The sequence below is a fragment of the Onychomys torridus genome, chromosome 2 (genome assembly GCF_903995425.1).
Source record: "Onychomys torridus chromosome 2, mOncTor1.1, whole genome shotgun sequence".
Lineage (NCBI taxonomy): Eukaryota > Metazoa > Chordata > Mammalia > Rodentia > Cricetidae > Onychomys > Onychomys torridus.
The window spans coordinates 39,561,249-39,633,337 of record NC_050444.1 but is presented as its reverse complement, the minus strand read 5'-3'; positions in this window follow the sequence as shown (position 1 = coordinate 39,633,337).

The following is a 72,089-nucleotide window of genomic DNA, read 5'->3' as shown; positions in this document are numbered from 1 at the left end:
AGACTGTGTTCCTGTAGACAGATGATCTCACTGAACTGGAATCAGCTCAGTTATTTATCACAGAAAAACCCCAGTATGGAGCATGTGCTGGAGGATGTTCAATGCTTAACTTGGTACCAAAAGATGCCTCAAAGCAGATATGTCAAGTGAAAATTTTTGGAAGTATTTTTCTTTGAACCAGGGTTAGCCAGCAGACAGAAATGGAAGTGAGCTCAAGCCTGATGAAAATTATAGTCAATGTTATTATTTTTTCTTTGCTATGTGTGGTAGTTTGAATGAGAATGGCCTCCACAGGCTCATATATTTGAATAGTTGGTCCCATATTGGTGGAACTATTTGGGAAGAGTTAATGGGTATAGGCTTGTTGGAGAAAGTGTGTCACTGGCAGTGGACTGTGAGGTTTCAAAAGACTTGTGTGATTCCTAGTGCTCTCTCTCTCTCTCTCGCTCTCTCTCTCGCTCTCTCTCTCGCTCTCTCTTTCTCTGTGTCTCTATCTCCTTCATGCCTTGGATCAGAATATAAGCTCTCAGTGGTTCCTTCACTCTGTCACTATGGACTCTAACCCTCTGAAGCTGTAAGCCAAATGGAATGCTTTCGTTGATAAGTTACCTAGGTCGTAGTGTCTTATCACAGCAATAGAAACGTAGTTCAGATGTTATGGTTGTATATTACATAAATCTCGTTGTTCTAATGAGCTCAAAGCACCATTAAATAAAAACATATAATGTTAGTATTAGTACAGTTATTCACTACTGTAGTTTTGATATAAATACCACACACACACACACACACACACACACACACAGCACTGTGTGCTTGAACATTTACAGTTTGGGAGGTTGTGGAATCTTTAGGAAGAGGAGCTTTTGGGTAAGAACTGGGTCACTGTAGGATAGGCATTGAAGATTATAGTCTAGCCCTGCTTCTGGCTGCATTGTGTCTGCTTCCAGATCTGCCCAGAGGTGAAGGAGCTCCCACCATCAAGTATGGGATCCACACCTGTCACCATGTTCTCCCTACCAAGATAAACCCTATCCTCACCCACCAGTCAAATGAAGCCTTCCTCTGATGTTTCTTGTCAGGCATTTGGTCTCAGTAGCTAAAATTAACTAACAGAGAAAACTGGTAGATGCATGGGCTAGTGTGTTATAAACCTAATCATATGGTTCATAGGCTTTGGAACTGCTCTGATGCAGGGGAATGATGATAGGGAGGGATATGGACAGTGAAGACCAAGTTCCTGAGGCTTAAGAGGGAATCCAGGACTGTGTGAAGAGCTCTGCTAGAGACTGTTCTTATTGTCCTCTGAGAAGTGTGTGTGTGTGTGTGTGTGTGTGTGTGTGTGTGTGTGGCCGTGTGGCTGTGTTCTTCCTGTGTTGTAAAGATTTGAGTCAGACTGAATTCAAAATGAATGGAGCAGGTTGCTTGGCAGAAGAAATCTTAGCGTAGCATAACATTCAGGCTGTGGTATGGTAGTTGCTCACTGCCTTTACCCAGATCCTCAGTGAGGAAGAGTAGAAATGTGCCAAATTTCTGTAGTCTAGCAATGAGAGGAGTCTGAACTTGATTAAAGTTGCCGTTCAAGTCAAGGACAGAGTGAATAGGGATTCTGGGTTGTTACACGCAAGACTTTGTAATACACGCCTTGAAGCCTAGATCTCACCCACTCACAGCTCCAGGATGCAGCCATGTAAACACATCTGAAAAAAAACTTTAGTCAAGGGCAGGAGCTATGGCTTAATGGTCAAAAGCATACGCTGCTCTTGCAAGGGGCCTGATTTCAGCCACTAGCCCCCATGTTGGCTGCTCACAATTGCTTCTAACTCCAGACCCAGGGGATCCACTGTAGACCACCATCCTTGCTAACCAAACCTGTGTTGCGATGGCAGTAGTTCCACTAACCTCCACCACTCCTGGGAGCTGTGTCTGCAAGCACCATTTGGCACCATCCATGCTTAAGAGGAAAATGGGAGTGATTGGGTTTAAACCTCCCAGCCTGCAGCTGGATTAAAAAGACAGGTGCTAGCCAGTGCCTCCTGCAATGGCATACACTCCGAGGCACTTCTGACGGGTGGGCTCCTGGAAGCTCGCTCAACCAAAACTGATTCTGTTCTACTTTTCCCACCATCCGTTTATAACATGCCGTGAGTTCTTGTCCTAAGTAGGCGAACTGTAGGGCTTGGCTGGCGTTTTCTTTCTATCATGTCAGCACTTCAGCTCAATGCTGTCTCCTCCATCAATCCCTAGAATGAATCCAATAGTCCTGGCAAACTCCAAGTCCTTTTCAGCGTCAGTGCTTCAGGGGCACCTTCGAGAGGCTGAAGCCGGGGTGGCAGACCTTAAGAACCTTTAAGGAAGTGGATTACTGGGTTTCTCACAGAGGAGTCCTGTATCAAGGTCTTTCAAGTACAGGAAGAATTTTCACACAATAAAAAGCTATTTCTCTCCTCTAAGTAAGAATAAAAATAGCTCTATTTCATGGAAACCTGGGGGATTCGAGTTGGGTAATATGCAGATAATACACTGCCTCCATGGCATTTGCTCCCTGAAATTCTGTTATCATGTGGACTACATTTCATTTTTCTGTGCTGGCTTTAAACAATTCGGTGTGGATACAGAAGATGAGACAGTGGGTCTCAGTCTTTAAAGACCCTCATTTAAAATTCTCTTTTTTGTACTTTATATCTGTGTGTGTGTGTGTGTGTGTGTGTACATGCATGTGTGCACATGTGTGCCAGTGCCACAGAAGCCAGAAGAGGGTGTCAGATCATGTGGAGCTAGCGTTGCCAGTAAGTGTGAGCCTTCCCATTTGGGTGCTGGGGACCCGACTCTGGTCCCTTGCAAGAATAGGAAGTACTCTTAACCCTTTGGGCCATTTCTCCAGGCCCAGGGACTCACCATCTTGAAAAACAGGTATTCAAAAGCTTCAAGAGGGTTCTGGGGGAGTGGCTCAGCCATTAAAGTCTTTGCCAAGAAATTATGAGGACATGAGTTCAATGCCAGCACCCATATAAAAAGCAGGTCCATATAAAAAGCCGGGTGCAGAGGTAGAGGGAAGAGAATCCCTGGGGCTTGCTGGCCAGCCAGCCAGTCAAGTGCAGTGAGAGACCCTGTCTCCAAACTAAGAAGGAGAGTGATTAAGGAACATAGCCAGTGGTAACCTCTGTCCTCCACACGTGCTTGCACACACACACACACACACACACACACAAGACAGACAGACAGAAGGAGAGATCTTCAAGAAAAGCACACCCTGTCCTTTGGTGGCTGATTGAACAGATTTCTAAGCACCAGGCACACATTCTCATACAGCTCTTCTGAGCTTGCCTTACTTCCTCCTCTCTGTTGCCAGTGGCTTCTGTCCACCCTTTTCCCAACCAGGGCGGTGACCCCTCACCACTATACAGCTCCCTATCAGTCCATACTCTCCTTTGCAATAGAGGAGAGGCTTTCCCCCTTAAATCAGACAGTCTTTTGAAAAAGAATTATTAATCTTTATAATTTAGTCGAATTCCGGCTAGAGACATTACATTTTTATTTCCCTACAATTTCTCCTGCCATTCAAAGTAGAAATGCTATTTCATATCTTACTCAAAGTAAAGCCTGTTTCAGAAGTGGGCTGCCTAGAGGGGCCTCCCTTTCTGATACAGTGGAGACAACATTTGGAGGCGTGTGTGTGACTAATCCCCCTGGGGCAGGAGCTGAGTACATCCAGATCTTTTGGGAGTAAAGGTACCTCCAATGCATCAAATTGATTTTCATTTTATGCCTACCGAAGACAATCTTATTAGACAGATTCCCCCCTCCAGAATTCTTCAGAGTCTTCTGAGATTCAGAATCAAGGCAGGAGCTGCCTCGTAATGGTGCATGGATGACGCATTACCCAGGGCTGACTCTGACATCACATTGTCATGTTCTCAGTGAGAACAACCCCATGTGGCTTCCCTGCACACCCCTGCTCTGTGAGTCACTGAGTGATAGCTTGTCCAGGAAATGCAAAGGATGCTTTCCTAAAACCTCATGACTGAAAACTGAGGCTTCCGGCCTGGGAATGGAGAATGAATAATAATTCCTTACATGTCAGGCCTTCATTTCTGCTTTTCATTTGTCTCTTGACTGTTTTTTTGTCATTGTTCAAGTTTGGGGTCCTAATTTATAAATAAACATTGTAAATTGTTACCATGTTGGAAGGGATTTTTTTTTTTGCCTCAAATATGAAATTTATTTTCCATCACCAAATTTTCTTTTAGAAACAATTTTGTCAGCCTGTGACAGAGGGAGACAGTACAGAGGTTGCTCCATCCTGTATTCTTGCTGAAGTCATTGCAGGCTTAACTAGAATTTGATCTTCTTGGTGGGGAATCCCATGGATAATTACCCAACTCTATTCTAGGAACCGGAGGTTAGGATGCCCTGGCTAATTTGGCTCCTGTTAAACTGCTTCCTTGAGCAAAACCTCCCCTACTCCTGAACAAAATAAGAGGATGTGGGTTTTGTCCTTAAAGATCTCTTGCTCTAAATGCTCGGGGCTGTACTTGGGTCCCAAATACCTGAGTCTAGTCCCAGCCAGCTGGAATAAAGACTTTCAGTTTGCTATAACTGTGTCTCAGTGATCATCTCATGTGGAGTCCTGTAACAACCCCATATCTTGGAAGATTTTCTCATAAAAAATGACTAAATCAATATATGTACATTATACATTATGAATGCTAAATACCACTGACAAATGCCACTCAGGCCTGAAGACTCCTGTAAAACAAGACAATTTTGACACAAACAAACTAATAGCATATTTGAAGAATAATAGAATATGAAAAATCTGAAGGAAAATACAGGAAAAGGAAAATAACATGTTAGCTTTATCCAAATATTCCCAAGGGGGAGGAAAACATGACGTGCTAGACCCAAACAGCAGGAATTCAGAACTCCTATCTCTTCAAAGATGGCTTCCAAATGCCGGTAAGTTGAAGTGGTAATGGCAAGATTAAGTAAGCCAACGTTGCAGAGAAATACACAAAGAGCAGAGGTTAATCAGGCCACCATGTGAACTACAGTGGACTCACTCACGGTCAAGGCTGTCCTTCCCAATCCGCTGCAGAGCGCTTCCGACTCCGGGAACTTCACACACTGGCCTGTCAGGTGACTTCACATGCATCCAGATTTCCAAGGCCAAAAAGGGTAAAAAGTGCGTGCTAAACACCCCAAGTGTCCTTGTGTTACTTGTTTGCCTCACTGCGCTGACAAACTGCCTGTGAGGAGCAGCTTGAGGGAGCAGCTGTTTATTTAGCCTCACCATTAATCCATTGTCTTCGTGCCGGGGAAGGAATGGCAGTGGAGTGTGGGGAAGCTGGTCACGTGGTGTCCACAGTCCACGAAGCAGAGATGATGGTGGGCTCCTCTCCCTTGTATTCAGTCTAGGACTTTCATCCAGGGAATGGTGCCACCCCCGTGGATGGTGGGTCTTCTCTCTTCAATTAACCCCACCTGAGGGTTGTCTGCTAAGTGATCTAGGGCTAGTCAAGTTGACAATCAATATTAATCAATCCAGTCGCCAACCACCACCCTTCTCAATTAGAGAGGTACGAAAAGGGGTACAAATGTGGGATTTTGCATGCTATAGCCTTGATTTGGACTAAAGTTTGATTAAACCCAAGTAGTTACCCCCCATTAAATTGTTGCTGGGTTAAACAGAAGAATTTCTTGGGTAGACACCTCAACAGACCAAGGAACCCCTGGAAATATTGAGTGTCCACACACTAGCTTGTGAATGTTCATCCATGGCACATTACTCACACTGTACTACCCCACACCAGAACTGCTTATTCAGCAACAGAAATGGCCAGGCCATCTATACAGGCCATGACACAGAGGAGTTTCCAGTGAATTACTGGGGGCCGGGGGGAGTTCCCTAAGGTATATGCTGTGTGATTCTGGCTCTATGACAACAGTCTTAAAAAGACATTCTAGGAATAACGAGCTGACTGGTAGCTGTCAGGGTTTAAGGAGGCCGAGGACATGGGAGAAGTAAAGGAGAGGTGGGGGCATTTGAGAGGGCAGCATGGAAGATCTTTGTGGCAATCAACTGCTCTTTATCTTGACGATTGGCGTTACATCTTGGGGTAACACCTCGGTTCTCCCCTCTGTTTTTGCTGTGGGTGTATTTTGCAGTTCTTTTTGTCTAGGTTCTTGAGATGGACCTTAGACTACCAAGTTAAGACTTTTCCCTTTCCCTGCATGTGCTCTTAGTGCTGAAAGGGTGTCCCTCTCCACCCTGCTTAGCTGTGTCCTTCTGTGAACTTCTAAGTCACACATTCTTTGCATGACATTCCTTTTTTTTTTTTTTTTCTGACTTGCGTATCTTTGACATGTGCTGTTACCTTCCAGGGCTGGAACATTGTAATGTTATCTTACTGTGATTTCTAGATTAGTTCTATTGCGGTCAGAGAAAACGCACTAAATGACATCTTCTCTTTTAAACTTTGAGGCTTATTTGATGGACTAAAACAGGGTAAGGGTTAGTCCATGTTCCAGAAGTACCTGGAAGGATGTGCACGCTGCTGTGCCTGGGGGCTGCTTCCTGTAACCATCAACTGGTTTCTGCTTGCTGAGCATCTTGTTGGGTTCCTTTATAACCTTGACCATTTTCTTTATTATTTTATTATTTGTCAGCACTGACAGAGGACTATTGGAATCTCCATGTTCATCAGATTTTGTCTCCTCCTTGGAGGTTTGGCCTTACACATTTTGCAGCTCCGATGTGTGCTGTGCCGACCTGCAGCCTGACTAGCTCTTGCTGGTGTGCTCGCCTCTGCCATTGTGTAGTGTCTCCTCACAGCTGTGCTTGTCTCAGCTCTGACGTCCCTTTGTGTGCCTCTAAGGCAGCCACTCCTGGTTTATTCTGATGGCTTGAATGCTGCCTCTTAGCATCTGCTTCCCTTCAATGTTTCTATTTTGTCCTGCTTCACACACATTTCTTACAGGCAACATCCAGCTCCACCATGCCTCTTAGTGATTCTGCCAATTTCCAATTTCCTAGTTAGTCTTTTTAAGCCAGGCACATCTAAACTAATTACTGATATGTTGTGACTGAATCTGGCCATTTCCTTTTTTTTATTGTTTATTTTAGTTTCTCATTCCACCTTTCGTTTTTTCCTGTCTTCCTATTGGTTACATAACAATTATTTTTAGAATTCCACTGAGATGTATTGTTTTGCATGTATCTCTTTGTATAGGTTTTGGTGGTTGCTCTAATTATTGTAAGATAAATATGTAACTTCTACCTTACATGACAGTGTGGAAAGAGGTAACCTCATTGCCAATGAGTTCTGGTAAAAGTCCTGACTCTCTACCAAGTTTCTGTGAAACCTATGTGGTAATTTTCCTCATTAGACTTTGGCAGGGGAGGGGTGGTAGTGTGGCAGACCAGTTGGCATAGGTTGAAGTGGGCCACAGTGTTCCTCTGGCATCTGGTAGAGTAGTTTTCCCTTGCTAACTGGCACCATTTCCGGTCCTTCGGCTAAGCAGGAGGTTTGCGTGAGGGAATCTTGTTGGTGCTCCTTGCCTATTGGTGTTTCCTGGTTGGTGACTTTAGAAGCTTCAGATCTGGGACTTGTAAGGCAAGAAGAAACGCCTTCACGCTGCTGATCCTTAGGTACCAGGTTTCTGTCTAGTTTGCTTCTCCTTTGAGCGCTTTAGAATCCTCGGGTTATTTTATTTACATTATCTAGGTTTGGGGTCTTGTTGTGGTTGCATTAGCAGAAAGAATAAAAGGAATGCTTATAGTTTCTCAGAAGCAGATGTACTTCTTCCTTGGCTGTCTAAGAATATTTCAAAGAGCCAGGCAGTGGTTGCCTACGTGTTTAATCCCAGCACTCAGGGGAGAGAGGCAGGTGGATCTCTGAGTTCAAGGCCAACTTGGTCTATGGAGTGAGTTCCAAAACAGCCAGTGCTACACAGTAAAACCCTGTTTCAAAAAGAATTATTTTTTAAGGAATAGAGCACTGGCCCAGCTGTTTTGAGACAGCACCATAGTTGCTAATGATTATATTGTCAGGTAAATAATATACTAGTAATCACATACAAAGACAATCTCAAGTTAAATCTGCACTATTCTGATATACAACAACAGAAATTGCTATTTTTACAGCAAGCATGAGCTTTCTCATAATATAGAATGGTTGGTTTTAAAAATCTCAAATTCTTGTTGAGTTACAATTTTGATATTATGAATGTTGCTGACATTACATTTATACTGACTTGCAAATACATACTTCTATGTGTGACAGGCTACAAGAAAACCAGGCCTCTGATTAAATTCTCCCACAGATGTAGGCATTTATTAGCAGCTATCACAGTGGCAACCTGCTTCCTTAGCTTGGTGGTAGCCCAGCTCTTTTCAACTTCTCTGGCTACATTTTGCATTTCTAAAAAAATAAAGAATTCCAGGATAAATATGTAGCAGGAATCTTAACAGGTCTTATTAATAAAATCAAACCTGAGGCCAGTTATTGGGGTGAATACTGGAAGATCAGAGAAGCAGAACAAGCCACAGCTACCTCACCTCGCCAGTTTCTCACTGACCCTGTTTTCCTCAGACTGGAAGCTTCTATGTCTTCATCCAGAATGAATCTCAGCTGAACTGTGCTGCTCCAAAGCCTGAAAGCTTAACCAGCCAAATGCTTAACCAGCCAGATGCTTAACTAGCTCTGGTTCCTGGTTTTCACGCCTTATATAACTTTCTGTTTTCTGCCATCACTCCCTGGGATTAAAGGCTCTCTTTCTGGAATTAAAGGTGTGAGTCCCCATGCCTGGCTGTTTCCAATGTGGCCTTGAACTCACAGAGATACACCTGGCTCTGCCTCTTGACACTGGGATTAAAGGCATGCGCCACCACCACTGCCTATCCTCATGTTTAATATTGTGGCTGTTCTGTCTCTGAGCCCAGATAAGTTTACTAGGGTGCACAATATTTTGGGGAATACAATACCACCACATAAACAGATGAATTCTAGAATTAAAATTCATTTAACCCCTCAGTCGCTTTCAAATGAACAGAATCTTCTCACATCACATTGGAATCTAAAGTCCCAACCCTTCATGTGAGGGGAGATGTTTTACGAGCTTCCCGAATCTTGTGCCAAATGGAGAGTGTCTTAGTCAGTGTTCTATGCTGTGAAGAGACACATGACCACAGCAACGCTTCTAAAGGAAAGTATTTAGTTGGGGGCTAGCTTATGGTTTCAGAGGTTAGTCATTATCATCGTGGTGGGAAGCATGGCTGCGAGCATGCAGACACGGTGCTGCAGAGGAGCTGAGAGTTCCAGATCCTGATCTGCAGGCAGCAGGAGGAGAGACTGACGGTGCCTGACTGGGGATTTTGAATCCTCAAAGCTTACCCCCAGCAACACACTTCCTCCAGCAAGGCCACACTTCTTGATCCTTCTAATTCTTTCCCATACTGCCACTCCCTGATGACTAAGCAATCAAGTATATGAGCCAAGGGGGCCATTCTTATTCAAACCACCATAGAAATGTCCTTAAAATATTCCTGAGTACTTCATCCATTTACCTTAAACATCAGCCTCTTAAAATAAAAGCCATTTCTAAAAGCCATTGTACAAAATGTAAAACCCAGTCTACTCATTTACAATATGAAGAAAATGTCTAGTCCCAAGAATAAATAAAAGAAATCTATTATACATCATGATTACTATAGTTAATATTTTTTGTACATGAAAATTTCTAAGAGAGTACATTTTAAGTAATAATATGATAATTTAATCTGGTCAGTCCACAAGCCATGTGTGCGTGTATGTGCATGTGTGTGCGCGCGCGCGCGCGCGCGTGTGTGTGTGTGTGTGTGTGTGTGTGTGTGTGTGTGTGTGTTCATGCGCATGCTCTGGAGCACCTCACTTCACAGATGTTGTCCCATGGCTCCTTCCCTCCAGCCAATCAGATACCCAGTGAAATGCCACTCTCTAGGGAGCTTTGCCTCAGCAACCAATCTAAAATAATACCCTAAGCATGCTTCTCCTCACTTGATCTTCACAGTATTCAGCACTGTGTTAAACATACGTTCATGTTTTTTCCTCTCAACAATATAAACTCAATTAAGTAGCTTTTCCCTCAAAGCCTAAAAGCACCCTTATTCATACTGACTACAGTTTAATAAATGGTCAAATACATTAATGAATAAATTAGTACATAATATCAATGTATAAGAGGTGTAGATGTAGTCAAATGAATCACTTTCCCCTAAGTCTGCCAGACTCCAACATAAATGTGCATCCATTTGATTGTCTGTGGAAGCTTAATTTGTTGACTGACAGACGTCTCATTGTTGACAAATATAAGTCTCATATGCATGCTCTAAATGTTCTTGAAAATACTGAAGACCTCTCTCAGCCTAAAAATACAATTTCTCAAAGCATAACTAGACTAATAAAGATTTAACATACACACACACACATACACATATACACACATGCACACACACATACACATGTGAACAGTGATATAGGAAATGGTGGGGCATTTTTCCTCTGAAACTCCTTTTTTGTGAAGGAAGAAACCTTTTTTAAGATTAGTAACTATAAGACCTACTGAAACATCTTATTATAGAAACTTGGTATTTAAAGGAAAATCTATTTGTCAAGCAATGCCATTAATAAAAGGTGTTCTTTTGAAGTTGACACCAATTATTTAATTCTTCGGCACCATCAGCTATGATTGATCGTGGCTGGGACTTGGCCAGCACACAGCCAGGGCACAGAGGAGACAGTGTTTGGAGGATGTGTGCTGCATAAAGGCAATCATCTGAAACCAATACTTCATTCTTTTTATTACTTAATGATCTATTATTTTATTTATGTATTTGTTTGTGTATGTATGCATACATGTGTGAGGATGCCCATAACGGCCAGAAGACAGTACTGGATCCTCTGGAGCTGGTGTTAGAAACTGTTGTGAGCTGCCCAGTGTGAGTGCTTGGATGCATCCTCAGACCCTCCGTGAGAGCAAGTGCTCTTACCCACCTAGCCATCTCTTCAACCCCCTACTTCTTATAAGTAAAGCAAGTGTGCCTGATGAACCCCTCATAAGTTAAAACACTGTACGTGAGCGGGTTAGTGTTAACAGTTGACATGAACTGCTGTTCAGTAAGTTTGCCTATTTCCTGCATGTATGCATGTACAGAATTGGGCATGTAAAACAATTTTGACAGTATTTTCAATACTCTGAAAACAGAGTGCTTGAGAAAGAAACACAATTAAAAGATATATATTCCCACAAAATGTTTAACATAACGGTGACAAATACAATGATATGTAGTTAGCATTTTTCTGCCTGGCCCACAGTCAGGACAAATCTCTCTTACCAGCCAGTCCCACAGTCACTCAGACCCAACCAAGAAAGCACACAGAAACTTATATTGCTTACAAACTGTATGGCCGTGGCAGGCTTCTTGTTATCTACTTCTTCTATCTTAAATTAACCCATTTCTGTTAGTCTATACTTTGCCACATGGCCTGTGGCTTACCGGTGTCTTTACATGTTGCTTCTCATGGCAGCGGTTGGCAGTGTCTCCTCCCAGCCTTCCTGTCCCCTGCCTTCTCCTCTTCCTTGTCCCGCCTACCCTATCCTTCCTGCCTGGCTACTGGCCAATCAGCACTTTATTTATTTTAACCAATCAGAGCAACACATTTGACATATAGAACATCCTACAGCAATGATAGGTCAGAAAAGGGCATGGTTCCATCAGATATACCCAGTGGTGAAATAGTGATATGACCATTTGAACGGGTAAACACTACATTCTGACTGGATTTGAGGCCAACTCTGTGGGAGGGAATACCAGCTTTATACAGCACACCTGGTCGAAAGCTTACAGCCAGAGGAGGTCCTAGGCCTAGGAGGGTACCCTATTACTTGTTGTTTTACAAAATGGGCATGTTGTCCAAATCTCTTCTAAATTTGTTGTTGTTGTTGTTGTTTTGTTTGTTTTTGTTTTTCAAGACAAGGTTTCTCTGTGTAGTTTTGGGGCCTGTCCTGGAACTCTCTGTAGCCCAGGCTGGCCTTGAACTCACAGAGATCTGCCTGCCTGGAATTAAAGGTGTGTGCCACCACTGCCCGGCTAAATATTTTTTTATACCCATAGATTATTACTGCTCTCAACTTGGTGAGAGAAACTTCTTTTGACAGGAGGTAACGGTTAAGGCCAAGACTCAGAACTGGTGTCCTTTCAGTGCTCAGCCCAAATGGGACTTCGATATCAAACCTCCTCAGGGAATTATCACAGAAGAGGAGGCATGGGTACTGGTCTGTATAAATTGGATTCTATGATGTCTTTCTTACTGTGGGACAAGGAAAAAAAATTAAAGCTACTTCTTTAGGAAAAACTAGTGTGATTGCTAATCTCGGTTTTCAACTTGTCTGTATCTGGAATCAACTAAAACCCAAGCTGCTGAGCACTCCTGAGGGGTTTTCTTAATCAGATTATCTGAAGCAGGAAGACCCACCCTTACCATGGTCCATAGCCTTCCAGTGACAGCCCACACAGAAGGACATGAAGGAAGGAAACTGCTGTTGTCTCCTTGCCTTCATTACCCAGCAAGCTCATTTGTCCTGTTTGGTGGCCAGTATTAAATCCAATGTCCTCAGAATCTAACACAGACTGAAGGCTGGCAGCTGTCCAGGAATTCCTCCGGACTCCAGAACTGGATTGAGACTTCAGAGCCATGCAGCCTCTTGGACTGAACAGCTCCCAGATTCTTGGCCTTTCTGTCATGAGACGGCCATTGTTGAACTTCTCAGACAACATCCTGTAAGCCAGTCTAATAAATTCCCTTTTAATATGCACATATAGTCAGTGTAGCAGTTCTGTTTCTGTAGAGAACATTGACTAATGCAGACAGGTTCTGAAGTGCCGATTCAAAAACTCACATCCTGATGATTCAGAGCTAGAATGAGAGTAAGAATTGATCAGAAACAGAAAAGTCAGCATTTCTGAAACATTCCTGGGCTGTCCACTCACTCCTATGCATTCACTGCCTGACAGCAGTGTTCAGAGACCCCGGCTGGCTTGTCACAGGTGGAGCAGACCCTGGGGCACAATCCCCAGGAAACTGGGTGAAGGCAGCTCCTTTGTATTCCTCAAGGAAACCTTTGGCCCTTCAACTTGGGCACCCACGGTGTCATTCACCTCCTGCTCTACAGTGTTCCTCACCCAGAACCCGCTTTTGTATCCCCGCTTCCTGCACACACACTGGGCTGATGCTATCCTCACTCCTCCCAGTCTCACCTTGTTCTTCAGACTCGGCTACCATACTTCCCATTTCTCTACCATGCATCGCCAAGCCCCTCCCCTAGTCCATCCCCAGAATAACCCCCGAACTTCTATACCCCAGTACCCCATTATCTTGCCCCAAATGGAATTGATTTCCCCCAGACTAATGTGTGGTCAGAGCCGATGAAACCTCTCTCCAACTCGAAAGGCTTTCAGTGGTTACCATATCAAATGGAAAGCCATCTGATCAGCGTCCACTGCCTGCCAGACCTCGAGACTGTGCAGGAGTTGATGCCTCCTTCCCGGGCACTAGACCCTCACTTTGTGCCAGCAGCAGGCCAGGAGTTTTGTTATCTAGAGTGCCTCCCAGCTTCTGTGTCTCCACCAGGACCACATGTGTGATGACCAATGGACTTGATTAGTCTCAATAGGCTGAGCCTAACTTTGTCATATAGGAAACTATTTAAATGTCATCGTGGACACCAAACATACTACCAATAGGTCATGAGATGGTTTGTTAAAATAAATTCATAACACACTGAAAGGGGAGGAGACCAAAATACAATAAGACACTGAGTGCTGAGTACAGACAGTGTGGATAGGACCTTGTCAGGGTCCATTTGTTGTCTGTGCCCTATACCCTAAACACTCACCTTTCCTTTGTGGGTGGGGACATGTTTACAAGCACCAGTGGACAGCAGTGCCCTCAGCCCACGACATACAATGGATCCATTGCAGAGGTTCAGTTATCACTTGCCCAGTTAGCTATGAACAGCTCTGAGTTTCTTTGTGCTTCTTGTGCAGCGGCCACATGAACCAGAATGAGAATTAAGAACTAGGGCTCCGTAGATAGTTCAGTGTGCTCAGGTGTAACCTAATATACTGTGCTGTTTTCGTATTCTGTACCACATGTGTGCTGTGTGTCTTTAGCATTTAGGAATGTTCATTAAGGAGGCTGGAAAGATAGCTCAGTGGTTAAGAATGCATATCGCCCTCACAGAGGACTGGAGTTTGATTCCCAGTACACACGTCAGGTGGCTCACAAGTCCAGCTCTAGGGGACCTGATACTCTGTTCTGCCTTCCTCAGCCACTGCACTCACACACACTAACCCATACACAGGCACACACATAATTACAACCTAAAAATGAAATCTAAAAATTAAAGTGTTCATAAGGGATGAAGAAGATGATAAAGTACTCACCTTGTGAGTATGAAGATTTGAGTTTGTTTCCCCGGAAACTACATTTAAAAAAAAATAATAAAAAAGGAAGGCTGGGTGTGGTGGTACACATCTTTAATCCCAATATTCAGGAGGCAGAAGCAGGCAGATCTCTGTGAATATGAGACCAGCCTGGTCTAATATAGTGAGTTTCAGAACATCTGGGGCTACATAGTAAGAGCCTGTCTCAATCAATCAATCAACTAGTCGATAAATAAATAAAATTATAAAGAAGCCTAGTGTCTTAGTTAGGATTTCTATTTCTGCAACAAACACCATGACCAAAGAGCAAGCTGGGGAAGAAAGGATTTATTTGGCTTACACTTCAGCATTGCTGTTCATCACTGAAGGAGGTCAGGACAGGAACTCAAACAGAACAGGATCCCCGCAGCAGGAGCTGGTGCAGAGTCCATGGAGGGTTGCTGTTTATTGACTTGCTTGCCATGACTTGTTCAGCCCACCTTCTTATAGAACCCAGGACCAGCAGCCCAGGGATGGCACCACCTACCATGGGCTGGTCCCTCCCCTATTGATCACTAGATGAGAAAATGCCTTACAGCTAGATCTCATCGAGGTATTTCCTCAACTGAGTGAGGCTCCTTCCTCTGATGAATCTAGCTTGTGTCGAATTGACACACAAAACCACCCAGTACACCTGGTCTAATAATATGTGCTTATAAGCCCAGTACTCAGGAGATAGTGACAGGCAGATCTCTAGGGCCCACTGGCAGCTGGGTATCTCACTCGGCAAGTTCCAAGTCAGTGAGATACTGTGTCTTATAAACAAACAAAAAAGATGAAAAGTGTGTCTGAGGACATCATGTAGCAGTTTCCTCCAAGACTGAAACATTCCATACTGCAGAAAATTCCTTAAGCAGGAAGGTAAACAACTCAAAATAACTTCAGGAAGTTCCTAAAACTGACCAGACTCACTAGGCCCTTCCCTTCCAGAGTAAGCAATAAAAGGTGAGAGTCCCCCTGAAAGGGGCAGAAGTGAGCTAAAAAGATGACTCCGAGACCAGACCAGCTGCCTGAAAGAAGTAGAAATCTTAGCAGAGCTCCCTGGAAGAGGTTTAGACCAACTTGGAAGTCACTTGGAAAAGACACATTGTGTTCCTAATGCAAGGTAAACACAACTATAACACGACTGTAGTCTGTGAGGTGGGGACAAGAGGAGGAGGCAATACATGGAGTTTCTACAGTCTGTTGCACCCAGTGGCCTCCTGTGACTCCCCATAACTTTCCATAGTTTCCCTCCTTCCACAATTGCTATTCTCCATGGAAAGTATTGCCGTTTCCCTGTGGCCATGTCTCCTTCTTTCCTGTGCTCTGTACTTGTCAGCTACCATCTGAGCAGTGCGTTCTCCTCTCCAGCCCTTCCACATGCCCAAGAATGCGTCATTCTCAAGTCTCAAACCAGGATTCATCACACACCCAAACCCCACATGTCAACCCATCTTCATAGCCAGCCAAAATCTTCCATCACCTTTCCCCATAAGAAGGTAAAACTGACAGGTAGCGATCAGAGACACTGTCCACTCGCACGGTCACCCACGGGATAATTTATAAACAGTGACAGCACTGACTTTTTATGATCTGGATGTTGAGAATTCCAGTACCAAGCCTATGCTAGAATCAGAGCCTCGCTGGTGTATCAGCACAGCAGAAAGCCCCATCGCACACCTGAACCCCACATGTCAACCCATCTTCATAGCCACTTAAAAAACAGCAGAGGGCAGGAGACACCCACCCCTCAGGCCTTTTCATGGTTTATACTAGTCACTCCTGCAGTCAGAGCCAGGTGATCTAATCACCCCTTCATAACTTCATATTTCAATTGTAGTACAATTGAAATAAAGTTTCACTGTGAGTTCACAAGGACACAGTCACCCAGTAGCTAAATGTGAGGGAGTGTGCACTTGGGGCTTATCATCCTTGGACTCCGATCCTGTACCAGGTAAATTATGATCAGCATCCATGGGCATCTGATGAAGGATCCCTCATGAATTAAGAGACCAGTGAAATTAAAGTGTAACCAGAGTTGAACTATAAAATGAATACACAACAGACTAGACATATGTTGTCATCTTTGACACATGGAGAGTAAATTGTCATATTAATTGACCATTCCCATGAAAGAATGTGTCACACACACAAAAAAAAATAGTTAAAAAAAAGAAAGAATGCTGTGGATATCGCTCTGTGTAAATAAAGTTCTGATTGGCCAGTGGCCAGGCAGGAAGTATAGGCGGGACAAGAGAGTAGAGAATTCTGGGAAGTAGAAGGCTGGGGAGAGACACCTCCAGCCGCCGCCATGAGAAGCAACATGTAAAGACACTGGTAAGCCACAAGCCATGTGGCAAAGTATAGATAAGCAGAAATGGGTTAATTTAAGATTAAAAAAGTGGATAATAAGAAGCCTGCCACAGCCATACAGTTTGTAAACAATGTAAGTTTCTGTGTGCTTTCTTGGTTGGGTCTGAGCGACTGTGGGACTGGCGGGTAAGAGAGATTTGTCCTGACTGGGCCAGGCAGGAAAACTCTAACTACAAAAGAAAACACCACTACCTGGTCAACCCAAAACCCAACTTTGTATCTCCTTGTCCATTTTCATTATATAGGATACAGTCAAGCATCACCCTCCCTGCCGCTATAATTCTACTGTCATCTCCAAAACCCATTGTGGACTAGTAAGAGGACTTTTAGAAGGTGACTAGGTCATGGGGCATCCCCTTTGTGCATGGATCAATGGATCAGGTTAGTTTTTAAGGGAAGTGATGGCCCCTTTCCGGCCTCCTCTTCTCCCCCCCCTCCGTCACTCGTCCCTCCCATCGTATCTGCTGCCATGTTATGACAGTGGGAAGGCTCTGAGGAGATGGAACCCCATATTTAGACTTCCCAGCCTACAGAACTGTGACAACTAAATTTCTGTTTTTTCAGCCTGTTGCAGCAGCAGAAACCTGTGGGGAAGATCCAGGGGAACCATATAAGGGACTCATGTAAGGAGTCCACAGCCCAACTCCGGTGAGAATTAAATGTATGTCTTCTGGGAAAGTGTCTGAGGTAGTTTTTCTTTCTTCAGAAAAGAGGAAGGTTAGGACGGTCCTACCTCTAATTCCCTCTCTTCATTTCTTGAATGGACAAGGAAATGGCTGTGGCCGAAAAGAGCATGACATTGAGAGGCAGGCACAGCTGAGTTCAACTCTCTGTTCCCCACCTATTGGATATAGGGTATTAGGTAAACTCCTTGACATGCCTCATCTATAAAGTGGGTTTGCTCATCCCTGGAAGTGTTCCAAAGATTAAGGGATGCTACACCATACATTCAAAGTCCTTGGCTGGGCCATGGCTCCCAACAGCATCCCCGTGAGATTGCCACACTTTAACCAGATGGCACTCTCCCTGTTCGATACTCAGATGCTTCCCCATCCTTATCTGACTTCCTTAGCCCTACCCATAAAAATTCCATTTCTCTCATTCTCTTCAGTGACCCACTTCAATGTGCCAAGTCTTTCCCGCTAGAGTCCCAACATGGCAGTCACTGATCCTTAGCTATAGTGACTTGCCACTAGCAGAGTTCCAGTCCAGCCAGGCCCCCAAGGCATCACCAGAAACAGGCTCCAGGGGTAAGCCCTTTCCTTCCCTTCATGCCTGTTCCTGACTCCACTTGTCCTGGTCTCCCTGGTCTCCCTGCTGGAACATCATTGGCCTGTCTTTGGAGCCAAGCAGCTCTACCTCTGCCACCCTCATCCGCCCCACCCCGACCACAGAATAAGAATCAAGATCAGTCAGGGTGAGTAGTTCCATTAAATGTTCAGAGGAGTAATGGAAAGCAGGAAGGATTTAAAAAAAAAAATAAGTGATATGTGATTTTTGTGTTGTATTCTTAAAGTCCAGTGCAGTGAGCCATTAACCACAGTAGATGTTTGCTCAGTAAAGGAATCCCCAGGCCAGGAACGGAGGAAAAGCTGAGGTGGGGAGGTGTACTGGAGCTGTGCTGGAGAGCATTTTATCTAACTTGGGGGGTCACAGTCTGTGTCCCAAGTCAAGTCCAGCCACCCATCCTCAATAAGCCAATAAAAAGAGCCAAATTAAAGTGAAAAGCTGAAAAATTCAGTGTGGCCACATTGGAAAGAACAATAAAGAGATCCAGCAAACCTCTCAAGTCCATCTTCAGGACCATGGAGTGAGACGCAAGTTTAAAGAGAGGGCCAAGGACCGGCACATTTATGCGATACCGGTCAGCTTGTGGTCTCTCCCACCATAGACCCATTGTTCTCTGGGTTTCAGTCTCCTCCAGTAGAACTGTGAGAAATCTCTTTCCAGGAGACAAGGTCTCCCCTCTGGCTGACCTCCTTCCCTCCTCAAAGCATGAGATGCCTGGGAAAATTCTCACTTCTTGGGGACCATTGTTTCAATAGTTTATGACAGTCAGATTCAGAGACCCAAGTGTCTCTTTAGAATGTCTTCCTCTCTGTTTGGCAGGTTATAAGAGGAGGAAAAGCAGGAATAATTAGATATTCTCTCTAGTCTTCAATGACACTGTTACAGTTCAGTGGCACACCCTTTATCAATTTGGATCAGGTCATCAGAATCTTCAATTTTATTGTTTCATTTGGCATTATTCCTCTGATTTTCTGTTGGATTCGTTTAGAGCTCTGACACTGGGGTTTTTAGAAGCACCTTTGCTTTGTGGCCATTCATTTCATGGAAAGATTAATGTAGCAGAGCCCAGCTTCTGCTGGAGGTGGCCCCTGTTTCTCTGCCTTTTAGTGGCCTTCTTCTTCCAAAAGGAGATTTCCCTCAGGGTTCACCTTGCTTCATGGATGATTGTGTTATCTGGGCCATGTGGACTTCGGGACTTGACACCCATACACATGCAATTTAGACCCTTCTCTCCATACTCTTGCAGCCTTAGGATATGCTGCTGCCAGGACAATGACGTGATATTGCCAGCAGTTTACCAGGAATCAACAGGGGCTGAAGCAATTGGAGGTAGCACACACTCTGGAGAGCACTCAGCAAACTCCAAGGAGAAACCTCTGAGACTCTCAGGATGGCTGTCCTGTTCTCATCCTCTGCTTCCCAGGGACACTCCAATACCCTCCGTTCCAGAACGTGAAGAGCTACCTGTGTACACTCAGCCTTGTGGACTCACAAGAAGTCAAACAGCCTTTGGAAACAGCAGCATATCTCTCTGGAGATTCCCCCCAAAAATGTTTTGTCACACTCAGGTGTAGTTAGATGGCAAGTTGTTGGCTTCATGCTGCCCCATTGATGAGGCACAGAAGTCATCTACTATGTGTTCCTCCTACGAGCAAAGGAGCAGCAAAGACTTCGTGGGAACAATATTTAAAGATGATTCATGAAAAATAATTTTAATACCATCATTATTTTACTCAAGACAAAAATTGGCTGTGCCTACCAAATTTTAAAAAAAGAAATCACATAGTCATTTCTCAGAAAGAGCCAATCCACAATCTAGCTACATATCACTAAACATCTATTGAGCCTCTTCCATGTTGCAGGCACAGTACACACACTGATATTCAAAGTTGAGATTGACCACTACAGAGAAGAGAGGCACAGGGCAGGGTGCTATAATACATCATGGTCAACACTGTGAATTCAGGAGGCACTGGTCAGCAGGGAGGCTTACAGCTGAGCATCCAGAAAAGCTTCCTGGGACTGGGGAGGCGGCTCAGTGGATGAGAATGCTCTATACAAGCATAAGGACTTGAGTTTGGATCCTTAGCAGCCACATAAAGAGCCAGGCATGATGCATGTGCTTGCAACCCCACTACTGGGATTGGGGTTAGCGCAGAAATGGGTGAATCTTGAGACATAGCTCACTGGCTGGCCAGCGTAGCCAAAATGGCAAACTCTAGTTCAGTGAGAGACCCTCTCTCAAGACTGTAAGGTAAAGCAAGAGAGGAAGATGCTGATGTCTTGCTCTGGCATGCACACACACACACACAGAGTCATATGCATGCAACACACATGCATACACACATATATGCATGTACTTGCTCACACACATGTACATACACAGTCGTGCATGCAACACACATGCATGTGCACACACTCACACACATGTGCACACACATGTGCAGGGAGAGGGCTGTCTGAGAACCTTAGAATCTGGCCCTCAAATTAAGCCTCACAGAACAAATAGGCACTATAGGGCAAAAGAGGGCATGCCATATGTGCACACTCCACGATAAGAGAACTTAGGTACTTCAGGAGACGTGATGGACAGGCAGAGACAAGGGATGTGACCAAAGAGACAACAGAGGCACAAGACGAAAGTTCTCAGAAAATCTTCAGGTTCTTTCCACAATTATCTCTATGATCTCAGAGAAGAGCCTCCAAGCTGGACATGGCGGTGTCTGCCTGTGTCACAGCTCCTGTGAGATGATGAGTGTGAGGCCAGCTTGGGCTGCACAGCAAGTTCAAGGCTAGTCTGGTACTCACGGTCAGTGGGCAAACATGGAAAATGGAGACTTAGAAACAGAAGGAACTATCAACTAACCCCATGTATTTTATAGACAGATAAACTAGGGCTCAAGGTCACCAAACAAATGTTAACCGTAAGTCAGGACAAGAGGCAGCTTGCTGAGATGACAGATCACAGGGCACATGCATGCATTCTCTAGTCCTGTTCTCACCCACCCCCACCCCCGTGTGTCATGTGAGGGAATATGAACAAGTCCGAAGGCCTAAGCTGTACATGTGTCTCAGCTGCTGCCTGACCATGCCGTCCTTCATGCAGGGTGAAGAGGCTGGCTCACTAGCCCCTCCAGTCTCACAGGTCATGTTTCTAGGCTCACACTACAAGCACTGCTCGGTTCAACATGCTCCACCAGGACAGATTACCAAGTGGTAACTTACATGAGAACGAAAGCTATAATTTTTCAAAATTTTTACTTTTGTTCCTTAAATTTATTTCTTACTTTACGTGTATATGTGAGTCCCTTCGTACGTACATACCACATGCCTGCCTAGTGCCCACAGAGGCCAGAAGGGGATGCCAGATCCTTTGGAAGTGGAGTTACATGGTTGTGAGCTTCCTGATATGGGTACTTGGAGCCAAACCCAGGTCCTCCAAACAAGTGTTCTTAACTGCTGAGCCATCTCTCCAGTCTCCCAGACATTGTACTTTTCTTTTTAAGATTTACTTAGGTTTTTACTTCTGTGTCTATGCATGTTTTGCCTGCATGTATGTCTGTGTACTGTGTGTGTGCAGTGATCACAGTGGCCAGAATAGGCATCAGACCCCCTGGAATTAGAGCTACAGGCGGCTGTGAGTCCATTACTATTTGTGTACTAGGAATTGAACCCAGTCCTCTGAAAGAGACATCCATGCTCTTAACCACTGAGTTATCGCTCCAGCCCTTCCCTGGCCACAGATGATCTACCATTACTCTGATAGTTAATTGTATGTTAATTCATGTCGACATGAATGGGCTGTGAAGTACCTAGACACTTAGTTCAGCATTGTTCTGATCATACTTGGGAGGAAATACAGGTAGACAGAGAAGACGGACTACCCTCCCAATGTGGGTGGACCTCGTTCAGTTGGCCAAAACCTACGTAGGATAGAAAGGCTGAGTGAGTGAGCTCCCATTCTCTGTACCTGACATTCCAACTAGGGCCTCAGTCTTTTCCTGCCTTTGAACTCAGACTTGGACTCGAACTTACATCATCAGTTCTCCAAGTCCTCAGGCATTCAGACACTTGACAAGAATTCTGTCTCTGGGTCTCTTGAGTTTCCAGTCTGTAACTATAGATTTAGGGACCTCTCAGACTCCCATAAATGTGTAAGTCAATTCCTTTTGATAAAGATAGACAGGGAAAGACAGATATACAATTTGTGTTCTCCACCCCCCTCCCCCCGTCTCTCTCTCTCCCTCCTCTTTCTTTCTCCCCATCTCTGGAGTACCTTTACGAATAGCATCAACCCTTATTGCAACTATCTGCAATTTCTCCAAAGCCAGGATGTAGCCATAATTTTCAAAATCCCTCTGGTCCCAAAGGAGTCATTATCCCCCTCCAAACCAAAATGATTTCAAGATACACACAAAAGCCCAAAACAATATAGCTTTCTTTTCTTGTTTAGTTTAAGTTTGAGCACAGAAAAATCCACTGGGACAGTCTGTATTAAAGAAATACATGTATCACACCTCTGCCTCTTCACCATCAATTATTAAAGATGTGCAGGCCCATTCCGTGGGGCTACATCTAGGCCTGCTGCTAATTCTCATTATGAGGTCAGCAGCTCCACACTAGAGGCCCTTTATCTTATCCCAAATGGAAGGAGGTGGCTGTCACCCACCTAGGACTAATGTGCTGCAGGGCTCAGTAGGAGAGAAGGACTCCTTGAGAAAAAATGATCATGTTTCATGCCACTGTCCTGAGAAACAAGAGAAAAGAAACTGGAAGTCGCTGTTCTTGACAATAGAATTTGTTAACAAAATTAAGACTTTGTTCATCTGAGCACTGCATTCCAATGTGAGATCTAAACATGGTAGAGCTCGGCTCCCTTCCCAAGGATCTGGCAATGCAGAAGAGAGGTCAACTAAGAGAAAGCATAAACAAGCAGAGGGGTACGCCAACCCTGCTGTGTTGGGTGTCAGCGGAAGTCACTGCACCTCTGGGCAGGGCCAGGGCTTCAGCTGAAGAGGAAGGTGTGTCAGCTCCTCCTCGCCCCACTGGCCACTGAACACTCACCTTGAATTTCCTTTCAGTTCATTATTTCCTCATAGCATTGCTGCACTCTGGATTTGGGGTGTGTGTGTGTGTGTGTGTGTGTGTGTGTGTGTGTGTGTGTGTGCAGGGTAAACTCTGGTGTTAACCTCAGAAACTATCCACTTCCTTTAAGACAGTCTTTCCTTTGACCCTAAAGTTGTTAACTGGGCTGCACTGGCTAGCCAGTGGTTCCCAGGGATCTTCCTGTTTCTGCAAATGCACCGACCATGGCCTCTAGTATGGATTCAGGGGATTGAGCTCAGTTCCTCCTGAAAGCACATTACTGACTGAGCCACACCACCAGCCCCTGGGGTTCCTTTTTCTTCCCTGATTCTTCCTCCTTCTTTCTTTATCTAATCACCATGTGTCTCCCTTGCTAGGGAAAAAAACAACAACAACAAAAAATAAAAAACAAAAAAAATCCACGACAGCAGGACTTAAAAATGCCTTGAATCGGATCGCAGTCAGTATGAGAAGGCAGGGAAGCTGATCTGGTATCCAGGTAATAAGAAAAAGCCTGGGGAAGGAGCCTGGAGACTGTTCACAGAGCAGATGATGGCCCCATCTTCCTCATGTCCTGTTACCATTCCAAAGTGTGATGCACACTACTTCCTCTGAGCTGTCTGCCCTAGAGCGTTCAGCTCAGCAGACTCTTAAACCGTCCCTAAATTCCTGTACCTCTTGTTATCTGGCTATTTCCTACAGGGCCTCCCAACATACTACAGAGTCACCCCACATGCTGAGACTGTCCTCCTCTTCAGCTGGTGTTCCCTGTGTTGAGAATACCATCCCTCTTCAGTCCTTCTATGACAAACAACGTTCCACCGATCTTCAAACGCAAAGCAGCAGTTTGAAGGTGTGTAGACACTACAGTAAATAGGCACAACCCTTTGCTCTGCACAGGAATTCTCAGCCCCTCTCCAGAAGCTCCTCTCTGTCCTCCGCAGCACACAAGTCCTCTCCTACTGAGTTGTCTGTGGGGAGAAGTAGTCTCACATTAAACCCAAGCGCTCATAAATTACATTCTTGGAGGAAAACAGACTTTTGTATGAGCAAGAAACAAATAAATATTTAATTACCCATTTCAGATAATAAATAAGAGATATGAAGCAGATAGAAAAGGGTAATGCTATCCCTAACAGGCTACACTTCCTCCTCTGACTTCCAGTGTGCTTCCGGTGTGTGTGTCGTGATGATTGTCCTTTAAACCCCGAGCACGTCTAGACACCTGTACAGTGGACTTGGGTACTCTGTCTACGATATGCCACAGATACCTATGTCCTGTTTCCTCAAGAATTCTATAGCCTCTACATCATTTGCCTATTTACATGGTACCTAGAACAGGCCACAAAGCCAGGACTTCAGCTGGCACTTGGTTATAAAAAAAAAAAAATCACTTGAAGCACAAGTGCTACCACAGGCTGTCAGAGCATCACCTGTGGATGCAAAAGATGAGAGATTAATTCAAAACTGGAAATACTATGAACTTTGACATAAGTCTGAGCCTGGCTCTTGACTGAGAGACTATAGATAAGCATCCCTCATCAGCATCCCCCACCAGCATCCCCCATCAGCATCCCTAAAGTGAATGTTTTTTTATCTTATTAAAATAAAGAATCTTTATTTTGATACAATAGAAACCTACAGCAAGTGAGTCAGACACAAACTGATTTCAGATGAGATGAACAATTTGTCTCTCAGATGTCTCATTTGTCCCTAGATAGTTGTACTAAGGCATAGTGAAGTCACTAACATCACCATAGTTGACAGGAAATTACTCTGACGCGTGCAGTAAAATGGAACTGAAAACATTGTTTCTTAATCAATTATACCACATAAATTCTTCTGGAAGGAGAACACAGACAACTCCTCTTCTGGTTTGGCACTTTACATTTGTGTTGGGTTGGGCACACCAAGAGGGAATAAAAGATGGAAGTTGAGGTTCATGATGGCTGACTGGGGTGTCCTGAAAACCTGGGGGAGTCTAATTGTAAGAGCACAGCAATAGCAAACTGAACTGAATTTTATGTTGAAAAATAAGAAGCAAATTTGGGGCAGAAGGATTACCATCAGTTTCTTAACATCCAGTAGCTGGCTGAGGATAGTATCAGTGATACCCAAACCCAATACAAACTAAAGAATTGCTTGAGCAACTTGCCAAATTGAGCTCTGATTAGTGGAAACTCTGCTTTCCATTTCATGATCCCTACAGGGAGAAGTGTATCTTAAAAAACACATATTTTAAAATTCTTTTCAGAAAGTATCATAACTAAACCCATTCTTTTTATGCAATTGATATACACTAATAAAATGGGGAAAAACAATTCCTCCAGAATATGCCACTGGATTTTACCCTGAGTGTACTGCCTAATCCATAATGCCTTGTTCTAGTCCCTTTCATCTCCCTGACAACCCTGCTTGTCTTCACTGCTTAGCCTCTGTCCTTAACAAAAAATAAATTCAAGTAGCCCCAAGGAGAAAATGAAGATTATTTACAATCTGCCAATTCATTGTCTATTTCCCACTGATCAGTATCCCTCAAAACATAAGAATTAAATAAATTCTTTTCAAAATGCTACCAATATCATGGGAATTTATATTAATAAATGAGTAAGATTTTGAGCAGCATCTTCAATAACAAATTTTAATAGCTCTTTTGAAAGAAAAATACTTCTTCAACCTTAACCTATAGTATTAACATAAAACAACAGAAAAATATTACAATCTGGCTTTCCTGTAATAACTTGCATTTCTATATATTCATACAAGTATGTAAAATGAAAATTATTAAGTTCAATATAATGTTTTGGGATAGTATAAAACAAACCAGAAATCACTTTCTGTAAGAGGTCAGAAAATAAAGTGTAAGGTTTTGAAAGTCTTTCAGTCTCTGTCACAACTCAACTCAGCCATAACATCGAAGCAGGCTTAGACAATATGTAAACAAATGAGCACAGGAAGATTTCAATAAAACTTTATTAAAAACATGGTTATTGATGATTCCAGGTTTAGAATACAAGATCAATAAGTGTAATAACTGCATTTTTTCATGATGTGGGCTCAGGGGCAGGAACAATGACTAGTATATGACAGATGTTCAATAATATGAATAAAAATGACAGATCTTATAACCAAAAAAGAAAAGTATTTAAATATTATTTTAAACTACTCCAGAAAAAGGAAAATACTTTGCTCATAATAACCAAAAGGAGAAAATAATCCAAATGTTCATCAATACATGAGTGGATTTAGAAAATGTGGTACAATCATAGTATGAGCTATTACCTAGCCATGAAGACATGTGTTGCAGCTTCAACAAATGAGAAAATTGTGCTAAATGAAAGAAGCTAGGCACAAGGTCTACATGGTGTATGATTCCACTTATGCAAGTCCAGAAGAGGGGAGTCTGGAGAAGAGGAGAATAGATTGTGATTGCTTTATAGAGAAGAGTGTTAGCTGGAGGGGGTTTGTTTGGAGTCCAGAACATCTGCAATAGACTGTGGCAATAGCTACACATATCTGTGAATGGGTTTTAGCATTAACTTTAACATACACTTTAAATATGTGGATTCTATTTCAGTAAAGCTTACTTTTTTTAATATTCACTCTGTGAAATACTCTATGAAGAAAATGAAATGGCAGCCTACACATGGAAAAAAATTATTTGCAAACTACTAACCAAGGAGCTGTATCTTGAATGAAGAATGATCAGAAGTCACTATTTTGTTGTGTTAAACTTAACCTAAAAATGGTTGAAAAATATAAAGATATTTTACCGAAGGGGGTTATACAGACAGCAAAGAAGCACAGGAAAGAGCTTGGCACCATTACGAACTATGGCAGTGTCAGTTACAACTGCAATGAGACATCCTACACATTTCTGAGAATGGCTCTTTTTCAGGCATGTGCAAGCCTTTGGTTTGTTTGTCCTCTCAGGAATCCAGACATCACACAAATCACGTCAGGGAAAAATGTTCACTCCTTTGGCTGGATCAGCCTGCGCTCTCTTTTTGCCAGCATCAATCCTGTGCTCTGCAGTCCCCTGACCTTCCTCACCCTGTTCTTGTGTTCCTTTCCCTGTTTCCTGGAAGTCTTTTTCTTCTGTTAAAAGCCATGTTTTCCAAGTCCTGTGATTAGTCCTTTGCATAATCCAAAGAATCATAGTCCATGCTGAAGTCAGTCTTCTTGAAGGATGCCTTTATTTCAATGGTAGAGATGAATACTGGTTTTAAGAAAATACCAAGATTTACTTTGCAGTGGGTTTATTGGGATAATCTCATCACAAGTCAAGGAATATCTGTACACTGAATTTCTCCATGTTATTTCTTCCCTCTTAGAAACTGTAATTATTCCAAAGTAAAATATTTTCTTAAAAGACTTTATATAGTATGAATCCATCTGTACACGTTTTTTGGAAGGGCAAGAAGAGTACTAGTCTCTGAGAGGTCCCAGGGAACGGCCGAGAAGGGGGGGGGCTCTCCAAGCTATGCCAATGTTCTTCTTCTAATACAGGCTGGGATATTAACCAGCACTCATGGAAACTGAACCTGGTACTGGCAGTCTGTAATCCCAGCACTCAGGAAGCTAAGACAAGAGGATCATGAGTTCAAGTCCAGCCTGGATGACATATTAAATTCCACATTACCTGGGGTCACACAGAGAGATCCTGCTTCAAAGACAAAGGAAAAAATATCACTAATTATCACATTTATGATTTGTGATAATTGTGACTAAAATAAATATAAAATTTACCTCAAGAAGTAACTAAATAAGTACTAAACTCTGTTTAATGATATGCCTACTGCATTACTTAGAGGTAAGATGTATTAATGTCTTCAGTGAATTTTGAAATGCATCATAACTAAGACATATCTGGAAATGCAAAACAAGAGGTGGATATAACAGACGGCTGAATAATAGTTTCTCTAAAATAGTAAATGTGCAATCTAAGTGGTAGGTACACTTTTATTCACAATTAAATTCTTTTCATTTTCATGCATGCTTAAAATTAAATTTTCATGTCACTATTGGGAAAATATTAGCAGGTCTTCATTAAACTTTAGTTGAATCTGGTAATAAACATGGCACAGTAGCATTAAAATCCAGGGGCAATTTATTAATTTTCCAGGCTAATAAGAGTTATTTTCATCAAGTGGAAATTTTACTGACACAGACACACACACAGACACACACACACACACACACACACACACACACACACACGAAAATAATGTCTCAGTTCACATTGATTTCATTTGTATGCAGATATTGTAGGGGTGTTCCAGAAATGGCCCACTGATATGGAGGACCACTCTGATTCCACCTGATAAAACCTTTTTTGACCAGCTTACTTTTGAAAATGGGTCATTGCAGTAATTATGGAGCAGGACCCAATATAAGAATGAATCCTCCCCTATGCTGAAAGCCATATATTTTAGTTGGGTGATTTTCACTTGGACCGAGATGTAATTTATGACCCCTTTGAAGGGACAGAACCCATTTCCTGAAATTATACAGCAAAATAGCCTGACAAACAGTCCTTATAAAGCATAAACAGGTTCTTATTTGAAATAATGTCAGACTTGTTTTTACCTAACTGGGAGCAGATACAATGTAAAAAATAAGCATTATAATTAGACTAAAAAAATAAGTACAATAAAGGCATTACCAAACAGAATGTTTAAAAGTCTGTTCTGTTTAAAATGTGAAACGCTTGAAACTATTTTCAAGAAATATGAAAATTATAATGAAGTAATCAGCACACTTGAAAATGAAACTTCTAAGAAGAAAATTGAAGTAATTGGAATTAAAATCACAATGATTAGCTTTCACATCAGATTAGATATAGCTAAATAAATCTTAGTAAACTGAAAAGTGGTCAAAACTATTACCAAGTATAATGAGAGAAAATGAAGATAAAGACTAAGAGACATAGAGAACCATGGGAAAACATCACCGTCCTGGAAGAACAAGGCTGTTATTACTGAACAATATGCCTGGGTTCATATAAAATTCATAACAGTCTAAATTATACTGGTAATAATTCATTCACTAATAGAGCTTCTGGATACAAAATAAATTCATTTTACTTCTACATTTCAACCTTAAATTGTGAAAAGGAATAAGATTGTAAATTGTATTGAGAAGTACTAACAAAAACCCAGTAAATGGAAGGAATTATCATATGCCTAGATTTGAAAACTAAATGTTGTGGTGATTTCAATTACTCCCAGTTTTAATCTATGGAGTAAGTGAAAAACATCATATCAGATTTGTGGTGGGAATATAAAAATATCTAAAAGCTTGGTGGAAATGCAAAAGTACAGGGACTCAAACTAGCCAAGGTAATTTTCCAGAAAAAATAAAATAGAGCCAACAAAGCATCATTGTCAAATACACAGAGAATCCTAAACAGAAACAAAACTAATAGAAAATGTGCAGGAAAAAAAATAAGCTTATCTGAAAACACTACATATGCCTGAATGGATTACACATATGTAAAAGCATACTAAACACTGTGGCTATTTATATAACTACTAATTACAATAATACTAAGATCGCTTTTCCAAATAAAAACTGAGCATTGCTAAACATTGGCAAGGATGTGAAACCACAGATAATCTCATATATTGCTACCAGCAGTACGGATTGAATGGCCACATTAGAATGAACATTGGCAATATTACATGCAGCTCGTGCCAGAAACTGGCTTGTTCAATTGTTACTCCAGCCTCCTGCTAAAGTGTCTCTACATGTCTCAATGGGAAGATAAAACCTCAAAACTCTGAAGACATTACAGGAAGGGTTCCATCAGAATTCTGGTTGGACCCACACAGCGTTCTCCGGATGCTTGAACTGAGTTGTGCGGAAGAGAAGCAGGCTGTGGGTGTCCACTGGCTTGCAATGTCTGTGATGGAGAGGCCCCAGTTCTAAAGAGTAGCAGAAAAAAAGGCTGAACTGTGGAGCCAGGAGTCTAATGTGATTTTCCGATTTGCCTTATGTGATTCTAGTTAGAGCTGGACTGCAAATTTCCATTTGAAATGTAAGCCTTGGATTCACTCTGTAGCTCAGGCTGGCCTCAAACTCAGTGCCATTCCTGTTTCAGCTTCCTGGGTGCTGGACTTGTAGGCACACACCACTATACCCAGCTAAGGAATCTTTCCTATCTGGAACCCAAGGAAATCCCTTCCTGCACATACCTTCATGTTTACTTAGATGGCTCACCTGGTTTTAGGTTGGTATCAGTAACCAAGACTCTCTTTCTCCATCTGTATAATCAGTAGACTCATTATATGAAAAGTTGCTTCCCCACTGTTTTAAACTATCATCTTTGTCCCCAAATAAACTTCCGAACGTGTCTCAGTTTGTCTGAAGGCTCTACATTCTCACACGTCCTTGTATTTTTCTATCTTCATACTAATACATGTTTATAATTTCTGCAGCTTTAAACACTGTAGTGAGACTTTTGATTGTGTTCTTCTCCCCCACTTACCCCCCCCCCGCCACCCAGTAAAGCAGAAAAATGTGTATCCCAAGAATGTGTATTCTTGCACACTTAAAGAATGATTGAGAGAACTGAGCACACAGACTAGACTGAACCTCCAAAGATACCCCCAAATGCACATCAAAGCATTGTGCCACCCAGAAATGTGCCACCTTTCTTCAAAGGAAGCTGTGTTTAGAAGCTGACATTTGGTGTAGGGAGGCTCACAAGCATAGCTAGTGGCCAGATCTCCCTAGAGACGAGAAGAGTTCCACTTGTCTTTCAAGAGTCGTTGGGTAGCACCCTTCAGTGGCTGGATGGCTTGACTCATGGTTGTTTTCTTAGCTAGTGGGTACCAGGCTCCAGCACTGTGTGCGGCGAAAAGACACTAGCCTAAAAATGCAATCTCTTGCCTTCATGCCCAGTAGAACTAACAAGTACAGAAATGATTTTTCTTTAATGTCTATATGAATACCAATGTTACATTTGCTTGTTCTCTCAATAACATGCTAGAAGTGGGGATCAAGTGACATCATAAACACTCTGGCTTTACTGAAACCATGGCTCCCTGAATTTGAAATGTTTCATTATAATCAGTCCTGATCTCTCTCATAAGCTAGTCACCCTAAGGTCTTTATGAGATTCTTCCTTCTACTCAAAGAGGAAGGGCAAGTCCTGGCAGCTGCTCCCCCTCTTCCAGTGCCAGATGATGACCAGGTGCTCCAGGTGCCAGTCACTGCGCTAAGTGTGTTACATGCATTGCCGTGTTCAACACATCCATTTAAGTGGTTAGTGCTGTCATGGTCCTTTCTCTGCAAGTGAGGAATGGGATTTCAAAACATGTCAACACACAATAGTCCTTCCAATAGTGTATCATGATAAGCACCATTTGGGTTACCTTCCAGTAATCAATCTCTCTCTCTCTCTCCCTCTCTCTCAGCACTGCCTTCCTCACTGCCCACGGGGAAGATTCCTGTATAGACACATACTATTATAGAGCTGATCAATTCGTGGTGGGCCAATCAGAATCTCTCTTCCACACTCTGAACAGGACCTAGTGCAGAATCATGGGGAACAGATGCCCAAAGGATGAGGTCCCAAATGTCAATGTGGCTGCCAAGGACCCCAGAGCCAACTGCCTTTTCTATCGTGATTGTTTCTATAGTTCCGTTAGTTTTTATTTTTTACTAAAATAGGTCCCATAAAAGTCTTAACTAGAAAATTCGTTCACAAACTTTTTGAATATGAAGTCCAGGCACTTGGTAGATAGAGGCTACCCTGAAAACAACTGATCTTGTATTGGTGTGTGATGCTGCATGCCTCTAATCCCAGCACTCAGGAGGTTAAGGCAAGAGGATTGTGAGTTTAAGGCCAGCCTAGACTATATAGTGAGTTCTGGACCCTCTTGATATTGTCATAGCAAGACCCTGTCTCAAACACAAACACACAGACAGCAAAAAGTAACTTTACAAATAAAAATATAATATGACCAGTTGTGGAAAGTGCTAAAGTAGAAAAGTATGGGTGCTGTGAGAGAGAACAGGAGTTATTTTATGCCTAAGTGAGCTTGGGTGTGTAAGGCATCTGGCACAGGCCTTGCCTCTCAATAGGCTCACTGTATATTTCTCATTCAGTCTCTCTAAATAATAGTCCTGGCAAAACGCCTTTGCAGTTGAGGCCAATATAGGACCAAATTGCTCTAACCAGCTGCTAATTCACTCCCTGCCTTCAGTTTTGGCTGCCAGGATATTATTCCCAAAATATCATTTAATTAATGTTGCCTGCTTGTGTCCCATTCCAAAGAACATGCCATCTTTCCCAGAAGCCAACCTCAGACCTCAGAAGGGAGAAGTGGGGGATCTCTGGCCACCTGCACCCTCATCCTGGAGGACAGTGCTGCCGAGGTACTCCGTCACAGGAACCTGCAGGTGGGTATCAGGCAGGCAACTCAGCACTTAACATTTCTACCAAGCTAAGGAAGAGTCCAGCTGTGTAATGACGATGGATTAAAATGTCTAATTTAGATTTTGTGGATGAGAGAAGTGTAGTGGGGAGAGAGGAGGACTGGGTTCAGCCCATTGGCTATCAGCACTAGGAAGAAGACATTGACCATTCTGAGCCAACTTCTACAGACACGGCTGCTTCTATAATGATGGCCAACTAATGAAAGGTGGGCCATCTCCTCCATTCCTCCCCAAAGCACCAAAGGGTTGGTAGGTATCAGAGACGCCGTCTTTGGAGAGTTCTACCGAACGTCACATCTATTCCTTCCTTCTGCATCTCTCCCCTCTTTCGCTGGCCATGGTGAGGGAATTGCTGGTATATACCGTGAATAGACAAAATAACAATCGCGTAAGCAACGCACAAGGACTTAATCTGGTTTCGATGGGACCTGTGGCTGCCAGGAAAAGGGGGTTATTCCTGGAAAAGGTAATTACCCCTTCGTGTATGAATTATGCCATCCTGGGTGAAAGCAAAGCACACCTTATGAAAAGTCATAACTGTTCATAAAAACCAAATCCACTTCAACCCCTGAAGGAGTAGTGAGTTTGATGAAAAACTATTCCTCTCTCCAGGGAAACCCTGGTGCTCATTAAGTAGCACTTTGAACTGCCCCAGAACTTACAGAGGGTCAGATAAAATGCACTTAAACACAAACATCCTTGGCTGTCAGCTCCTCTTCTCCCTCCATTTTTCAAATATAGTTTAAATGCTATTCTCAGAGAAAGTTCAGCGTACAGGGCAGAATTAAAGCAGTATTTTCATCCCCACAGTGACCTGTTAACCCAAAGCATTCATTGAGTTGGGTACCTCTCACCCTGAGTCTCTGAGCCTCTGTTTCCTCCTTGTCACTAGTCTGAGTTCCAGCAAGCCCGGGGCCATTGGCCTTGTAATTACTGGGTTTGGATTCTTGCCACATAGTCTGAGGCCCTCTCACTGCTGACATTGTCTAGCATCCCTTCCTCGGAGGAACAGAGGGAGAAGATGAGTTGATTCAGAGACTTTCAGCTTAATAATAATTTTAAAAAGCCATTGGTTAAAAGAAGATATCAGCATTCTTTCTGTCCTTGAAATCCCAAAGGTCTGATAGAATAAAGTAGAAACATGTTAGCAAAAGACAATAAATGCTACTTTATTTTATTTAAGGCTGAGGACAGGAACCCTTCACTTGTGCAAGCAGCAGGTGATGGATTCCCAACAATATTCAAAGATTGATACCATGGAACATTCAGTGTTAAGAAAATCAGCTACCAAACATATCTTCAGGAACAACTCAGATTTATACAGCATTGGAAAGCACATTTGATGTCTTCTGTCTTAAACCCAGAACCGACTCCCCCTGTTGATAAGAGTGCCCATTTGCCTCCCTACTGGACTCAAACAAGGAGGAATGAGTCACTTGTGCTGGTCTGCCTGGGACTCAGAATGAGTCATATGGATGACAACTTCTAAGAATTAAGTATAAGACACTCCGGAAATACAGGGAAAGGATTCACAATTCTGTTATGGAAAGCTAGGGAAGGCTTCCTGGATTGATTAAGTGGTCCTACATTTGAGTCATAATTTGGCCAACTCAGAGTTCAAAACATAGGGTCATGAGTCTGGAAAGATGGCTCAACAGTTAAGAGCCCTTGTTCTTGAAGAGGACCTCTGTTCAGTCCCAGCAGCCACATGGTGGCTCACAACCATCTGTAACTCATTCTAGAGAGCTGATGCCCTTTGCTGGTCTCCATAGGCTGTGTACAATGTGTACATTCAGACAACCACAGTCACACATATTGTCTTAGCCACTGTTCTAATGTGGAGAAGAGACACTATGGCCAAGGCAACTCATTAAAAGAAAGTATTTAATTGGGGGCTAAAGGTAGGACCAGTTTCAGAGGCTTAGACTAGTTTCATCATGGCAAGGAGCATGACAGCACACAGGCAGACATGATGCTGGAGAGATAGAGGAGACTTCTACATTCTGACCCTCAGGCAGCAAGGAGAGAGAGTCTGGACCTGGCATGGGCTTTTGAAACCTCAAAAGGCCCACGTCCAGTGTCCTCCAACAAGGCCACGCCTCCTAACTTAATCTTTTCAAATAGTAAATAGTGCCACTCCTTGATGTAAGCATTCAAATACAGGAGCCTACAGCGACCATTCTTATTCAAACCACCACATATATACATATAATTAAAACAAATGAATTTAAAAAATAGGATCAAACTAAGGACATCTTAGAAAAGCATATGTGAAGACAAGAGACAAAGAGAGCAAATTGTAATGAATCACATAAAGACCAGCCAGTGGTGTGTGGACCTGGGGGAAGCGGAAACTACTTTGTCCAGATATTGAGACACAGTGGCAAAGATTTTTTAAATTACAATTATAATTACACCATAGAGCTGAAGCCTGGCATAGGAAATGTGGTGATAATGAGAATAATCAACAAATATGATTTCAGATTATAAGTGCTGTGAAAAAAATGCCAACACTGAGTGAGTCCAGTATAATCATCGAGAACAATGTATCAAACTGATGGTAAGCACCAGGGCCGAAGATTCCTCTCTGAAAGATCTCAGCACCTGAAGAGGATCCCGGGAAAGCATGGCGCCAGCCCAGGAAGTGCTCTTCCTCAAGGACCCCAACCATACCAGGAGTATTGTTTTAATTTGATTGTGGTTGAGAATATTCAAACTTCTAATAAGGCTACATCTCAAAACACTGAGGGTTGGGGTTCCATCATATTGGTGGGGGCCCTAGGTGATAGACAGTAAGAGTCTCTTTCCAACCTGTTGTCATCCTACTAAACCTTCTCCTGAGCTGATCTGTGCACCTCCCTACAAAATCCAGGTATACCAAGGAACCCTGTGCCACTGATGTCTAGCTACTGGCTCTTGGTGTGTGGACATGTTTTCCTCGCCCCCTCTTATGCCCCAGGATCTTCCTGGTCTATCTTGGGCAAGAACCCACTGAGGTCAGTTTATCCAGAATCCCTCCTTATACCACGTTTCCCTTATTAATTTTCCATAACTGATTCCCTACCCTGCCCCCTTGATGATAGCTTATTGCCTTTGCAGATACAATCTCATTTTACCTCCTACTGCAAAATACCATTGCAGTGGCCTTCCTACCTATCAACAGGGGGCCTAAATAGGTTGGTGGTCACCTATAACACAAGTGCTGCAGCCCAGACTCTGTGTTTTGTCCAGTGGTTATAGTTCCTTAAAACCCTTTTGTTGTTGTTGTTGTTGTTTGAAACAGGGTTTCTCTGTGTAGTTTTGTGCCTTTCTTGTAACTCCTCTGTAGACCAGGCTGGCCTCACACTCACAGAGATCCACCTGGCTCTGCCTCCCAAGTGCTGGGATTAAAGGCGTGCGCCACCACTGCCCCGGCTCTTAAAACCCTTTCTGAATGTAGTGATACAGTGTTGTAGCTTTAATATGAAGTGTTCCCCATAGGCTTTGTTCTGATGCTTGGTCTCCATCTAGAAACACTCTCTAGAATGGAAACTTCAGGAAGTACAGCATACTTGGAGGATGTAGATAACCTGCAGTATGCTTTTGGAGGCTGTCCTTGATCCCCAGCCTACCTCCTGTCACTCAGCTTCCCATCTTCCTTGAGGTTGGCCACCTCGGCCACATGCACCCACCACCATGATTTTCTGCATCAACATGGGCTCAGAATCACCACAGCCAAAAGACTGGAGACAAACCTGTAAATCCATGAGTCAGAGCATATAATTCCTCCAATTTTTTTTTTTTTTTTTTTTTTGCACAACATCAAACAAGGTGACTAACATCAGACAAGGTGACTAACACAGACAGATGTGTTTGATTTTGGTGACATAGCAAAAAGCTTTCAAAAATAAGACAGTAGGAAGGGGAAAGGAGAAGCCACATGTTGAATAATTGGTAGTTAATTACGAACATTTGTGCTTCCCAAGGTAAATGAACTGAGTTATTAAACGTGTCATCATTTTCTTCAGACTTAGTATGACAGTAGTTTAGGCAAAGGTCAGTAGCTCTTCCTCCTGTCAGAACTGATCACAAAGTGTGTCCAGCTGGAGACACAAAGCTCACATCTGCTGAGGGCCCACCTGGGTTGGCCCCTTCAAACATATCTACTTGCCATTGCCCACATGAAATGCCTTGTAAATTCTAGCTGTCACGTGATCCTGTCAAAGTCCTCAGAACTCATGCAGTCCCTCACAGGCACTGTACTTCCCTAGAGAGCAGGCTGTGTTCCACGGAGAAGTCTGGGTCCCAGAAATGATTTGGTAACAATGATGGGCATCTTATAAATGAGGTCAGGAGTTGATATGCTCTGGAGTCTCATCGAGAACCACAGTCTAAACAGAAGTCACTCTCTATCAGCAGTCACTGACAATCACAAGATGTAAAATATCTGCACACCCACTCCCCTACCTTTCATTTAAAATCAATTTGCACATCCTTAATATTTCCCAGGCACATCAGCACTGTAAGATGAAAACTGTTTCTGTTCTCATTTTACAGAAGCCACGGAAAAGCTAAGGAATGTGCCCAAGATCATATAGCCAATCAGTAGAACTCATATTCCAACCAGGCATCCCAGCTTTGGAATCCTTGTTGCAGCCACTGGGCTGTGCAGAGATGTAGAAGGCAGCAGGGTGGATGCCTTAACCAAGGAGAGTAGACCCAGGCAAAGGGACCAGAGCAACAGCTACAAAACAAACAGCCAGAGAATGGGGAGGGAAGCCCAGGTAATGGGTCTCATGCAGCCGGAGGGAAGCCAGGACAAAGCTTGCTTTCACACAGTTCTTTCCCACACAGGTCAACTCAGACACTGTCTGGGACGTCGTCAATCCATCTAGTGATGCCACATTGCTTCTGAGAGCTGTTTAGGAAATTGACAAAGAGCCATTTGAAAAGAAATATAAAACCCAGAAAGCAGTACTTTGTGACTGTCATTGTTCTGAACCTGGATGATAATTCCGTGGATGGATGGATGGATCCATGACCTTGCAGTGACATTTTCAGCATAAAGAGTCTTCAGTTTTGCTTGGGTCTTCACAGAGCTGTATCTAATAATGAACTAACTCTGCACCTTTCAGTTCATGCTCAAACATTTTTAAAGAAACTGCAATATAGACAAGGACCAAGTTGATTAAAATTACGATGAAAATGGGCTTGAGGATCCTTGTTGTGGAATATTATTTCAACTAGGCAAAGATGTCTTACATTTGTTCATGCTGTGGAATATTACTTGAACTATGTGAAGGTGGGCTACATTTGTGTATGCTTCATTTGCTTCATTGTGGAAAGATGTGTTGCTGTTTCACTTTGACTGCCTGGGGCGCCTGATAGGTCTAATAAAGAGCTGAAAGGCCAACGGCTATACAGAGAAAAGATAGGCAGGGCTGGCAGGCAGAGAGAATAAATAGAAGAAATCTAGGCTCAAGAAGAAGAAAGGAGAGAATGAGGGAGAAAGAGAGGAAAAGGCCCAGGGCCAGCCAGGCAGCAGACATGAGAGGCAGTGAAAGTAAGATACACAGAAAAAAAACGTGCCTATGCTAGGCTGAGCATCCAAAACTAATAATAAGTCATAATTTGGGAGCTAGTTGGTGGCCCAAAAGAAAAATTTGGGTACAGACTAAGCTTAAAGATTACCTCCAAAAGGTGACAAATTTTCATCAGAAGCCCAGAGGCTTCACGGGAAAGAACCAAGAACACCAACTCCTCCTCTTTCTCCTTTAAAATCACCTGATAGTATTCGGGGGCAGATAAGCTCAGCAGTGCTCCTTTGGGTTCCCTGAGGTCAGGACAATTCAAAGGAATCTCACCAGATCTTGCAAGCCACCAACTCCTGACAAGTACCTGTCACTCCATGAAGGGCTTTTTCCTGGGACCCTGGGACAGCTTGGACATGGTACTCTACCAGTGAGGAGGGTATTGTGCTCCTATACCCTGTGGGAAGGAGCCTTTGATTGACAACCTGCACAGCTCCTTTAGAGGGTCCTCCCAGATGCTGTGGGGACTGGCCTGAATCCCTGGGGATTACAGGTTAACCACAGTAGGACCTGCTCCCAACCCTCACCCCAGACACCAGTCCTGTGCTAAAAAGCCCAGCTGGGGGCCCTCAGGTTCACAAGCTCTGGGCAGCAGTGGGATGCCCATAGGTAGCACTCTGCTCTAGACTAGAAACACAAGCACCCCGTTTGAAGTCTCTTCCCTGTGGTAAAATGAGTACGGATGTCTTCCTGACCCCAAAGTGTTCACACACTAACTGGTAGGGAACTTTTCAGGTGTGACGACATTAAGGCTCTTTGTCTAGGGACAGTCTCCTAGATTATCCAGCCAAAGCCTTAAAAGTAGAGAGAAAGGAGGACGGGAAAGAAACTCACAGAAGTGGGACATAAGGAAGGCTCTTCTGGACAGCCGGCACTGAGGAAAGAGGAAAGAGCCACAGGAGAGGACAATGGAAAAGATAAACAGATGAAGAACCTTCAGAACTGAAGGCTCCTCTACCGACACCTTGTGCTTAGTCCAGGGAGACCCGTGTTGGAACCCTGTTGTCAGTTTCTGTTATTTAAGCTGCTGAGCCTGTGGTCATTTGTCAGGGCAACACTCAAAGGGAATTTCTAAACTCTCTTTCTCAACAACTTGAGAACTTTGTGTAGATTTGAAGGCCTGGGATCACCAGCAGCCTGCTTCTGGCTTCATCTGTGAGCCAAAGCAGTGTGAGGCCTTCCTCAACACCATGGACTTGGACTTCCCAGTCACCAGAACTGTGGGCCAACGCAGAGTCAACTCATGAACGACAGGCAGGAACTAGAGTCAGGAGCTGAAACAGACCAACTGAAGATCAGGAATGGAAGAGTGTTCACTGGCAGCCTCCTCTTCTGTGTGCTTGCCCACAATTCAGTGGCCTCTCTTCTACAGGGCAGGCCCACCTACCCAGGGATGGCACCACCCACAGAGAACTTGCTCCCCTGTGCCAATTAACAATCAAGAAAGTGCCACCATAGACATGCCCATGGACCAGTTTGTGGACACAGTTCTTTTATTGAGGGTCCTTCCTCCTAGGTGTGTCAAGTTGCCAGCCAAGATTACCCGTAAGAGTGCCACAAATCACTGAGGAACAAAATGGACCATTCAGTTTTTTATGTAAAACTAATTCTGTAGAGAAAAATAAGAATGGATTCCACCTAACACCATCACCAAAGGTAGACTCTGAATTGATTATACAGCTACATGAGAGATACAGCACTTGGAGGAAGTACCTTTGTGATCTAAGGAGAAAAACTACAGCTTTTATTACTTCAAAATCAATCACTCGATTAAATAAAAGTTGCAAAAAAATACAGTTTGTAAAATACAAATGCTATAAGATATGTTCTGTGTCATAAGGTGATAAGTGGCTAATATATACAATGTGAAACTCCTTCAAACCAAGAAGAAAAAAACAAGCAACAAGAAAAGCAAACACAAAAATTGCTATTGTGCGGGCAACTTACGAAAGAAAGAACTGCAGACGCCGGGCTGTGCGGAAGAGCCGTCCAGTAAACTGGTGATGAGCAGAACATAACGAAACAACAGGCACACCAAACCTGCCCCGCTAGATGAGTGAGCCATTGAAAGCCGAATGACATCCCCATGTCTATGTGAATGCTCTCTCCTAGTATCAACGGCTGTCCTCTGTGCCCTTGTATCCTAGATCCCAGATGCTCCCAAATATCCTAGAGCACTCCATAGCAGAGACACTCCTACAGAGGTTTACGAGGGAAAAATACAGTATAACGACCAGCACCGATGTAACCCTACAGCCACCACATTTCAGTATCCAAATCAGTACAATCTCTATCAGACTGGGAGAGAAGTCCTGAAACGTAATTTGGAAATGAATGATCTGTACTTACACCAGCCTTTCAGAAGAACAAAATCAAGTGACACATGCTGCTTCCTTTCAAAGTCAGAGATGTGACAATGTCATCCCTGCTCCACTCTCATTCAACATGGAACTTGAGTCTTTGTCAGAAGAACAAGGAAAGAGCATGGAGTAAGTGAGATACATTTGGGAAAGGAAGAAGCCCAACCCTCTCTATGTGTTAATGCTATCCTACATTTAAAAGACGCTAAAGTCAACCAGAAAGCTCTGAGAACCAAGACTTTCAGCAAAGCAGAAGATGCAAAAGCAGCGCTTTTCCTGGTCACCCATAACAAACATGCTGGGGAAATGAGGAAGAACCCCATTCTTAATAACCTCGAAAGCAAACAAACCAACCTACGGCTAACCCTAGCCTAGGAGGTAAACTATGTGAACTACAAAACACTGAAAAGGAAGCCCTGGGCAGACAGGCTCCCCAGGTTCATCAAAGTCAGTACACTGCTATATTACTAAAGGTAACATCTACAGGTTTAGTTCAGCCTCCATCAAAATTTCAATGACATTCTTCACAGAACGAGGAAAAAATTCATGTGGAAGTGCAGAGGACTCCAAATAGCCAAAGCCATCATGAGCAGGAAACGGGATGCTGACGGCATCACCGTCCCCGATTCCAGATGACAAGTAAAGCCAAAGTAATAAACACACTGTGGCACAAAAGCAGACATATAGATGAAAGGATAGAAGACTCAGAAATAAATCCACACTGCTTCAGCCCGAAGATTTACAACAAACATGCCGAAAACATGTTGAGAAAAAGACCCCCCAACAGCTGCTGTGCAGAAAACTAGATCACCACAGGAACCGCTTAAACCCGTTCCTGTCCTCGGTTGTTCTGGGTCAGTATTTCATCACGGCGACACAGAGCCCAAACCAAGACAGGTGCCATCTGTACTGTACACAGACCTCGATTCTGAGTTTCCTAATCGTATGACATTAAATGTGTGTCCATGAAAGAGCTACTGCATTTCATTAATATTAGCTTTCTGGTTTTCTGGCTCAGCTATTTTTGAACTTTTGTATTTTCATATAAACTTTGAATGAGTTTAAATTTTAAAAAAATATTCAGCTTGAATTTTTATTGGGATTTTATAGTTTGCACAGTCTTTCTCCCACAAATGTTAAATATTAAGTCTTCATATTCAAGTTTATCTAAGCATTCTATTTGTACATTTGACTTTCTATTTTTCTTTTCTAGAGATTTACAATTTTCTCCATAATGTCAATGTATTTTTTGGTAAGTGAAATCTCAGGTAGTTTAGAGTTTTGTTGCTCTGCTGAATGGCATCTTATTTTTAATATATTTTTTTTTAAAATAGCTATTGTCAGTGTGAAAAACTCCATTGATTTTCACTCACACCTTTTGGATTATTTTCCTATACTCATTATCTCAGATACTCTCATCTCCTGTCTGTTAATAGGATTGCATTTTCTGGATGGGTGATCATATTATTTCCAGATAATATTTTCTTTCTTCCCAGGCTCTCACTTGTTCCAAACAGCAGAATTTCATTTTGTTTTACAACCTCTGAATACGAATACGAGCATGTGTAAGTATCACCACACTTTTTACAACTCAAATACAGCATTTTAAAATTGATCCTGGAAGGCTACACAAAGTAACTTTTCCAAGTCTGCCCTGTGAAATCTTCAATAAACTCTACACCACAGAGACACAGGAGTCTGACGTTGTTTTCCTACAATGTACTGTCAACATATTGCATTATCAATGTGCATCTGGTGGGCATCTCCCTGGCAACAGTCCCTGGAAGCCTTGGATCCTCACCTTTGGCAGGTTCAAGGCAATCTGCTGTGGGATGCTGGCCTCACCCCTCTCCCCAGTTCCTCCAAGAAGTCAATATCAAGAAAAACAACAAATAACTTGCAATAAATTACAAAGCCAGGTAAGTTCACTCTAGCTTTTTGGAGTTACTAAATTATTTTAACATGACATAAAAAGCAGTTTGTAAATCAAAGCTAATTCCATTTCCCCTTATCCCTCTCTCTCCTCCCCAACACTTCCCTATTTGATTAGATTCTATCACAGCCCTGAGTCAGACACCATCAGGGTAGTCTTAGCTCCTAGTGAACACCAGAACTGATAGATTGCCCTGGGAAGTCACAGCTTTCCATGGCCTAAAAGGGGTTTTGAGTTCTTGAGCTCTTAGATCAACCTCTGTCAGCGGTTAAGGGAAGATAGCTCATTGGTTCATGAGCTCACAGGCCCGAGTCTATGAGGCAGATGGGAAAAGCTTGGATCAAAGATAAGGGCTCTAGGATGGCTTCTCTGCTAAGAGCTGAGTCACCATCACAGTGTGCCCTGGGAACAGTCAGTGGGCTGGACTGAGCTGTTGTCCCACTGTGCAGGAAGAAGGCAGGGCCCAACACCTACATCCCTTCTGTCCTTAGAGCCGAGTTCAGTGTCTCTTTGTGGTATACATCACTGTTCTTACCAGCTGTGAGGATGAGAGGAAACACAATTAGTGGCATTACTAATCACTAGGCCCCAGTGGAGGGGGGTCAAGCTGTGGTAGAATGGGACAGAGAGGCAGCAAATCTGTCACCAATGAGCTACCAAAAGCGGATAGCACCACATCCTAGTGCTATCTTTAGACTTGGTTTTTTTAGCTTTAATAGCCTTACCGAAGGTGAACTTCCCAGGGGTGACTATGAAGTGGCCGTCCTTGGAGTTTCTGAATCGTTTCATCTAACAGTATTTGAATCTGGCAAGTTTTGAGTTCTCCTTGAGAGGCTGAAGCAAGAATGAATTGGAAAATATCCTGTTCCTTGACAGAGGGGAAGTGACAATATTTCATTGTCTTGGGTTATAACATCTAAGGAGAATTTTCTTGAATTTCACATAATTAATGAAGAAATCAGATGCTGTTTTGTATAATTAATTGTGTGATGTAATAAAGTATGTATGAACATTATGTTCACTTAATAGGTTCAGTATTGCTCAAAAAGTTGAAGTGAGCAGTGGTTCTTTTAGTGACCCCAACTCTCCATCCCAGAACCCCAAGCAGATAGCAGCTGGCTGGCTTCTTCTATGAGCAGTTTATTGGGTATTTTTCTTTTCATGGTTCTTACATGCTATTTTCACCCATTTATCAGTCAAAAATGATGACCTGAGCTTGATCCTCAGAGCCCACATAAGAATTCTGGGTGTGACCCCCTTGTATGCCCTCTACAACAATCAAGAGAGACGGGGCTGCACACCTCACCTGGGCAAAACAGTAGAGCTGGCCCAGATAGTGTGAGTGTGGGATCTAAGGACCTCAGAGCAGGAGAGCTGGCCTTGCTCCTTGCTGCAGGCTGCATTGGGTGAGCTGGCTGAGGCAGTGCTGGAGAGCTCGCCTGGGTGGTGACGATGAGGGAAAGCTGGCAAATTCTGGGTGTGGTGGCACTTGCTTGCCATTCCAGCCCTGGGCAGATGGCCCTACTGGCCTGCAGAGCTTAACTGGTAAGCCTCAGGCCAAAGAGACCCTGTCTTAAAGAAGCTGAATGCTATTCTTCAGACTGATGCATGAGGTTCTTCCAGTCTCCACACACAGATGTGTACATGGACCTGCACACACATGTACCTCCCTTGAACATGTACACACACATGCACACACATACACACTAAAAAAGAAAAGAAAAACAACCAACTTCCCAGAAAGAAAAAGGTGTCAGCAGAATGCCCCGGTGAAAACTCAAAAACTGAGAGAAATAAACATGTCCAATTCTGGGACATATGTATGCGTGGGTTAACATCCTCTTCCCATCATTTCCCAGTTTCCTTCTTTGTTCAATACCTTGGACATGTAGAGTCAAGTAGAATAATTCACCTGAAAGTCCTTACCTGCTTCTTGAAATGATGTTTCAAAGTATGATAGGGTAGGAAAACATCTATATCTACTGGTCCTAAGCCCATGGCTGAGTTGTCTACAATAAATGACATTAGCAAGAGAGAAACAGGTACATTTATTAAATGAGTTTTATGGATCTGGGAAACTACATTGCTTATAGCAAAATACCAGAGACTAGGTGATTCATAAGAAGATAAGTTTATTTTGAATCTAGGCACAGTGAGACATGCGGGAAATCTGAATAGCTGGATGCCTGAGGAAGGAAAAATCATAATTTTAATTCAATCAAGGCTGCAAAGTGGGACCCTACAAACATGTAACAACAACAACAAAAAAAAAAACCCACATAAGACAAATTTGCATTGGCCCACAGTTCTGGTGACTGGGAAGTCCAAGTCCACGGTGTTGAGGAAGGCCTCACACTGCTTTGGCTCATAGATGAAGCCAGCAGCAGGCTGCTGGTGATCCCAGGCCTTCGAGTCTACACAAAGCTCTCAAGCTGTTTTGTAAGGAGTTTAGAAACTCCCTTTGAATGAACACAAGTGTTTGTAGTTGGTAAGTTTTTGACTCTTTGGGGGGGGCCTGTTGTCCCACTCCCAAACAAATACATGGAGACTTATTCTTATGAATGCCTGGCTTTATCTTGGCTTGTTTCTAGCCAGCTTTTCTTAAATTATCCCATCTACCCTTTGCCTCTGGGCTTTTATCTTTATCCTATACACCTTTCTTTACTTCTTACTCCGTGGCTGGCTGTGTAGCTGGGTGGCTGTCCCCTGGAGTCCTCCTCCTTCTCTTGATCCTAGATCTTCCTTCCCAGATTTCTCCTCCTTTTTATTCTATCTGCCTGCCAGCTCTGCCTATCCTTTCTCTTGCCTTGCTATTGACTGTTCAGCTCTTTATTAGACCAATCAGGTGTTTTAGGCAGGCAAAGTAATAAAGCTTTACAGGTTTAAACAAATGCAACATAAAAGAAAGCAACACATCTTTGCATCATTAAACAAATGTTCCACAACATAATCAAATGTAACACATCTTAAAATAATATTCCACAACAAGAGTTGCCCTGACAAATGACCACAAGCTCAGCAGCTTAAATAACAGAAACTGACAACAGGGTTCCAACACGGGTCTCCCTGGACTAAGCACAAGGTGTCGGTAGAGGAGCCTTCAGTTCCGAAGGTTCTTCATCTGTTTATCTTTTCCATTGTCCTCTCCTGTGGCTCTTTCCTCTTTCCTCAGTGCTGGCTGTCCAGAAGAGCCTTCCTTATGTTCCACTTCTGTGAGTTTCTTTCCTGTCATCCTTTCTCTCTACTTTTAAGGCTTTGGCTGGATAATCTAGGAGACTGTCCCTAGACAAAGAGCCTTAACATAGTCACACCTGAAAAGTTCCCTACCAGTTAGGGTGTGAACACTTTGGGGTCAGGAAGACATCTGTACTCATCTTACCACAGGAAGAAGACTCCAAATGGGGTGCTTGTGTTTCTAGTCTAGAGCAGAGTGCTACCTATGGGCATCCCACTGCTGCCCAGAGCTTGTGAACCTGAGGGCCCCCAGCTGGGCTTTTTAGCACAGGACTGGTGTCTGAGGTGAGGGTTGGGAGCAGCTCCTGCTGTGGTTAACCTGTAACCCCCAGGGATTCAGGCCAGTCCCCAGAGCATCTGGGAGGACCCTTTAAAGGAGCTGTGCAGGTTGTCAATCAAAGACTCCTTCCCACAGGGTGTAGGAACACAATACCCTCCTCACTGGTAGAGTACCATGTCCAAACTGTCTCAGGGTCCCAGGAAAAAGCCCTTCATGGAGTGACAGATACTTGTCAGGAGTTGGTGGCTTGCAAGATCTGGTGAGATTCCTTTGAATTGTCCTGACCTCAGGGAACCCAAAGGAAACACTGCTGAGCTTACCTGCCCCCCACTAGTATCAGGTGATTTTAAAAGAGAAAGAAGAGGCATTGAGGTTCTTGGTTCCTTCCTGTGAAGATTCCTCTTCAAACATGCTCTGGCTGTAACAAGTTGACCTAAAGTCAGTCAGCGTACCTACCTTCTAATATGCCAAGGAAGAACCTAAGGAAAACACCCAAGATTATGCTTCAGCTTAAAAGGATATGATTATATCCTCAGCAGGAAGAAGTATGCTCAAAGAGAAGTGATTACATTTGGAAGAACAAAAACAATAATGAAGAAAATCAGGGTCTACAGAAGATCCACCTCTTCACAGAAGTAATGTTCAGTCAAAGATTAGCTGAAGGTAAAGTTTTCCTTTTCATTTAGCTCCAGGAATCATTTAGCCCTCGAAACTAACTTCCCAATCACACAGAATAAATCTAGACAACAATCAAGATTTTTCAATTTTTTTGGTATTATTGTGTGTGCACTCACATGTGGGGGTAGGGTGGAAGATATTCATGTCATGGTGTGAGTGTGGTGGTCAGAGGACAGCTCTGTGTGGTCAGTTGTCTCCTGCCACCCTTCTGTGGATTCCAGGCATCCTATTTCAGGTGACATGCTCCCAGCAACTACCATTACCCACTGAGCCATCTTGTCAGCCTCACAATGACATTTTTGAAACCAAAACATCTTCCATAATCTTACTTCCTTGTTTTTATTACTGTTGTTGATGATGGGGTGCATGACTCACAGTTCTCTAAAATAACCCAAACGAAACCTGAAAGGTTTTGTGCTATTATGGGTATTTGTTTATAAAGAATTAATATAATATTTTAAGTGCAAGTTGAATTAAAATTCACTCAGCCACCTATTGTAACATCTTATGGGTATCTTGACACCCTGTTCATTTAGCTTAAGATCATCTTTATTTCAGGAAGTTATAGAAAAAAATCAGCCTCCATGAGATCAGGTAGAAAACACAGGCATAGCTCTACATTCCTATTAAACAAGCCCCAATTTGGTCTTTATTTTGTATTCTAGTATTGTTAAGTCTTTTCTATTCCCTCTTTATTAAATTCCACAAGTACCTGTTAGAAACTCATTCTCATATATATTACAATTAGTTTCTCCATTTCGGTCAGTCAAAGAGTCCAAGGCTTTTCACTGAAACCCCCCAACCGTGTTCTCAACCACTGGTAGAAGAAATAGCTTCCTCAGCTGAAATGTTCCGTGTTTGGTCTTGGACAAAAGCAGAAAAGCATGTTGTTCTGGCCCAGGGCAAACTCTGCATTTCCTTTCTTTAAAGGCTGAGTGCACTAATTCCACACCATAATCTTTAACAATGAATGTCATTACTCTTGGATTTTAATCAAAGTAGTGGCAAGTTTTTAAAACAAAAAGGTCTCCTTAGAGAATGCAAATCATTTCAAAACCTTTAAAGTTCAGAATCCTCCGCAAAGCATTATCAAGTTGAATAGAGAAAAAAATAAAACAAAAACACATTTGTTTTTCAGTCTGGATGAGTGGATAGGGAGTTAGAGGATAAAGGCGGAGCCTGTCTGCTTCATTATTGCTATCCCTGGCTAACATCAGACCTGGTACTTAGGGGCCAGTCATACTTTTGTTTAGTTGGTTTGATGGTTAGTTTTTTGAGACAGTATCTCACTATACTATCCCAGGCTGTCCTCCTGCCTCAGCCCCAGAGTGTTGGGATTACAGGCCTGTTCTACCACATTCAGACTCTATTCATGTGTGTAAGGAACAGAAGTAACCATCATTCTCAACCAAGTGAGTTATTAATACCACGATGCTTGGGTGGATACGTAAATTGATCTTGATGATAAAGCAAGCTTTTTCTTTACATAGTTTTCAAACCTTTATCTTAGCACACTTTTACATTCCTGGAAGAATAGCAAAGGTAACACAGAGAGCTTCTGTTCACTCTATTTTCCATGATGACAACATGTTACCTAATCACGTTACAATTGCCAAACCAAGAAATGAACATTGACAACACTACTAATGAAGCTATGACTTTGGTCCCATTTCACTGTGTTCCACTGATGTTTTCTTTCCCTTCCAGGATCTAATCCAGGATACCATGTTGCATTTCCTTAACCTCTACTAATACGCAAATTTCTCAGTCTATAACCTTGGCACTTTTGAAGAATACAGATCAAACATTTTATGAAGGTCTCTGCATCCAGCTTGTCAGATACTCTTTCATGACTACGACTGACTTATGAGGGTAATTCCCAGGGGTGAGGTCCTCATCTTGCCACATCATGACAGGTACTGTGACTCATTGATGATGATGTTAGCTTTGGTCATGTGGCAGTATCTACAAGTTTGCTCCACTGTAAAGTGACTCTGCCCCACCTTTCCTAGTCTATTCTTTAAAGGAAACTTTCTAAGTCAAACTCAAAATCAGAAAGTAGGGGTGAATTAAGCTCCACCTCCTGACAGAAGAATGTTTGAATATATGTCAAAAGCACCATGGTAATGAGAAATATCTTCATGAAATACTTTCAAGTTATACAATGTTGGAGCCTGCCAACCAGTCAACTGGGTATCTGGGTAGAGGCATGTGGATTGTAGAGACAATGAAGAAGACAGAAAAGAGTCGGGAGGTCTGCCAGTCAATGGCAGAGAGCCCTGAGTTTATTTCACAGCCGGCTTATATGCAGTCTTGAAGGACAGAAGTAGAACAATGCACAGCACAGGCATTCAACAGCTATCCATCCTGTCCTTACATCAAGGAGCAGGTAGTTTCATTTTCTGTCTCAGTGTACCTCCGGCTGGCATCAGCAACCTGTGTCTAGCTAGATAGTATGTTCCTTCCCATGGGCTAATCAGGACTTTCTCACGTCCCTGGAACAAGCAAGCCTGAACTCTATTGACTCAGAATAGACTTCAGATTCAAACTGGGAAACTGAGTCAGTTGTGGGCTCCCACAATACAAATATCCTGCTTCTCCTTCATGTTACACCTACTAAGGTTATCTTTCATCACTGACTCCTGCCTACAGCAACCATGACTGCTGAAAAAATTATCTGTTGTTAGGGAATATTATTTTAAGATGTGTTACTTTTGTTTGTTCTGCATTTGCTTTACTCTGGGAAGCTGTGTTACTGTGCCTGTCTAAAACACCTGATGGTCTAAAAAATAGCTGAACATCCAATAGCTAGACAGGGGGGAGAGAGATAGGTAGGGCTGGCAGGCAGAGAGGATATGTAGAAGGATAAATCTGGGAAGAGGAAAATAGAGATGAAGGAGTAAAGAAAGGAGCCAGAGAAGGAGGAGGACTCCAGGGGCCAGCCACCCAACTATACAGCAAACCATGGAGTAAGAGTAAGATAAACAGAAATAAGAGAACAGGAAAAGCCCAGAGGCAAAAGGTAGATGGGATAATTTAAGTTAAGGAAAGCTGGCAAGAAATAAGTCAAGCTAAGGCCAGGCATTCATAAGTAAGAATAAGCCTCTGTGTGTGATTTATTTGGGAGCTGGGTGACAGATCCCCCTAAAAGACCAAAAGAGTAAAAAAGCAAACAACATTGTGTCTGCCAGCCCCACCTATCCTTTCTCTGGCCTTCCTATTGCCCGTTCAGTTCTTTACTAGACCATCAGGTGTTTTAGATAGGTACAGTATCACAGTTTCACAGAGTTAAACAAATGCAGCATAAACAAAATTAATACACTTTAAAATCATATTCTACAGCACTGGCGTGCAGAGATATAGAAGGAGAAATCTGGGAGAGGGAAGAGGAAAGAGCAAAAACAATCATCAACATTTTGGAGTTCCAAAAGGGGCCCAAATTTCAACGAAGGGCTTAAGAAAGCCAAAGGGAAAAAAAATCCTTTAAGAGTTTCTGCCTGTTGGTGAGCCTGTGAGTACCAGTACATTAAGTAGGAATAAGAAATGACCAACGGTGCAAAAATCCCACCAATCCTTGAGCATGAAATCCAGCCAATCTCTGATCTAGCTCAAGATTAGGAATTGAAATTCCACCAATTCCCCCTCCAAAGTCTCCCTGGAAAAACTCTGCCCCCCAGAAGCTGCATATAAGCACTGTGCCTGTTCAGTTTGAAGTTGTCCTTTTCTGTCCTGGCAGCGGTAGCATCTCCTGAATTCCTTCCTCCCAAATAAATCTTTTGAATGGGTTTTGGATGAAGACCTTCTTTTACCAGAGCGGATCACAAATTCTTTAGTGGATCTGAGCAGAGAAGCTACACACATTTCTGCTGGGAAACTCCCTTTGGGGAGTAGAGAAGAGCAGCAATCAACATCTCTGCTGAAAATTTCCTAGTAGATTTGAGCAGATCCCAGGTGTAATGGCACTCTTTTGGAGAGGAGCAGGATTGCTCCATCCTATGGGAAGGCCATCCCCCACTGGACACAGCTTCATATGTAGCTGAGTTCCCAATAGTCAGAATTCCTTTCTCCTCAGAGCTATAAGAATCCAGGATACCTTCCGACACTCAGGGTACCTTCTTTCCTTCCAGAGATGTAACACTTGCACTATGACTTTAAACAATAATGTAAACCTTTTAGATTTTATGCTCTTTAATTACAAGAAATAAGTAATTTAGGTTCAAAACTTTATGGATTTGTATTAGTTCCTTTTCCATTGTTTTGATATAATATCTAGGTCAACTTATAAGAGTTTAATTTGGCTCCAGAGGGAAAGTTTCATGCTACATGTGTCTAACATCAAGCTAAGCAGGAGACTAAGAACCCATATCCTTAACCTGCAGCATGAAGCGGAGAGTGGGAACAGGAAATGGTGTGTGGATATAAATTTTCAAAGCCTACCCCCAGTGGCATATTTCCTCCAGTAGGGCAGCATCTCCTGAACCTTCCCAAGTGATACCACCAACTTAGAAAAATTGATTTCTCTGACTTCAAGCCTATGTGTTAGCTTTCTGTTAGGTGATCCAATTCATGATGAAGAAAAACTCTATAAGCCTTTAGATGCCTCAGCACCTGTAACAGGAATTAATGCTTACAAGAGAAAAAATCCATGAAAATTGTTTGTTTAAAGATTTGTTTTAATTCTAAAAAGAAAGAAAGAAAGAAAGAAAGAAAGAAAGAAAGAAAGAAAGAAAGAAGGAAAGAAGGAAAGAAAGAAAGAAGGAAAGAAAGGAAGGAAGTAAAAATGCCTGCCACAGTGAAACACTGGCATTGTAGAGCTCTAGGAAAGTTGATCGCAGTTTTCAGTCACACGCCTTAGACAGAGCCTCCAGCTTTAGGCTCGGCTTCCAGGACCCAAAAAGCAGACAGAGCCATCTGAGAGCCAGGGAGGATCCAAGTATAGGTTAGGAGTTTAAAGGTTTGCTTTCGCAGTCAGATAGGGTTAAAAGGTACATAGCAAAAAGAGGTCCTGATGAAAAAAACCTCTAAATAGGTTCCTGTGTGTTTTATAATGTGCGTAGGCTTAAGAAATAAAGAAAAGGGGCATAGACAGTCTCAGAAAGAAATAAATAGTTTAGAAATAATAAAATCTATAAATAGAGTAAAAGTAGTATTAAAAATCCACATAAGATGGGAAATACACAGGGAGTCTGGATCCTGTATGTTATTGTGTTGATTTTGAATTTTTTGAATGTTGAGAAGCAAACAGCAGATGCAAAGATATGGGATTGTGATGACTGCAAAATTGAACCAACCGAGATAATTTAGGGGCTATCTTAACTTTCAAAAAGAAGTTGGCAGTTATGGTGGCACACGCCAGTAGGATTTGCTGAAGGAGGTGGAGGCAGGAGGATCACGAGTTCGAGGCCAGCCTGGGCTACACATTAAAGCCAGGGCAGTGGTGGCCCACGCCTTTAATCCCAGCACTAGGGAGGCAGAGCCAGGTGGATCTCTGTGAGTTCGAGGCCAGCCTGGTCTACAGAGCGAGATCCAGGAAAGGCGCAAAGCTACACAGAGAAACATTGTCTCGAAAACCAAGAAGAAGAAGAAGAAGAAGAAGAAGAAGAAGAAGAAGAAGAAGAAGAAGAAGAAGAAGAAGAAGTCAAAATTTGTATTTTCAAATGGAAATCAGAAAACCACAGGTGACAAGAGGTTGTGAATTCCTTCGGGAATAATATGGATCAGGTTTGACCAAGGGAGACCTCCTGAATCTTGATAGGCGATATCTATCAACAAAGAATATAGCTGGTCTTGCTAAGACTTGGCCATTCTCTCAAATTTTCTCTCTGAGACCCTAAAGATACTTCAGCCACACACAGCAGGAAGCAGTATGTAGAAAACTACTCCCACATTCCCAAGAGTTGGGGGATGTGAGTGGTCTTTGGTTATTTGGTGTGTTATGGATGTTGATTACATTTTAGGAGAATGTAGGATAAAAAGACAACTATTACTCTCAGATACTTTGCAATGGCATGTATTTTGGTGTATTGATACAAATTTAAAGTTATTTTTGTTATACTCTCTCTATATATGTTTCTACTTTTATTTAAAGGAATTTTGTATATTGATAAAAAATTAAGGTTATTTTTGTTGCAACATATTGTATGTACATTTTTATTTTTCTTTGAGATATTGTGCCTAGCCATTCATTTGGAAATGTAGGGTGAAGTTCTAGTTTTTGAAAGCTATTATTATAAACTATATAGGGTAATCAGGAAACATAGGTTAGTGTTTGTCATTTATAACAATCAAATTTGTTAGAGATATTAGCTATGCCTTACAGATCATATAGAGATATATTTTAGATAGGTGGGTGATCTTCAACCCTTTCAAAGACCTACAGAATATGGCATTTAAAATGTTTTGTTAACTTAGAGCTTTTCATTAAAATGAGACACATCTGCTCCTGGCAGCACCAGTTTACTTCAGAGATGATGGGCATTGAAGACATTCCTTATGGAGTTTGCTTTCACTGTGGCAAGGCTAGCCACTTGGGCAAGAAGCTGCTCTTGTCTGGACTGATTAACAGCATATTGTATAAACTGGACACACAGGACCCAAAGTAAAGTAACCCCTGAACTTTGCTAAAACAAGGCAGGATGGTCCTTCAGGATTCCTACTTCACAGTAGAAACTTACAGACATTGTGCAGGACATAAAGGAAAGTGACTGACAAACTTTGCCAATATAGGAGGGACAGTCCTTAAAATTTCCTGCTTCACTGAGAAATTTGGCAGATATTCTGGGCCTGTAGGCTGAAGATGGATGCCCCAATGTTGCAGAGGAACTTTGAGTGACTGTCCACGCAACCAAATGTCTCTGTTGTTAGATAATATTACCTCCTTCTGAGTCTTTGATGGAGTTGAAGACTAGAGAGTTAACAGTTGCAGTTTTCCTTAGTTATGATAGAAATAAATTAGGTATAAAACTTAGAATTCACTAAGATAGGATAGATAATGCTAACTACAAATGGACAGAATATTGTAAATGCAATTCTTGATAACTTCTGTTGTGTAAAGCAGGAAATGTTGGGGAATATTATTTTAAGGCATGTTACTGTTGTTTATACTGCCATTTGTTTGATTCTGTAAAGCTGTGTCACTGTGCCTATCTAAAACACCTAATGGTCTAATAAAGAGCTGAACAGCCAATGACAAGGCAGGAGAGAGAAATAGGGGGGCTGGCAGGCAGAGAGGAGAACGAGGAAAAAACAAACACAATCAACAACAGTCTCCACACACTGCAGACAACTGAAAGCTCCTCCTGAAGCATCATCTTCACTCCTACAAACTGTGTTGGTAGCACCCCCCTTCCTGCCCACAGAAGATCTTCAGAAGAGCCTCTCCCACCAATTCCTTTACAGGCGTGCATTTTCAAAACAGCTGGCCTGTAACGAGTCAGGGCTGTGGGACACGTCTGTGTAAAGTGTTTTCACCTCGGTTCTAGCAGTTCCTTCACTCTCAAAAGAGTCAAAAGAAAGTGATATGCTGCCTTCCCTCCTCTGTGTGGTCACAAGTCACAAGTCTGATGCTGCCCCAGCCACCTCGTAACCAAGAGGAACGGACCTGACAGAGCAAACACATCAAAGATGATGCTGTGGGAAAATGCAAAGATAAGATGACTCTCCATCATTCAAACTCTGGGTCTCATTTTGTGAAATAATAAGCCTTCCTGTTACAGGGCCAATTCTAAGTACTACTTGGGGCCAAAGCACTCTAGCTGATGTATCCACTTTACTAGAAGAGGCTTTGTGAAGAACTCAAGAAAGAGGAAGATTTGCAGTTCTCAGAAATAGTCTCATGGGTGCTCACAGGTCTCTGATCTGAGGAAAGCTTAAATGCTTGGGAACAGGAATGGTTCAGTTTGTGTGTTTGTGTGTATATGTGTGTGCCTGGCACATGTGTGTGTGTGTGTGTGCATCTATAGTATGTGTGACTGTGGCATGCACAGTCATCTGGGTGCTTGTGGAGGCCAAAAGTCAACATCAAGTGTCTTCCTCAATTGCTCTCCTTATTTGTTGCGATGGAGTCTCCCCTGAACCTGGAGCATTTGTCTAGAATAGCTGCCAGTCAGACCCAGGATCTTTCCCATCCCCCTGTGTGGGGGCCGCAGACACATGCCGCTGTACCACACCACACCTGGCTTTTACAATGGAACCCGGGATCCAAACTCAAGCTTGTGCAATAAGCCCTTTCCCCCAGCCAGCTCCTCAGTCCCAGATCTGGGGATGTTTTATACACCTGGATACTCAGAGTGAGATGTCTTGAGAATGTCCCAAGTCCAAAGATAAAACTGTCTTGTGTTTCATAGGCACCTTTTAAAAAGGACCTGAAGGTAATCTTACACAATGGTTTTTAGTGGGTTTGTTTTCACAGAAACCTGTCATGAGAGGTCAGGCATGGAGATTCCAGGCCTGGCACCATGATAGTATCCAAGGTTCAGACCAAAGGCGTTCAGATTTTAGATGACAAAATTGGGGGTGCTCAACTTGTGGGGGTTGTCTTATTTTCAAAATAATTTTAAATTTTTGAACTAGTTCATAAAGTTCAGAAGCAGAATTATATTGATTGACAGTGGGTAATTAAAATCACAAAATGTGTCAGGCAGTGGCAGCACACACCTTTTATCCCAGCCTGGTCTACAGAGCGAGTTCCAGGACAACCAAGGCTACACAGTAAAACCCCATCTCAATAAACAAATAAATAGATGGATAGATAGATAATAGATAGATAGATAGATAGATAGATAGATAGATAGATAGATAAATAAATAAATAAATAAATAAATAAATAAATAAATAAAACACAAGATGTAACCAGACAACCTCTTTTTCATTGTTTTCATTGTTTATACATTTCAGGAAATTTTTCTTTCACTCTACCTCTTGGATTTTTTATTTCTGTTCTATTATTTATTCAAGCAAACTATGTTATGATTCTGTTACATCACTTTACCTGTCTTCCTTGGCTGTCATCTGCTCTGTAATCAATTGTACTTCGTTGGGGTTTTTTCCTTGTGAGATGTTTTCAAGACTATCTCCATGTAGTTGACCGTGTCCTATTCTTGCTGCTTCTGAGGTTATTTTAAATTTTACAGTGGATTTTTAGAGCTTCGACAGTTCATCTGCTATTCTCATCTATTCTGTGAGCTCTTTTTCTTTCAACTAACCAGTGTTCCCCAACACACTAGTATGGCTAACACCTATTCATTTCAATGCACTGCAGTGTTACTGGGAGTCGTCACCCTTTATTTCTGAAAATGATTAGAAGTAGTCACACAGACACAGCACGTTTCTTCTGGTATATTGTTATTGTTATTCTTTGACAGTTTCATACATATAGACTGTAAGGTCCAAGAAAAAGCTGAAGGAGACCCCAGACTCAGAGTATGTAAAAGCAAAGAGCATTTACTAATATTCCAGCACACATGCAGGGTCCATACCTGTCCAAACCGGCAATGCCCCGGACAGGAGTGTGCAGGCTCCTTAGAAGCACTGCTAGGGAAACTTCAGGAATAGTCGTCTCACATAGTTGGTTAAGCAAGCAGCAGTTACATTAGTATACTTTTAATTGGCCCAGTTTAGTCTTACCATTTTTGGACACATTTGCACAAGCTTGGACATGACTCAGAAGGGGGCTGCTGGGTTTGTCCTGGAGACACTGTGAGGCTGACTTAGACGCTCTGTGTTTGCTCTCTCTCTCCCTCATCCCTAAATGTAAGAGCCTTGTGGGTAAATGGAAAAGACACCTGTTTGTCCTTCTCAGAGAACTGAAGCCTAAATTCAGTTGTGAGGGTGGGAGAGTTTAACCCCTTCAATACAATGAATATTAGTTGATTTTACCGCCCCACCCCACCCCATCCCACCACCCCCCCCCCCACCCCCCCCCCCCACCCCCACCCCGTTTCCCTCTCGACCCTTCTGCTGAAGCCTTCCTTCACAAGTCTCCCACTTTGGTGTGCGTGAGTGACCCACTAAGCTTAGTTAGGGCAATGAGTATGGGTGGGAAGATTTTGTCAGAGCATGGTACTTACCAGTGATTGCACCATTGCTAAAAGTGACATGAGCAACCAAGAACTGCCTATAATCAGTCGCTCAGGGAGGGGCGGGGCTGCAGGAGGGGCGGGGCTTCCGGAGCTCCCCCAACCAGCTTGTGTCGCTTAAACCACAGTCTGGTTGCAGTTATTACAGTATTGGACCTTCTCATCAGAAATGTATTGTCTTTCTTTCTCTTTTTGATCGAATGGCTGAGATAGTCTCAGTAGCACAGTCAGGCCTCAAATTTATGGCAATCCTGCTGCCTCAGGCTCCTGAGATTACGGGTATGAGCCACCACAACAGAAATATATTTTAAAAGAATGCTGACTTTCTGTCACTTTGACAAAGTATGTGGAATAGTCAGCTTTACAAAAGAGAAAATTTGCTTTGGCTTACAACTTCAGAGAGTGCAGTCCCTGGTCTGAGGGCCCAGTCTCCTTTAGGCCTGTGTCTAGGCAACCCCTTATGGCAGGAGCACACAATGGAATAAAGCTACCAATCATCTGACACTGGGAAGGAAAGAGACCGAGAAGGCCCCTTTAAAGGACATCCTCAGGACCGACCTTCTCCCCACTAATCCTCAAGTCTGGCTGGGGACCAAGCTGTGGATCTTTGGGGAACAGTCAACATTCAAACCATAACAGTAGGAAATGGTAGTGACGGTTTTGGGAAGTGATCAGAATCATTCTGAGCACCCATTTTACTGAGAAGAATGAAAGAAGAAAAACCAAGGTGAGAATTTCTAAGAAAACTTGTAACTAATTGAAAGTTTAATAATTATTTCTTCTAAATAACATGTTAAGCGCAGTGTGGGAGCCCATTTTCTGGTTCCTTGTGGCTTTACCCAGCAGGTCTGCATAGAGAGGATGATAAGGACCACGGTGCAGGTGTCTGAGATGGTCTGCACTTGGCTGTGCTGGGGGAAGGTCTTTTGCTCCAGCCCTTGGCGTCTCTATAAATATTCTAGGGCAGAGACAGTCAGGGCCCATTGGAATAGGTTCCAGGCCCTCTGGAGGCTATCCTGTATTTTCTGTTTATCTCCACAATCTAAGTCCTTCTATCTAATATTTCCTGCTGCTCACACTCAAGAAAACTCTGGGGAATTGTGGGGTTGGTGGGTAGACGCCTTACAGCACAGATGAATGTTTAATATAATAAAGATATACAGATATCTTTATTATGTTAAAATGTATAACATAATAAAATAATCTATCTGGCTGGGAGGTGCTGTGGGATGTCTTTCTGTATGCTGTGAATATGTGTTGCTCTGACTGGTTGATAAATAAAGCTGCACTGGCCTATGGCAGGGCAGGATGGAGCCAGGTGGGAAAACCCAAGAGAGATAATGAGAAGAAAGGGGAGTGGGGCAGATACTGCTAGCCGATGACAGGAAAAACAAGATGTAAAGTACCGGTAAGCCACAAGCCATGTGGCAAGGTATAGATTTATAGAAATGGGTTAATTTAAGATATAAGAGCTAGCAAGAAGCCTGCCATGGCCATAGTTTGAAAATAATATAAGCCTCTGTGTGTTTATTTGGGTCTGAGCAGCTGTGGGACTGGGCAGGACACAGGAAAATTTCCAGCTACAGGGCAGTGGTGGCACACACCTTTAAACCCACCACTCGGGAGGCAGAGGCAGATGGATCTCTGATTTTGAGGCCAGCTTGGTTTATAGAGTGAGTTCCAGAATGGTAAGGGGTATATACCTCTTTAATATAAATTAATGTACAAATATTTTCATTTTTCCTAATAACTTGTAATTATTGTATTTCAATAACTTGTATTTCATAGTTTTAAAAATATTTTTAAATGTAAAATCCCAGTTGACCATTCCAGGTGACCTAACCAGGACTACAATGTATGTACAGTCAATTATTATAGATTTTAATACAACCTTTCCTTTTATGATCTTGTTTTCAAAGACCCAGATCCAACATTGTTCCTATTTTTAACCGGTGTTCAGATGACAATAATCTGTCTGCAATGCTATTTATAAGAATGTTTTGAAGGAAAGAAAACAAAAACAACTCCCTTCAAACAACTGGCTTTTAAATTTTTTATTTGCTTTTATCTATTTATGGTGTGCGTCTGGGTGTGTGTCCACATGTCACACCATACATGTGGAGGTCAAAAGACAAGTTACAGGAACTGTTTCTGTCCTGAGGACCAAACTCAAGTCATAAGGCTAGCATCAAGCATCAAATGGCTTTACCTGCAGAGCCGTCTTGTTAGCCAAGACTTTTTTTTTACGTCTATTGATTTCTTGTGGATTTCACATCATGTGTTCCAATCCCACTTATCTCTCCATCCCCTCACATCTGACCTCTGCCCTTGCGAATGCTGCTTGCTCAAAACAAAACAAAATTTTAAAGAAACAAAACAAAAACAAACAAACAAAAAAGGTAGGTGTGGGGAAGAAGACTTGTGGAAGCTGTAGTGTGGCCCATTGAGTCACACAGTTTACCCTTTAGTCCACTCATCTTTACTTGCAAGTGTTCATTGCCAAGAGTCAGTGGCCTGCGGCCTCTGGCTTCTGCTAGGCTATCAATAAGGGGTCTCACTGGGGCTCCTCTTGGATAGTCTCTTGTCCTGTGTCATGGAGAGCCTGCTGTTTTGGTTACAGGCCCATGAATTCTGCCTGTGAAGAAACACGTTGATGGTCAAAGGAAACAGTTAGGTCTCTACACCCAATGTTAGGGATGAGTTCCTTGGACATGTAACTTACAGAATTAATCACAGGCCCCAGTATGCACCTCAAAAAAACAAAGTTGTAAAGGGAAATTACATGACCTTATTGTGTGCAAAGAAAAATAGAAGGCTAGCTGACCACTTGTTTAAAGTTTCTCTTGAGTAGAATGAAGGACAGAAATCTGCTACATTGAAACTGTAAGCAGCCACTTGCCAAGACAAAGGAATGGGCTGACATATACTTAGCCTGCTTAAAACCTTGTTAGTCAGTAAAAAAAGAATTGTTGCTTTGGGGTGAAGATGTTATGGTGGGAAAATTAATACAAAGAAAAATGTTAAACTACTTGAGGGCTTCTAAGGGAAACATGTAACTTATGGTCTTAATATGATTTCTTCTTATGTAAAGATCTTGTTTTTGGAAAATGTGTAACTTGTGGTTATGAGGTAATCTTTTCTTGCATAGAAATCTTTGTCATAGGTGGTATAAAGGGGATAAAGGACAAAATGTAAGATAAAGGGAAAAAGAAGAACAGAGAGAAAAATAAAATGAAGAATTAAGCTTTGGTCCTCAGAAAAAAAGTCTCCTGTGTGTATGCAGCTCTGCGGACATCATACCTTCTTTCCAGTCTCTCTGAGCTGCTGAGAGCTGGTCTTCCAGCAGCAAGTGTCAGCTCTAGTGTGCTGCCCAGGTGAGATGTATGCCTGTGGTGAGGGGCGGGGCCATCTTCCCCCCTCCCATGAGGCGAGGGGCCAGCTCTCCTGCAGCAGTATCCAGTGAGGGGCAGGACCAGCTATTCCAAGGACCAGTGAAGGGTGGGATTGGCTTACACACATGGTTCCAATGACCCCCTGTGCTAACTTGGGCCATGGTCATCATCACAGACTCCAGCTGCAGCAGGACCACAGACCCAGACATGGTCCTTAGCAGCAGCTCTACATCTCTACATCATCTACCACCTCTGTCCTCCACAGGCTCAAGCCTAGAAAGTCTGGCTTAGACTTTTTAACCTCTAAAGTCAATTAGTTTTTCATGTACCTGGTTCAAAATCATGTTAAGGAACATTATTCTGAATTTTGTGTTTTCTCCCTTTTATAATAAGGGAATTCCAGTTCTTTGAAAAGCTGTCAATGAATGTGAACACTAGAGACCAAAGTGTCTGCAGCACATATATAGAATCCTTAAGAGTGCGGCCCCATGTCCTCAGACTTCATACCATATCACTTGGCTCCAAACTTCAAAATCTGACAGTCTTCAATTCCTTTTTGTCATAGTCCCAAAGAGACTCGGTGTGGGCTGCTCTCCTGACAAGTGCTTCGTACCTCTGGGGCAGGAGTGATTTCATCCAGGCACATGGCAAGTTTCCTTCACTCCCTGGTCTTTGATCTTCAACACTCTGTCACCGCTATGCCACACTGCTTCACTGCAGGCCTCGGGATTAATTGTCATTGCTCCAAGCACACCGTGCAGTCTGGCAGCAGACAAAACCATGTGACCAAAGAAAAGATAATTTAGGACATCAGCCCTCTATAGTGTGTGCCCCAGGGGAAAATGACTGGAAAGGCCACAGTCTTGATTTATCCTTGGCCTTTGATGACACCCCTGTGACACTCGTCTTGAGAGTCCTGGTCATTTTGGGCCACAGAACATAACAGCACTGCCCAGAGAGCTAATCATCCCAATTTACATGAGCGTTTTCACTAGGACCCTTGTGTAACCATAGCTACTGCATTTCAGTTCTAAACCCACCTGTTCACTGTGCCTACATCTTTCTGTCTTCATCTTCATGGTGTAAAACATGTCTTGTCCTCCTGCTTTCTCCTCCAAGAGACCCAAACAGCATCAGTCTGATCCCTGCTATGGATATTGCCAGTGGCCAGGCAGGAAGTATAGGCAGGACAAGAGAGAAGAGAATTCTGGGAAGTAGAAGGCTGGAGAGAGACACCGCCAGCCACCGCCATGAGAAGTAACATGTAAAGACACTGGTAAGCCACAAGCCATGTGGCAAAGTATAGACTAACAGAAATGGGTTAATTTAAGATAGAAGAAGTAGATAACAAGAAGCCTGCCACGGCCATACAGTTTATAAGCAATATAAGTTTCTGTGTGTTTACTTGGTTGGGTCTGAGTGACTGTGGGACTGGCGGGTAAGAGATTTGTCCTGACTGTGGGCTGGGCAGGAAAACTCTAACTACAGATCCCAAATTAAGGAGGCAGGGAGGATCCTGTTTCTCAGCTGTCTTAGAGCAGGGGAGCTGGAGAAGATGCATTTGCTCATCCATACATATGTATTTAGTGTACTTCATACTGTGTGGGATAAAAGTGATTTGGATCCAGGGCTTATCCAGGTTAACTGTCTACCAGTAGTGATGAAATACAATTGTTAGCTAGGACAGAGCCAGTTGAAAGCCTGGTCCAGTCCACAGAGAAAGTGAGCCTCCCTAGAAAGGTAAAGAGAATGGTCTGGTAAGTGCTAGCTGATGGGATATGACCGAGTTTCATAAAGCTGGATTTGATGATAAGTAGACTTTGGAGAAGAGCAGGGTGGACACTGATGAAGCTGCAGGCTTACACAAAGATACAGTGTGGGACAGGACACCAGAGCACACAGCATCTCCCCACAGTGTAGGACAGGACACCAGAGCACACAGCATCTCCCCACAGGTAGGACAGGACACCAGAGCACACAGCATCTCCCCACAGGTAGGACACCAGAGCACACAGCATCTCCCCACAGTGTAGGACAGGACACCAGAGCACACAGCATCTCCCCACAGTGTAGGACACCAGAGCACACAGCATCTCCCCACAGTGTAGGACACCAGAACACACAGCATCTCCCCACAGTGTAGAACACCAGAGCACACAGCATCTCCCCACAGTGTAGGACAACAGAACACATAGCATCTCCCCACAGTGTAGAACACCAGAGCACACAGCATCTCCCCACAGTGTAGGACAGGACACCAGAGCACACAGCATCTCCCCACAGTGTAGAAAGTGCCAAGAATCCTAGACTTGGGATCAAACCTATGGTCGGTCCCCAGCTTTGCTGGCTTCTGTCCTATAACCTTGTTCACTTTACCGCCCTGTGCTCCAGTGTCCTTCTGTAGAATGGAAAGATGATTGTTGTTCAATGTCAATATGATAAAGCCAGGTACCAAATGAAAGGGTATGATGACAATAAATGGCACTTTTATCAAGGCTCTTCTCCCTGCTCACTGTGTATGCCTGCCTCCAGATTGCCTCACAGTCCTCAACTTACATTCAATATTGCATTCTCCTCAAACAGAAAAATAATACCAACAATTTCATTAATTGGTCATCTTTGCCTCTTTATAGGCTGAAAGTAGGCAGATCTTGAAGAACAATCCAGATTGACAGCCTAGCTACAACTCCTCAAAATTTACAAACTCTAAAAGCTCCAGTGAGAAGCATAGGCTTCCATGTCCCAGGACACTGGAGTTGATGTTCTGCAACTTCTTTTGACGTCATTACACTTGTCAAACATACAGACAGAGTGACCTGCTGTGGGCCAAAAGCCAAAGGCATAAAGATCTTCAAGTTAGTTTGAATGATCACTGGGATTCCCTTCAACCATAATTTAAAAATTGTAATTGATTATGTGTGTATGATAAAACTCTTGATTTAGGTCTACCATATGAAGCTAAAATAAAAACATTGATGTATATTAAAACAATTACACTGTAATTATAGATACTTTGAAATTACATATCGATAAATGAATGCTTTCATGGGTCAAAAAGGAATTCATAGAGGCAGGTTTGCGCTTCTCTCCTTTCTATTCCCAATCCTGATAGGATGTCTGGCAAACACTAGATATTGCTGAGGAGACAAATGGAAGAAGGTGTGAGAACTTCCTTCATTCTGCTTCTGGTCTCACACTTCACCACACACTGGCTCCTTTTCGGCAGCTTCGCTTTAACAAGCTATAGACCAAACTCATCATTACCCTCACAATACCTTTTTGTTCATGATTTGCTCTTAATGATGACACTGTTTTCTCCATCCCCCAAATTCCAAATACACTTGGCACATCATCTTATCTTCAGTTCCTCACTAGCAGTCTTCAGTTCCCATCCATGGTTCCTCCAAGATAATACTCACACCTGTTCCTCCGTCATTTTCCACTATTGACCACCAAAGACCCTGGACCAATGTTTCTTCCCATGGAGTTGTCTTCTTGCTCCCAGGGTGGGGCTGGGAACTTGCTTCCTTTGTCTGACACCTTCAACTGGCATCATAGACCTGTCATAGCCCAATCAAGAGTCACTTCTCCAGCCCTCCCTTGTACAGGCTGGTGGCATACACTTTTCATCAGCTTCAACTAGGAAGCTGGTCAATCTAGTGGCACTCGGCCCCTAGTCCAGCTGAGAGCTTTGTGCATCCTTGACACCTGGCTCTAATACCCTCTTCCTAGTGAGGCTTCAAAAGCTTCCTTAGACAGTCACAATCCCTCCTAGCCTGACATCTGGAGAACTCCCAGACCTCTCCATTCAATCCTCTGTTTAGAAGTTTGCCACATTTGCCTGAACTAGCCTACCCCAGTAATCAGATTGGTGAATACCTTAACTGTCATCATAGAGCCTTCATCCAGTAACCAATGGAAGCAGATGCAGAGATCCACAGCCAAGCACCAGGCCGAGCTCTGGGAGTCCAGTTGAAGGGAGGGAAGATGGTAAATGAGCAAGGAGGGTAAATACCATGATGGGGAAATCTACAGAGACAACTGAACCACGCTCATAGGAACTCATGACCTTAAAACCACAGCTGTGGAACCTGCTTGGAACTGGACTAGGCCCTCTGCATAAGGGAGACAGTTGTGTAGCTGGGTCTGCTTGAGGGGCCCCTGGCAGTGGGATTGGGATCCGTCCCTTGTAGTGGGTAGCCATCCCAGCACTGGCCTGGAAGTTCCAACCCCCATTGATGCTTCAGTAATGGTCACACCCACAAGGCGGGGCTGGGGGAGGAAGCGGAAGACCCAGGATCGAGAGGCAAGGTCCCTGGTGAATGAGAAAACTTTTTGGAGCCCACTACCTATGGTGGGACACTTTGCACAGCCTTGGTGCAGGAGGTGGGGCTTCGTCCTGCCTCAACTGAATGTACCAGGCTCTGCTGACTCCCCATGGGAGGCCTTGCCCTTTTGGAGGAGAGGGAGATCTGTGGTTGGTATGTAAAGAGAATAAAATTTTTCTTTAAAAAAAGATCCCATCACAACATCTCGTGCATTAGTGTTTGTAAACTGTCTACTGTCTTGGACAAAGCCAGTGCAGTGGGTGGGATCTATGTGGCTTCATTTATTCACATCAGGGGAAGGTGATTGTCCCAAATGTCAACCAGGCTGGCTTACAACTGTCTGTAAATCCAGCTCCAGGGTATCTGATGGTCTCTGAGGGCACCTACACTCACATGCACATACCCACATATAGACACACACACACACACACATACACACACACAATTAAAAATAAGAAAAATAAGTCTTTTTTGAATGGTAATAGTAGGAATCTTGATAATCATTACAGATTACACAAGTTCTTCATTGTCTTTGTTTCATAAATTTGTAACAAACACAAATACATTTAGTACATAAACATCTCTACTCTTTGTGGAGGTTGGGGTCCTCTGAGGCCACCAAAGCCAGCAGAGTGCTGATCAGTGAGAGGCAAGAGGAAGTTTGGTTCAACATAATTCAGTGGCCAGTGTTGATTCATTTGAAAGTCTGACCCTAAGTAGTTTATTTTAGACAAGTTTAAGCACAGCACAATTTGATGAAAAAATTTCCTGGTGATAACTCAATTCTATGTACAAATAAGGCTTGAGACATGACTACTCAGAAGATCCTTGTAAAGTACATGTGACGTCTTCCATAAAGATGAGTTCTGTAGATAGACTACATGTGACATCTTCCATAAAGATGGGTTCTGTAGATTGAGAAAAACAAGCTCATGTTAAGGGTCTAGGTGAGGTCTTGGCCACACAGATAGCCCAGAGGTCACCAGGCTATTAACCACCTCTGCTCTCAGCCTTCTGGGCAGAAACCAAAGGTTATCCATCTCTCCCTTTAAGGAGATAACCCTGTGTATTTAACATTCCTGGTTCCTCTAGTGCTTATCTGTGAGCATAAGGACCTCTGTTCCTTCCACACCTCTTGGCCACATTCAAGTTCTGTTCAGGAAGAAAGTGACTAACTTTCCTATTGTTGCTAACACAATACCACAGACTGTGTATGTTATAAATAAGAGAGTTTTATTTTTGCTCAAGGTTCTAGTACAAGTCGAAGGGCCCCATCTGTCCATGTACTCTCTGCTGGTGGCATCCTGACACAGCAGAGGGCATTACATAGGAAGAGACTAAGTGTCCTGAAGACCTAGCTGAACTGGATTATGGTAGCCCCACTACTAAGATAACCTGTTAGCTCACTCATTTACTAAGCACATGGATGGTTAGTTTATTAGGACAGGGCCCTATTGCCTCTTAAAGGTCCCACCTGACCCCATTTATCAGCATCTCATAATGGGATCAAATGTACATGTGCGTCTCAGAGAGAGCAAACCATGGCAGCCGGTTTGATGTGTGGATGTTGAGGTATCTGTGTGTGTCGTGTATACTTACTATTTGCCACTGATGATTCCTAGGTGAAAGCTGGTAGGGAGGTCACTCCAAGCCTTCCAGGGACGGTGCCTCTGCCAGCTGCCTGGGAGAACTGACAGCAGTTTTGGAAAGCTGCTCATTCCGACTGAAGAGGCCTCTGGCCTCCTTCGTCATCACCTCCACGCTCAGCACAGCGTGGTTAGAAACATAACTAGAAAGTGACGGACACTTTACATGAACTGAACCCCTAGCACCCAAGCCACCTCCAAATCTCTTCCTTTACCCCTTCCACACCCTTTCCTCGTGGGCAGAGCCCATTTATTAGAATACCCACATGATACCCAGACCAACAGAGTACATAACTTTTTCAAGTTGTTTCTTTTCTTTCTTTTTCATACTTTTCCCCCAACTCTTACAGTGTATCTCAGGCTGGTCTCAACCTCACAATCCTCCTGCCTCAGCTTCTCAAGCACTAGGATTGCAGGTGTACGAAAGCACCTCTAGCACAAGCACTTTCTTCACAACCTATTTTACTGGGGCTGGAGAGATGGCTCAGCATTTAAGAGCACTGGCTGCTAGTCCTGAGTTCAATTCCCAGCAGCCACATGGTGGCTCACAACCATCTGTAGTGAGATCTGGTGCCCTCTTCTGGCCTGCAAGGACACATGCAGACAGAACACTATACATAATAAATAAATCTAAAAAAAAAAAAAAAGTATAAAACAAAACCAAACACGTTTTACTGGTGGCTGGTAATGCAGCTCTCTGTAGAGAACTTGCCTAGCATGTGTGAAGCCCCGGGTCTGGTCACCAGCACGGCCAAACGAAAAACCATACTAGCTGAAAAGTGTGCCATATATATATATATATGGATATATATGTGTGTGTGTGTGTGTGTGTGTGTGTATAAAACACAGCTGCCATTTACAGAGTGGCTAGTGTGTAATTACCCAGTGCAGTGTTTATTAGAGTTCTTCTTCTAGTCTAAGAGGGACATTTAGTTATTTGTATGCAGTAGCTAATGATTTTTATTACACAAGTTTCATGTGTTTAAAAATTGATGTTTATATGGCTTTTTATTATTCAAAATGTCCTATCACTAAGCTGGAGAGGTGCCATGACTGACATGGTCCTAGAAACCTGACTGGGACGACAGTGACAGACACACATATAGAAAACCTGGGATCAAATGGTCATGTGCACTCTGATGGAGTGGCACTCACTACTGAACAACCCAAACCTTGGCACCTTTATTATGAGCAGCATGGGCAGAGGGGTCAGTTAGTCTCACTAGGAAGCCTCTGTAGGCAAGCACATCCAGACTGTAGACACCCAGGAAGAGGGCACTGTGCTGCTAGTGTCTGTGCACATTGCTCACATTTGCACTCACACCACAGGAAGGCTAGGACTACTTCCCACGAGCTTGAAGTGAGGGCCCTTGACATGGCTGTGACCATGTCAACAATCCACATTCACTCAGGACTTCATCTACTCTTTACACATTTCAAGGCTTCCTCAGCTCCCCACAGGGAGGAAAGATAATTATCCTTCAGATGTTCAGCCACTGTGACCGTATCAGTTACACTTATTAGAGGATAGTAAATAAAGCAATATATCTCCACAAATAATGACTCCATAAACATTGTTTCCTCAAACATAGTCATTTCTAGGCAGGCCACGCTTATGGAAGGCTTGCTATGTGTCAGACACCATTCTGTGCATCTTACCTTTAGCCAGGTAACCATCAGGTACTGAGGATCTGCTAAAAGCCTGGTGTAGTGCTACATAAAGGTGACAGAGCAATGGGAAAACAGCCCATGGAGCTGCTGTCGAGGGAAGCAGGCATGGCAGGGATGAGGAGGGAAACTATAAAGTCTGTGAGAGCGTGAAAGGTGCTGCTAATCCTTACAGCAACTTATTGCTGTATTATTTTTAGGAATAAAAATCTGTAAAGGATGGGCTGGAGAGATGGCTCAAAGGTTAAGAGCACCGACTGCTCTTCCAGAGGTCCTGAGTTCAATTCCCAGCACCCACATGGTGGCTCACAACCATCTGTAATGAGATCTGGCACCCTCTTCTGTACACATAATAAAAAAATAAATCTTTAAAAAATCTGTAAAGGAAAAAGTGACTTGTTCAAGCTAAAGTAGGTGGGGAAGGACACATGAACTATTATTAGTATTACTGTCCCTTTAGTGGCTTCAGGGCCCTACCCTGCATCATCTCTATAACCACCCCAGCCTAAGCTTCAAAATGAGTTCCTGATGTGTTCTTGATCTTACATGAAGAGCCCTGAGCTGCAGCTTCAAACTCCTAAAACCTACCAACAGAGTATGGCCATATGGCATGCCAGGTAGAAATGGTCACCCATGTTTTACCTATTTTTCCAGTTATTGTAATAAAATATTTTGGGGAAAAAAAAAAAAAAAACAACTTGAAGAAGGGTTTGTTCCAGTTCACATTTCCACAGTACAACCCATCATGGTGGGGATGCCCAGTGGTGGAGCTTGGAACAGCTGGTCACATCACAATCACATTCAGAAAACAGAGAAATGAATGCATACTGCTTTCAATCCCTTCTCTATTTATACTGTCTAGGATCCTAACCAGGAAATGGTACTACCTGTGTAGGCAGGTTTGCCCAACTCAGTTAATGTAATGGAGATAATCCCCATCGCCCGGTCTAGATTCTGTGAACTTGGCCATGAATATGAACCATCACACCCAGATAAGATAGCTACTCAATAGTCTAAAGGAGTTGCCAGCACTTGATTTACCAAAGATGGGTACAGGAAGCTTTATTGCTCATCCCAAAAACAACCCAAGAAATAACATTACTATCTCAATGGGGACATCAAAGGCAAAGAAAGGCCCAATGTCATCAAGGTAACAACAGCTAAGGCAGGATTCCAAACCACATCCCTCTGTCCTGAAACAAAGGAGATGACAGCTCCCAGCATGACCATGTAATGCTCTCTCCAGCACCTCATCCTGTGGCTAGGGAACCAGAGGGATGTGGGAAAGTCTTAAATCTGAACTACTCTCTCCCTCCCCAGAAGGCACATTATTATTAGCCCCCACTCCACCCTGGGAGGCCTATTTGTTCTCCTGGCCATTTTGCTTTAGGAAGCTTCGGTTTGAAAATGAGACAAATGGTTTCACTGCTGTCATAAGCAGGGAGAGGGGATCAAAAGAGACCTGTTTAAATGGCTTTTAAATATTCACGAGGAGAGCCGTGGGGTCTGCCCTTTCTCTCTTCTGCCCATCTTGTGCAGATAGCTTGTCATATCGGTGTGAGGCCACTGGCAGTGCCAAGGACAGTCACAGGAAGTGAAGCCAGCAGTGCTTGATCTCTTGCCCTCACAGGACCTTGCTTTGTTAGGAAAGTGGCTCAGGAAAGGGTCTTTGATGTGGCTTTCTCAAGCAGCCCAAGACAGGACACTCTGGGGAGCAACAGACAGAAAGAAATGACAATCCAATTAAAAGAAGCTTGCAAGAGGTTGGGAACTGATTTAGTCTCTTCAGATACATTTTGCTTGAATGCACCAAAATTTAAAATGTGGTTCCCTTTCGACCTAGCAATTTCCTTTCTAGGATACTAACTACACAAGTGTCCCAATACACTGGCAGGTATAATTGCAGACACACTTTTCAATTTGAAATCTGCAACCTGGGAAGTGACAAAGTAAACATGCATCAAGAGAGGAATGACTAGATAAATTATGATTCATCTGTACAGTGGAGCATACTGTTCAGAAAGTAAAGAGAATAGGGAACATGCCACAGCAGAAAAGGTTTTGCAAACACTGCTGTGCTGCCCAGTGTGTGGTGCACACCACTACAGTCCCAGCACTCAGGAGGCAGAGGCAAGCTGATCTCTGAGTCTGAGGCCAGCCTGTCTACACAGAGTTCCAGGCCACTCAGTGCTACAGAATAGAGAGACTCTGTCTACAAAAAAAAAAAAAAAAAAAAATGCAGGGTATAAGGCAATGTATATATGATGTCCCCATTTATATAAAATGTACAGGTGTATAAATATTTTTGCATGTAAAAGACAAGAGTAGTATATATCAGGCAGTTCATAATTAATTCTGGGGAATGCACTGGGGTTGGATGTGGCACAGAAGAGCCCTTCACTAATTGCTATATGGTTTCCTTTCATGGAAACTTTAATGGAAGCAGGTGGTATTTATGGTTTTAGGACTAGTTGGCCTCATACTTTTGAGATGTTTCTCTTACAGAAAAGTTAAGTAAATCAGACATATCACTCTAGAAAATGAAGCTTTAAGTACATAATTTTATGTTACATTTTAGCTCTTTTATTAGAATAAAATTCAATATAATAAATGGGAGAACTGTGAACATTTTGAGATTTATATTATCCATTTGATCTCAAGCTATTCTACTTCATAAACACATACTACATTTCAGCTTTATCAATATACCCTTAGTTATCATTCCCGTCTGGTTCATGAATTCTCACAAATCTGGACACTTGCCTGATTGGCATGTCCACCCAGGAACGCCAGCACTTTTAACCCTGAGTCTGGCAACACATGAAACACCTGGTTTTCTGAGGAGACACCCAGCCTCCTCTCTGAGTGCATTTGGAATTCACTCTTGTGGAGGTCTTAGCTATCTCTGTAACTGGTGGCCAGGGGCTTCTTCTGTGGTGATTCAGGGCTCCCGCTGAGGTGGCATTGTATGTACCTGCCATATCACCTGTAATATAGTTCTGGTGCACACGTGTGTCTCTCCACGCCCCACCATCCCCTTTCCACACCCCCAATAGGCCATAAGCTCTTCAAATCAAAGAGTGGGGTTTATTCATCTCAGGACCAGCATCCTGTCTCAGGCACAGTAGGCACCATATATTCCTACCTTTCCAGCGAACAAATAGAAGTAACCATCTTATTTCTAACACGTTCTCTTCTTCCCACTCACCCCACCCCCCAATTCTCTTCAGTACTCCTCCCCAGTTGGTAATTCAGTGGAGCAGTGTAGGCACTGCTAATTTGCCACTTCTTGGGTGAGAGCACAGTCCTTTCCAATTCAGTCATGAATAGAATTTAAAGGGCTTTATTTTTATATATTCAGTGGTTTTCAAAGAAAACTTGAAAAATTCAAAACTATTGAAACTGAATACTCCAGTGGGCCCTAAAATTCCCCCCAGACTCTTACAAAACAGTAGAGATGAGCATTTATGAATCACTAGAGGGTTAAAGACCGAGTCCCCGAATTATCAGTCTTAAATATTACCTCACAAGGAGTGCACAAGCACTGAGAACATAATCATGTCATTTACAAAGCCCTTTGTAATGGCTCCCAGTGATTTCAGCTTATTAGGGGCTGCTATTATCCTCTTACTCAGGGGTCATTAGCACATTCTTCAAGTAATATAGATCACATAATACCGAGTGACAAGGGAGAACAGGAAGTAGCTCAATGGTGATGTCTTTTAAAAAGGGCTGTCGCGGCCTTCTTCCTAGAGTGAGAACTATATCCTATGGAGTCTGAAGATGCTAGCCCCTCCTCCACTAAGTGAACCACTGCAGGTATTGTGGCTTACCAAAAGGGAATATCAACATTTACAATAAGCTTTCTCCATGCCAGGCAAAGTACCGAAACCCTTACTGTAACTTGCAAAACCCTCATGAAAATCCTTTGAAATAAGCTTATTTTCCAGACGAGAAAACTGAACCTCCACAGAGGTTAACTAACAAACATGCCTAAGTTTCCCCACAGGCTGAAAGGGGACGGGAAGTGATGAATATGGAAATGCACCTAGCAGGCCTCCTGTGAGCATGCATGGCCTCATGCCGCCCATGCAAGTGCGCTTTGGTCACCCTTGGCTGTGGAGAGACTGCAGGAAGACCGCACACCTCTCTCAGGCCTGTCAGACCAGTGGCTGATGACAACAGAGATGTAAGCGTTTAGGTTTGGGTCTCTCTGAGGGACAGTT